Here is a 72089-nt window from a genome sequence, read left to right as displayed (position 1 = left end):
AGACCTTATCCATCAGGCTATCAATCACAAGAGAGGCATACTGTGTTGCTCTTTCATGAGCAGTTTAATTCCTTGTTTTTCAGCTGTAACACATCCAAGCAGTTTTTGATTGTCGCTTTGTGCACCACTATGCACTTTGTTTTTCTACCATGACTTTGGGGTCAGTTTCAGATGCTAATCCGACCTTAACTCGTTTCGATCCATTGGTTCTCACCCCAAGCTGAACATAACAAGGTGTAAACTGTGCTGCTTCCACAACACACAGGATTCTAGAAATAAAACACAGAGGTGATGTTTCTTATTGACAGAAATGTGGAAGACATGACAATGTATGGAAAGTGGAAGAGTACGTCTTGCTGTAGAATATGAACCGGACAGTGAACATCCGATCCAAACTACTGAAAGAGGTTATGGATGGTGTGACTCCGACTTAAATTTTTGTTGGGAAAAATTCGCAAAATCATTTTGGGCTTCCAAATGGCGCAAACAACATTTATCAAAGCTACTACGGTCGAAATTTTTGAATAGATATTCATAATTCAAGGCCAAGTTTACCATCAACTGTCTCTCTAATGGCAATGCATGATGCAAACCCGAAACTTCCTGAAATTTGCTTCATGGGCCATGAAGAAGAACGCTTGGACACAAGACACTATTGCAGTCACATAAAACACATCGAAGAAAGGGAAATACCGGCGTCATAGGAGACGTTTTTGAACAGTCACAGTCGGCTGGTTCAAACGTTTAAGCCGTTTACTCTGTGGCACTCACGCGTTCATCATCAAAGCCGACAACTCGAAAGCTGGAAATCACGCCGTCCGATTTATAGCTCCCACTGAGGGTGATACGATATGATATTGCAGTACCTGTGTTATTTCCAGTTACGACGCAATGTTCCTTCCGACATGCATGCTTGTCCGAAGGAAGAAGCACTGCAGCGACTGCAGCGGTTATGGAATACATGAAATGTATTCACAGCTGCGAATATGGACAACCATCAGTTTTATAATGTAACGACTTCTCGGTTATCGCGAGTAGTAGCCCTGCCATTTGGCTCTCACAGCATGACTCACAGCCAGACCCAAACTCCATATGTCGTCAACTATTTGTCTGCAGCCTGTACTCGTACATCCATTAAGTATTTTCTCGTACAGTGGATTCATTTTACCTTAAAGTCACTTTTCCGGTGGCGGAGGATAAATATCAATTACGAGGCAATATTCCTTCGAACATGCATTCATAAGCGGGAAATCCGGGTTAGAGTCCCGGTCTGGCACAGCTTTTCATTGTCTTGTATTATACAACTGATGACAGTACATACTCGTAACTGTTGATACGTCTAATGTACACTCTGAATGAAGTCGCTGCTGTTATATCTGGCGATCAATTTGAGCACAGAAACGCCAGAATCCACCGCAGAGACAATGCAATTCAGACGACAGCGGGCACACACAGTTCTTACGACGATTTACAATGTCCACTGCTATTCTGGGAAGGAGAAGATTTATATTGTATTAATATCAAACAGCAGAATCCATGGACAGGTAATAAATTGTTAAATGGAAAATGCATGTCTTTTACAATGTTCTTTGCTACATTTCTTCATTTATTCATACACTACTGGCCATTAAAATTGCTACACCAAGAAGAAATGCACATGATAAAAGGGTTTTCATTGGACAAATATATTATACTAGAACTGACGTGTGATTACGTTTTACGCAATTTGGGTGCACAGATGCTGAGAAATCAGTACCCAGAACAACCACCTCTGGCCGTAACAACGGCCTTGATACGCCTGGGCATTGTGTCAAACAGAACTTGGATGGCGTGTACAGGTACAGCTGCCCATCAAGCTTCAACACGATGCCACAGTTCATCAAGAGTAGTGACTGGCGTATTGTGACGAGCCAGTTGCTCCGCCACCATTGACCAGAAGTTTTCAATTGGTGAGAGATCTGTAGAATGTGCTGGCCAGAGCAGCAGTCGAACATTTCTCTATCCAGAAAGGCCTGTACGGGACCTGCAACATGCGGCCGTGCATTATCCTGCTGAAATGTAGGGTTTCGCAGGGATAGAATGAAGGGTAGAGCGACGGGTCGTAACACATCTGAAATGTAACGTCCACTGTTCAAAGTGACGTCAATGCGCACAAGACGTGACCGAGACGTGTAACCAATGGCACCCCGTAACATCACGCCGGGTGATACGCCAGTATGGCGATGACGAATACACGCTTCCAATGTGCGTTCACCACGATGACGCCAAACACGGATGCGACCATCATGATGCTGTAAACAGAACCTGGATTCATCCGAAAAAATGACGTTTTGCCGTTCGTGCACCCAGGTTCGTCGTTGAGCACACCATCGCATATGTCTGTGATGCTGCGTCAAGGGTAACCGCAGGCATGGTGTCCGAGCTGATAGTCCATGCTGCTGCAAACGTCGTGGGAACTTTTCGTGCAGTTGGTTGTTGTCTTGCAAAACGTCCCCATCTTTTGACTCATGGATCGAGACGTGGCTGCACGATCCGTTACAGCCATGCGGATAAGATGCCTGTCATCTCGACTGCTAGTGATACGAGGCCGTTGGGATCCAGCACGGCGTTCCGTATTACCCTCCTGAACCCACGGATTCCATATTCTGCTAACAGTCATTGGATCTCGACCAACGCGAGGAGCAATACGGTAAACCGCAATCGCGATAGGCCACAATCCGTCCTTCATCAAAGTCGGATAAGTGATGGTACGCATTTCTCCTCCTTACACGAGGCATCACAACAACGTTTCACCAGACAACGCCGGTCAACTGCTGTTTGTGTATGAGAAATCGGTTGGAAACTTTCCTCATGTCAGCACGTTGTAGGTGTCACCACCAGCGCCAACCTTGTGTGAATTCTCTGAAAAGCTAATCATTCGCAAATCACAGCATCTTCTTCCTGTCGGTTAAATTTCTGTAGCACGTCATCTTCGTGGTGTAGCAATTTTAATGGCCAGTAGTTTACTTTACAGGTGTCGAAACCAACCAGGCTGTCAGCGCAGTGAGCTGTTATTCGTACCGGATGATGATTCGGCACAATCAAGACAATCACATTTTCAAATGTTTGCACCTGTTTAACCAGTACATCGTGGACATATATGCGAAGATCGCGAGCGTGCGACTACGTTACATCCACTTTAATCTAGCGAAGCTGCAGCCGGAGGAGTATATTCATTTAAGAGATGCTGTTGTCGGCAAAGTAGACAGAAATTTAACTATCAATGAAATCGGAAACGCGTACATACTTCCATCTACATATATTGGCAGTCAAAGTCATGTGAAAGAATACATACAAGATGCTATGACTTTCGGGCTCGTTCGCCGATGACCAGATTTATTTAGAACGTTCACATGCAATCCGGAATAGGAAGGACTAAAAACTTTGTTATTGCCAGGACAATCGGCAATATATCACGACGACATGACTGCGCGTAAAAATTAAAAACATTGATGAATTTGATAACCAAATCGTGCGTTTTCGAACCATCACGTTGCATTCTATTGAGTGACAAAAACGAGGTTTGTCACATGTGCACATTTTTCTATAGTTATGCGACAAAATATGACCAGAAGAAAATTATAATATTATTTCAGCAGAAATTCCAGATAGGTCAACTGATGAAGTATTATTCCACATCATTACCACAAACATGATTCATGGTCCGTGCGTTAATCTGAACATGACAACGCCGTGTAAGGACAATGGAAAATTTACTTAATGTTTCCTACAGAAGTTTATTGATGCGTCCGGCCATCCTGGTTTAGGTTTTCCGTGATTTCCCTAAATCGCTCCAGTCAAATGCCGGGATAGTTCCATTGAAAGGGCACCGCCGATTTCTTCCCCCTTCCTTCCCTAATCCGATGAGACCGATGACCTCGCTGCCTGGTCTCCTCCCCCAAACAACCCAACCCTACCCAGCCCAACGATGCTATCACGATACATCGACAGTTATCCAATGTACCGTCGTAGGAACACAGACAATGGAGGTCATTCATTTACAATGCGAACGTCAAACAGCAACAGACTGAAATTGACAATCAGTGTGTAGTATTACATCCCCCTCTATTGTCAAAAACTTACAAAGTTAACATTAATGTGGAGTTTTGCCGGTCTGTTAAGTAATTTGTCAATACGTTCATAAGATCAGTAATATGACTGTATTTGGAGTTCTAAATGTAAATGACGAATTAACACGCTACCGGAGGAATAGATAGGCCTGCATCAGCAGCAACGAATCTGTTTGGAGTATTCTGAATTATTCTATACACGAATGAGGCCATCTGTCACGCATCTAGCCATGCATCTTGAAAACAGTCAATGTGAAACTTTCCGGCAGGTTAAAATTGTATGCCAGACCGAAACTCGAACTAGGGACCTTTGCCTAAGGTTTCGAGCTCGAGTCTCGGTCCTGCTGACAGTTTTAATCTGCCAGGCAATTTCATATCAGCGCACACTCCGCTGCGGAGTGAAAATATTATTCTGGGAAACAGTCAATGTGTTCCTTTCACAGAAGACAATGCTCTGCAATGAGCATTCATTCCTCTGAAAACTGAACTGTCTAAATTCTTCGAGTCATGCAAGCAAACAGTTATTTTCGATCAGTTCCCACGAGCTTAGTTTTATTCCGAGGAGCCATATTTCACACGGAATAACGTGTCAAGGAAATGGGAGCCGTGCAAGCGAGGTGATGCCGTTGCAGCATTACCTGGCATTTTTAAAACACTTACATTAGGCCGATTGCTGGGGAAACTCGGGCAAATTGGCGACATTAGGGTGCTCGTATTTTACGATTTTTCTGGCCTTTACTTTGAAGTCAAACAGTTTAGTTACGGAAAAAATATTACGTCATGTCTCCCCTTCATATGCAAGTCCTTAAACATTTCCTAAAACTAAAGATTTTTATACAGACCTATTTTTCTTAGTGATAGTACCATTCGTCAACTTACCCGACAGGGAGGGTAAGATCACAAGCGGTATGGCTAAGATGTCGGAGTGAACATTTTATTCAGAATAAAAGCACATTTTATTTATGATGATCTATTTATGACAACAATCACGTACATTACATTTATCCTCTGCTTCCCTGCAATTTAATCCCTTACACCCATTGTGTACCCGCTCTTGGCATGGAGAACATTTATACCATAAGCTACTATACACACTGAAATAATCGGAATCAGCGTCGGCGTACTCAGTTTCGATGGATGAGTTTGATGACGGGTCGCACCAGTCTATTCTAGAGTCCTTTCTTTGTTTCATTCCAAAACATCCGCTGGAAGCAAGTTTATGTTTAGGAACTTTGTTCAGCTTGCTACACTCGCATTCTCTTTTAATTTAGTATATCCCTTCATTTTTCTGTCTTGTTGCCTCTTCTCATTGTCCTCTTTTGTTTGTCTCTCATTTTCCAAAACCATTTTCACGGGTGTGCTGGTTATGTGTGGAGACAGCAACTTATTTCTTCGTTTTCTTGTGCCTCCTTTAGATGCAGGTTGAAGAAACGGAGGTAAGGCAGATGTATATGTGCAGTTAGAGACTGGCGAGAGCACCGATAATGCTCAAAGCTCTGCAACGGGTAATGGGGATAAAACTGAAGTAGGTGTAAGGTTAGGCGAAGGCCCTGACAGAGGTTCTGCTTCGCGTAACGAATGTAAAATAGTGGTTAGGTGAGCCCCCTGGTAGTAAATCAAATTCTGCAGCTGAGGTTCCTGACATCCCAAGCAGAGCATTTGTTTTGGACAGAATTTCATTGATATAATTGTCTCTTGTTAGTGACGGCGCGAAGACTTCATCAGTAAACAGTTGTGAATGTAGTGGCTCAGTTCTTGTGTCTGTAAATTATTTGAAGATGTGGCTTCGCTAAGGACCGCATTGAACGATCTTGCAATGATTTGTATTGTTATCAATTGGCCTGGATGATTGGCAAGATATTCAGTACAAGCTTTGCCATAGGCAGTCATCAGAGGTCCGCAAAATAACACATCCAATGGTTGCAATCTGTGGCGCGAGGTGGGAAACCTAAAAAAGTTATCGAATTATCTCTGCACAGAGTTACGGCTTCCCAAGAGCTCTGAGGTATGACTATGCATAAAACAAATAACTGGCTTTCTTTCTGGTGGACTTACTACTTTAATCGAATGCTGTAGCCATTAAGGTAATCAGCATTCATCCACACAGAATCATGGTCAACTCCAGCAGATCCAGTTCGTGCTTCATCAAGATTGTAACAGTGTCCCTCCTTTTAAGCTTCGTACGAACATCGAAATGGCAGATATTGAGATAACCGAGCGCAGAACTCAAAAGCAGCTACAATAGCTTAGTAGTGGAAAGGCGTCAGAACCAGATGAGATACTTATAAGATTCTATAAAGATGATGCGAAAGAACTTGCTCCCCTTCTAGCTGTAATTTATCGCATATCACTTGAGCAATGACAGGTACCTAACGACTGGAAAAAAGCGAAGGTCATTCGCGTTTTTAAGAATGGCCGTAAGACAGTTCCACACAATTTTAGAACTATAGCGTTGACGTCAATCTGTTGTAGAACTATGGAGCATGTTTCATGCTCAAGAATTACGACGTTTTTGGAAAATGAACATTTCCTCTATAAATGTCAACATGGATTAGGCAAATATATATCCTGCGATTCTCAGCTCGCTCTGTTCCTCCATGTGGTCCACAGCGCAGTGAACAACGACGCTCAGGTTGATACCGTGTTCTTTGATTTCAGTAAGGCGTTTGACACGTTCCGCATTGCCGTTTAATGAAAAAAAAATACGAGCGTACAAATTCGGACAGACTTGAGATTGGATTCAAGACTTTCTTGCAGATAGAACTCAGAACCTCGCTCTTAACGAAACTACATCGACAATTGTAAAGGTAATATCCGGAGTACCACAGGAAAGTGTGACAGTATCTAGTAGAAAGTGTCAGATGCTCTTGAAGGCTATTCGCAATTGATGCAGTTGTCTACACGGAAGTAGCAACGTCAGAAGGTAGTAAGACTTTCAAAACGACCTGCAGAGAATTGATGAATGGTGCAGGCTCTGGCAGTTAACCCTGAACGTAAATAAATGTAACATATTGCGCATATATATGAAAAGAAATCCACTGCTGTACAGCTACACTACTGATGTCAAACAGCTAGAGACAGCGTCTGACGTAAAATATCCAGGCTTAACTATCAAGAGCGACCTTAAGTGGAATGACCACATAAACAGGTAGTGGGAAAAGTAGACACCAGACACAGATTCATCGGAAGAATCTTAAGGGAATGTAACTCATCCACGAAAGAAGTGGCTTATAAGGTGCTTGTTCACCCGATTCTCGAGTATCGTTCATCTGTGTGGGACCCCTGCAAGGTAGAACTCATAGAGGAAATAAAGAAGATCCAACGAAGAGGGCGCGTTTCGTCACGGGATCGTTTAGTTGGTGAAAGAGCGTTACGGAGATGCTAAACAAATCCACCGGCAGACGTTACAAGAGAGGCGTTGCGCATCACGGAGAGATTTACTATCGAAATTTCGGGACAGAACTTTTCAGGAGGAGTCAGAAAACATATTACATCCCCATACATTAATCTCGCGTATTGATTACGACGAGAAAATTCGAGAATACAAAGGCTTACCGACAATCATTCTTACCACGCACTATTAGCGAATGGAACAGGTTTGGATGGATCTGATAAAGGTACCGAAAGTACCCTCCGCCAAACACCATTACGTGAGTTGCGGAGTATGATGTGGATGTAGATGCAGATGTAATGAGCGGTTGCTGACTGCCGTACAATGGATGGTGGAAGAACAGTAAATACAGCACTCAGACGCAATTGAACATTCATAATAACACCGAAAATGCGTTATGCAACATCAAAACCGATCCGGTACGGCTAATTCCTCAGGCATTAAATGGAACACGGGAAGATTTGAATGGCAATACCAGACATTTTGGTGGGGCCCTTTTGCCATTATCCGGCGACTTTCGGCAGACGTTACTTGTCATTCCACGTTCTACGTACGCGTATGAGACAAACGAATTTTTGAAATTATCCAGTTTGTGAGGGAATGTACAGACGAATGACTACAAATATGAGTGTAGAATATCAAAACGATGCATCAGCAGACACATTCTCCAAGCAATTGCTGGATAATGATGGAAAAATTCATTTGCATGAAGATACGCTATTAATTAAGTATATGAAACAGCGTTGCTTTTAAAAATGAAATACTAGCGAGTGTATTCCCTTATTTAATCGACCAGTACATCAACAACACATGGGTCAGTGATCGAGCGATTCTGGCACCTAGAAATTTCGATGTTGATCAAGTCAGTTTTCATCACGACAGATATTGTCCGGCGAATGCCATTCTAATCGGTCGGCACTGTGATTGATGTAAACTAAACTGTCAATTACCGCACTGCATTCTTACATTCACTCGATTTCTCTGGACCACTACATAATCCACTCTTGACAATTGCTTCACCAATCATTTTGCTTCGCAGTTTCAGTCCACCCAAATTGTGCAATGGGAGGCGAATCGTGATCAAACGAATTATGGGAAATCTGTTAGAAGTGATAATATTGAATGGAAAATTCAGAGGAGAGAATATGTTGCTGCTACGCACTCTAATGATACCTCCAGACGCGTAAATTCAATTCAAGCGCTTACAAATTCCTATTCGCTTGGCTAACTGCAAATGACCATAAATAAGTCGCAAGGTAAAACATTGGGCATATATGGACTGAAACTGGAAAATCCATGCTTCTCACGCGGAAAACTTAATGTTGCGTGTTCACGAGTAGGCAAATCGTCTTAACTGTACATTTACACACCACAAGAAGGAACAACGAAAAAGCATTGTACTCACAGTAGCATTAGTAGGATAAATTCATTTCAACATTTCTTAATACTTAGGTTAGATTTCATAGGTCAACAACATACATTATTAGATTTAAGAGGTCTAATTTCCTTAATTTTGTTCTATGTTGTATAATTACATTAATGCATTTGAGTTATTTCAGTTATATTGGTTGAAAGACTTAGGTCAAGACACATTTTTTGGTAGCAGGATTTGTGGCAGGAGAACGTCTGTTTACCGAATTCTCTAGTACAATTATAAACAGGAACTGGTACCTTCTGTGCCATTGCACAACGAAGCGCTTTTCGTCTGTTATGCAGGAATTTTTCAGATAAAGCCATTCAGTTGTTGCTGAGTTACTAAATCGCGAGAATTAATTAACTGCGACAGCTGTTGACGAAGCGTATTAATTTGAAGAGCTTTTGCAGTTGCGATAAATGGTTTTAAAGCTGCCGTTAGGACGGAAAAGCAATTAATGACCCGGAAATGATCGCAAAAGCACGACTCATTTACTACCATACGATGTCGATTTCAACTGCTGGCCGGTGAGCGGAAATGAAAGTGTCTCATTAAGTTGGCAAATGCGCAGTTTATTACTGCGGAGCTATAAAAGGATGACACACTACCGCTGTTAGCGGTAACTGCTTGCTGATCGCCTAACCGTCATTTGCTTTTCGTTATACTTCTCATTATGCAGTCAAGCATCACTGCACACCTATAGCCTTCTACCATACAGTAGGTTACTTCATTCATTGCTTCATCTTATTTGAGAAGTCCTGAACAAACTTAATTTGTCTTCCAGTTGTCCTCGTACTTAACTTCCTCACTACTCGTACAACTGTCAAGCTCGCTTACGAATCCTATAGGCTGCCTAACTTTGTCTGTCTGTTTTCATCGAGGCGATGCTAGAATTATGTTCGGGAGAGTTCTAAATATGATCGACATTACAAGATGCAATTTAAACAACGGAATTTGTGCATCAATTCCTTCATTTTCAAAACTTTTTTGGTCCTTCCCGACCTCTTTAACTGCTTCTTCTGCTTTTTAGTCTACTTATCAGTGATCAGTCAATAATTAAAGAGACAAATTGTTATAGAAATGAAACAGTTTGTAGGAGGAGTTTTGTACTTTCATGACTTTAGGGTGGCATCACTGGGATGAGCTGACAACAGCTGATGGATAAAAACTTTTTTTGCTTGCAACCTAAATATTGCATTTAACAATGGCGTATCCGCTTCAAGTTTCCGCATTAGCTGAACGACGATCAGCCATACGGTTGTTTTTTTTATGAAAGTGAAAAAACCAGCTGAAACTTTTTTTCGAATGATTTTACAGCATGGTGAAAGTTGTATGAACCACGCAAATTTTTACAAGTGGGTGGAACATTTCCAAAACAGTTGACTTCAGTTACTGACGAGCAACGTCCTCGCCAACCAATAGAAGTGTCATCTCCTTCGCTTCTTACCGACATTGACGTCATAATTCGTGAAGGCTGGCGTGTTATAGTTCAACGTTTCTACACTACTCATAAATCTATCAGTAACAAGATCATTTACAGCTAAACAATTGCAATGTGAGTCCCGAAAGAGTTAATGCATCAATACAAGTGAACAGGACTCACAGTGTACACAGGCTTCAAAGAAGGCTATGGTAGGGAAGGTGACCCTTTTCTAAACATGTCAAGACATTTCGGTGTACCATTTTGAACCAGACTCCAAAAGACAAAGCACTCAATGGAAACGCTCCAGTGCTTCTGTCCGACAAAAATGCAGACCGCAGTCCTTAGTGGGAGAAGTGAAGTTGACCGACTTTTGGGATTCCCAAGGTATCGTCTCTAGTGATTATTTGGAAGGAAGATCAGCGTACAATAAACAGCACGTCCTACTCAGACATGCTGATGAACGCCAAGAAAGTATTGGAAAAGATGGGTTATCCCGTTCGGAAGTGAAGTATAACACAGGTCACAGATGGAAAACTTTCCATGAAAGTAGCTTATTCATGTGAGATTTTCTATGGTAAACCCCTTTAATATTACATGATTAATATATACAAACATCCAGTTATCTTCTGCCAAGCAGGATCGTTGGGTACATAGCGATGCTCCATTATTTTATTGATGTGGTAATTCCAACAACGTTATGGTATCCAGCTTTTACGTCTGCTAGGTTGTTTCCATTTAATAATATTCTTAGCCCACCGAAGATTTGGCATTCTCAATAAATGCCAAAACCACTTTAATGATTTCCTTTCAGTTCTACCACTGTCTCATTTGTGCTCATTCTCGCACTCACTTCCTCATTAGTTTCTTTTTTCTCGATCCTTGAAACTCTGGCGCTCCTTCGTAAATAACCCATTTCCACAGCTGCCAATCTTTTTTTTTTTTTATTTTTTTGAAGTCGGCATTTAAAAACCATAGTTTCGATCAATAGCATAGTACAGATTATACTATCAGCCTACCCTCTCTGTTCTACGATACGAAACAAACATCAAGATCGCCCACAATTTTTACAAACGAAACGTTTCATTCTTAATAACATTAATGATTGAGCAATTTCAGCTTCACGCATTTAATTACTTTAGGTCATCGGTCTTCCGGCTGATTTGTTGTGACCCCCACAAATTCCTCTCCTGTGCGTGCCTCTGCACCTCACGTCATAAATTATTTGTTGAATGTAATCCTATCTTCCTCCAAAATTTTACGATCTATACCTCAGCTTCCTCAAGTACTGTGGAATTTATTTACTGATATCTTACCACTTGTTCTATCACCCCGACCATTTTTCCTTGGCAGTGTTCTCTACATGTTCCTTTACTCACCGATTCCTTATTCCATCAGTCCGCTTTATGTTCAACATCCCTGTAGAACACCATATCTCAAATGCTTCGATTCTCCTCATTTCTGGTTTCCTCACAATTCATGATTCACTTCCATGCTGTGCCCTACGATCTCAGAGATATCTTCCTCAAATTGGGCCGATGATTGAGACTGGAGGAATTCTTTAACCGTGGAATGTCCTCTTTGCCTGTGCTACTCTTCTTTTCATGTCCTCCTTGATTTGTCCGCAATTTGTTATTTTATTTCCAAGATAGCAGAATTTCTTCTCTTTGTGCACTTAGAAACCGCAAAACCGAAACTGGAATGCACGAAAAATCTAAGCATTTGTAGTTAGGTATTACAGACGAATGTTGAAAATTTGATGGACCGATAAGATAAGGAATGAGGAAGTTCTCCGCGGAATCGATAGCGAAAGGAAAACAGGGAGAAAATATTGACAACAAGACGGGATGTGATAGGACATGTTTTAAGACATCAGGGAATGGCATCTATGGTACTAGAGAGAGATGTAGAAGATAAAAACTGTAGAGAAGGACAGAGATTGGAATACATTCAGCAAATAATTGAGGATGTAGATTGCAAGCTTTACTGTGATACGAAAAGCTTGGCACGGCAGAGAAATTCGCAGCGGGCCCCATCAGACCACTCATGTGATCGATGGCTCAAAAAAATGTACTTCGAGGACATCACTTTTGATAAATTTATCACTAATCTCATATTTTGCTGCATTTCAGTACTTTAGTCTTCATTCAGTTTACCCTAAATCCATATTCTGCACTCATTAGACTGTTTATTCTATTCAACAGGCATTGTAAATCTTCTTCACTATCTCTGATAGGAGCAATGTCGTCATTGAATTTTATCATTTCACCTTGCATATTAATCCCACTCCACAAGGTATTTCCACTATTTTTTCTTCAATGTAGGCATTGAACATTATGGCCTAAAAAGCGCATTACTTTCTTTCGAGTGCTATTGCAGTTAGCAATGTCAAATAATAATGGAAAGGTCTTTTGTTCTTCATCTTTATATACAGTTGCTTGTTGGGTAACAACATTAACTCACTTTTGTACCTTTTAGTTCATTCGTTTTCTATCGTTCCTGCTCATGGTTGTAAAAACTTTCGTGATAGTTTTCATTACGTTTGTGGCGAGTTTGTAATCACTGATTGATCGCTGTGGAAATTGTTACAGGCCGGCTGCTACACTTCTGTCTAGCTGTTACGCCTCGTATTCTTTTGTTTCAATTCTTTGTGGGTCCATTGTGTAAGAATTAATGTTTACTATTTATAATTATTCCTGAAGCGCCAGAGACTCTGAAAAGCGAAGGCAAAGGAGGAGTTGTGACTTATACTTAGGAGGAATACAAATACAAGACCATTGAAACTCTTAGACTTAGTATTTTGAAGCTTGTGCTGTTGATATATAAAATCATAGAATATTAGCATAAGTGTAGATATACAAGTCTTTCAGTTTTACATGCAGCAACATGAAGCGTCATTAATTCTTAAACATCGAAACATCATGAGGTAACACCAAGTATCTAATTTAATCGAAAACCTTTTTGAAGGTATACTTACCTTATAGCTATACTTAAGTTCCTTGCAATTTTTTCCGTCGTGTATTTAGCATCAGGTTTATTGTGATTCTTTGGTTGTCACTGCAGTAATTCAAAACTTTACGTTTAATCATTTGCGAGGGTTGCCGAGAAAGTAAGTTCCGATTGGTCATCAAATGGAAACCACAGTGAAAACGAGAAACGTTTCATTTGCAACAGTTAGGTACATCTTCCACCTACTTCTCCATATAGTCGCCGCTACAACTTCGAGTTTTGTCGTAGTTTTGTATCAACTTTTCAATATCCTTGTTATAGGAAGGAGCCGCCTGTGCTTTCGACCAGTTATCTGCACTGGTCTGCCGCTCGTTGTCTGTGGAAAAATTTTGTCTTCATAGCCAGCGGTTCTTGTGAGCAGAGATGAGACTCAGGGGGAGCCAATTAGGAAACGCTGTAGGAGCTTCTTCATTGCCCCTTCTGCGTTCGGTCGTGAATTGGCATGAAGAAGGCGCTGCCCGACAGTTGTGTTATGTGGGCTGCATGACACAGGCGAAATCTCTAGCCAGGCCCTCATACTTGGTACAAGACGCTATTCCCTACGCATCTTTACGTGCTCACTGTTCACTCAGAAATGAAAAGAGCAACGTGGCACAATCAATGGGCATACTAGAGACACTGCCCAATACATCTGTGCAAAGCTTTACCGGATTTTCCCAGTGGCTCCATTTCGCGAGCGATCGGAACTTACTTTCTGGACAACCCTCGTATTATTTGCTATTAAACCGTTTTGCTTGATTGTTCTTGATCTTTATTTCTTTTTGACTGCAATTGCCTTTAGTTTCTTCTCTTTTCAACTTAAAAATTTTTCGTCTCATGTCATCAGATTATTGATGAGTTTTTCTTACTGTAAAGATTTTAATTATTTTCAATAAACTATTGTTAAAATATACTTCATTTGAGCTACCAGTACCTCTTCAATCCACAACTAGCTCCTTATCGCTTCAGTGCAGTATAGCGGTGTGACTATCTGTTATTGTCTGGGGGAGCGTAACAGTAGTGCCTTGAAACACATCCCCACATCCCCGGCGTGAGATACGGTCGCGTTACCTTGATAGCGACAATGACGGGGCGGGACCGATTACACGGCGTTGGGAGCCGTCCAGACACCGGTACGGCACCCGGGAGGCACGCGTTACGTCACTGATGGCGACATTAAGCTGCTCGGCTGCGGTATCAGCCCTTAACACGCGCGGCGCCAAATGAGGCACTTCGCCTTGCGAAACTGCGGCCTTATCTCACCTGACCCCAATTTTCGTTAATTACTCCACCATTACGGACAGTGCAGTCACCGCACGACTATGGTACCTATACTCGTTTCCCGCTTTCACGTAGAAATTTCACAGCTGCAATAAATACTGACAATCGTTAGATACGATGGCCCTATGATGGGTCATAACCAGCGCTGCTGCCGTTTTGCGTCCCTCTGCAGTCGAATAGTGAACATCTCGTGTCGCCTAAGAATAATATCCGTGTTGATTACGCTAATTTCCGGTTTGTGGCTGAAACAACTGGTTTTCGGTTATATCGTTTTTTCGACAGCAGTTGAGTCAGACTCTTAAAACCGCTCAGAATAACCGGTTTCTGAGATAACCGAATTTCGGTTTTTTATTGAAATGGTTCAAATGGCTCTGAGCACTATGCGACTTTACTTCTGAGGTCATCAGTCGCCTAGAACTTAGAACTAATTAAACCTAACTAACCTAAGGACATCACACACATCCATGCCCGAGGCAGGATTCGAACCTGCGACCGTAGCGGTCTCTAGGTTCCAGACTGTAGCGCCCAGAACCGCACGGCCACTCCGGCCGGGTTTTTTATTCCTATTATTTCTTGTGTTAAACGAAGAAATGGAACAAAGATTCAAAAATGTTGATTCCCTCAGTTTTAAGAGACATAGCATCAAAATATTAAGTTAAATAAGCAAATAAAATAAATGTAGTCCATCCTCCATTTCCTTCTTTTCTCGAAAAGGTGATAAACGGTTTACAGCTACAGAAAATCACGAGTATTCCTCTACAGGTTCTAATTTTTTGAAACTCTGCTCAAAAATTACATTACAATCAGGCATCAAACCGCTAACTGTACACTACGAATAGTCAGTGTTATCGAGTGAAAATGGAGGGCTACAAGCAGATAAAGGCATTGTACGTAGACACAGACAGCTGAGGACTGATGACCCTCTAGTTTGGTCCCTCCCTCTTGAAACCAACCAACCAACCAAAAGGGAGCTGATTAGATGCTTTCTATTTTTATTGAAATCTATGAACGAACTATTAAGTCCTTATGCCTAAAACTCGTCGTGGCTCCTCCAGTTTTTAATCATTTAAATCAAATGGAGCATTGCACTTGATTGATACCACACATTGTGAAAACTTCAGGGCTAGGAGGATTGCCATTCTGCAGTACAACCGATGCCCGACGACGACAGTGAGAAACTACTACACAGACCAGAGGGAGGTAAATAGTGCGCACTTAAGGGTACATTCGTACCGTCTAACAGGCCATACCGCATGCTGAAATGTGCGTATTTAAAATAGCAGTGACCGCTATAGATGTGACTAATTGATATACCATTGTTTTTAACCCGGTTGGCAATAAAGAAAAAAAGGACACTTATTTTAATCGAGAACACATAAGTACCGAGAAATAGCGGTTATTCAGAACTAAAATACAGGTATTTTATGTAACCGGTCGGTTTTTCACACCCGTACTGACTGCGCTTCGCTACGCCATTCCACTGCCGCCCAGAGAGGTCAGTCAGGCTTATAAGTAATCAGCGCGCTGTTTGTGAGCGATAGAAGTCGATACAATGACAAGAGAAAACTGCAAGAAACTGTTACTGATAGAAGGTTATTAGTTCTGTTTCCATAAGTGTGTCGTCGATGGCGCTGTTGGATACAAGTGTACGAAGAGAGCATATAAATGTTTTGTGACATTACTCGTAAATTATTGAAATTGTATTGTTGGTTATCATTTAGATCATAATCATGGAAATTATGACTCTGTTATATGAAACCGGCACAGAGACAGTAATGTTGCGGAGAGAAAGGCTGAAGAAAATTAATGTGAGCGTCCCTCCATACTTACACAGTACGAGTTAGCTTCTAGTGATACTGATCCTCTCACAAATCTAGATACGACTCTGAAAAGAACATTGTGGGTTTCTCTAGCCAAATAAATTTCAGTTTTCTGAAAGAGTCGAGAACTATATTTTACAACCGAACATGTGAGAGTTGCTCTGAGTTGTTCCACTAAATATTTATTATTCATAGAGTAAATAAAGGAAAAAAAACGTTTTTTTTCCCTCCCAAACTAAAAAAAGTTAAACATATATGGTATCTTTGTCCTTAATTTCAAATAACACCAGTCCAGATATTATATATGTTAACTCTGAGGCGGCAATTCATCAGGCCGTCGCTCGCCTTTAGACTCAAACATAATTTTGTTACTTATGCTTCACTATCGCAACTTCGCTTTTGCTGTGGTTAAATTATGAGAATATCAAAAAGGCAAACATTAACCAAATCTACATGTAGAAGTCTTAAGTTTGTTGAAAATGGGAAGCGAAATGTTAACTCACTGTTGATAGTTTACGGGAATTAACACGTACACTGTGGGAACGTAAGGTGGCAACTGAAGGGAATCAATACGTCCGCTGTCGGAGAAATACGGTAGCAGCTGATGGGAATCAAGACGTCCGCTATGGAATCAATTTAGATTGACCCACAATAATTTTCGTATTACTACTATTATTAGTGCTGGTTATATTTACATGTTTTGACGATGGGATTATGGTCTCATCACTTTAGGACATGGTGCAAAATAGACCTGAGGATGGTCATTACGGACTGAAACCGGTCGGCCGGCCTTGATGGCCGAGCGGTTCTAGGCGCTTCAGTCCGGACCCACGAGACTGCTATGGTCACAGGTTCGAATCCTGCCTCGGGCATGGATGTGTCTGATGTCCTTATGTTAGTTAGGTTTAACTAGTTCTACGTTCTAGGGGACTGATGACCTCAGACGTTAAGTCCCATAGTGCTCAGAGCCATTTGAACCATTTTGAAACCGGTCATTGTCTAAAGGATTGGTATTATGATCAAGGACTGGAATAAAACACATCTGACAGTATTGGATCACTGTTCATATGCGCGACTATGTCGCAGTTGGTAAAACTGTTATTATTATTACACGAATATGTCAATGCACCAACAGCACTTTCTTTGCGCAAATAAATACGGAAAAGTGTATACAACATTGTTGCTTAAATTATTTCTGAAGGAGATAAGCGACTCGATAGGTAATTGTTTGAATCATTTTATTTAAGGACAAAGTAGACTGTAATTGTACTAAAGCAACTAAATTTAGTATGCAGGAAAATATTCACAAGACGCTTTACAGTTTCTACATACCAATAAGGTAACTGATACGATCGTATCCATGGGTTTCAGTGTTACCCGGCGTCGGTGCTTTAACTTGGCCCTCCGTAGCAGGCCGCAAGAGGGCGCTGTAGTTGACGACTGTTGAGGAGACACCGTGAGATGAGCACGGAAAATAGGGAGAAGGGTTTGCAGTACCGAAGGACGAGTCTGCTAGCAGCCAGCAAAACGTGATGGTGCTACTGGACAGTGAAGAGTGTCGATTTTGGAAGGCAGCAGCTTTCCCTGTTTGGAGGGAGGTACGTGCTGGGTAGCCACGAGTAAAATCATCGCTTCTTCCAGCCATCTTCATTGCGTTTTATAACATTCCATGTTGTGTAGGCAGATTTATGTTCCGTCACGAATGTGCTTTACTGAGTCTACCTATTGCGAGATTGTGAGGCAATTATCAGCTTCATATAACTGAAGTTAGTGCTGAGCTCCTGTCTGCCGCATTAAACCTGATGGGTGTCGTGTATAATTTTGGTACCTGAATCGATTGTGAGCGAGCGGTGAGGTTACAAAGCTATAGGCCTATCGCAGAATTAAGGTTATTGTCTTCGGTGTGCGCGAAGGCGCATGGTTCAGATACTGTTAAGCTATGTTGGAGTCAGAAAGCAATCGTAATGTTATGTTTTAGATGTACAGTCTCAATTAAACAATGTGGTTAATGAACATGACTATATCAAGATTGTAACGGAAACTGATTTCTGAAGGAGGAAGGTTAATGGAACTAGGGGATACCAGAAGTGGAATGTCAGAGGTAGGTATTGTAATGATCTTACATTTTTTCACTATTGCTGCGCCATCGGACTAAACTGGTTATTGTTCTGAGAGTTGCTAGATTTGAAAGACAGGAAAGTGTATTATTTGGATATTAAGATGTTCATTACCACTTCTTCACGGCATACAAAAAAAACTTTGTATTGTCATTCATGCATATATTTCATTTTTTACCTACCATTCATTTCCAATTTTTAATTGAGAATGTTTTTTTAATGGAAAAGGAACCAGGGGTGTTAGGAAAATACTTCGATTTGCAACTAACAGAGAACTCATTGTACCTCTCGAGTGTCTCTGTGTAGATACAGTAATTTGCAGCCTCAGCATAGCCGCGCACAACACAGAGCAGTACTGCAACGCGTCATCCAGATTTGTGCAGAATAGAGGTAACGACCAAATATTTTGATTTTTTTATTGAATAAGAGCCAACTTATGTCGTTCAGAGATTATTGTAGGTTTTATGTCAAAGTTCATTATTCAGGCAGTTTATACTATTCAAAATTCTTGCAGTCACACTGATAACTTTTACAGTATGAAATACTTCCCTTGTCATTACGACAATTAATTATTATTACAATGCAGCTTTGTCTTCACATTATGAAAGTTCAATTTTCTATTACGATTCATTATGACTTCTACACAGCTCTTATTATTCAAAAGTGAATACGTTTATTTAAAGAGTACTTTCCCTAATATTTTTATTATTTAAAGATAACTTTCAGTTGGTGATATCCTTGTACAGTGCGGGCGACGTAGGAATATTTTGAGAAACAGAAATTGTATACTATCTGTCTTACTTTAATTATTATTCCAGCCGGCCAGTGTGGCCGAACCGTTCTAGTCGCTTCAGTCTGGAACCGCACGGCTGCTACGGTCTCAGGTTCGAATCCTGCCTCGGGCATGGGTGTGTGTGTGTGTGTGATGTCCTTAGATTAGATAGGTTTAAGTAGTTCTAAGTTCTAGGGGACTAATGACAGATGTTAAGTCCCATTGTGCACAGAGCCATTATTATTGTATTTTAGCGGAACGCATATTTTTTTGACACTGTGTTTTGCTTTTCAGGTTTGACATTAATGTTCTCTACATTGTCCTTTAGATCTGTGATTTGTTTTTCTATTTCTCTATTATCATGACACATAGTTTGTCAGCAAATCATGTACTACGATGAATACGCAAAAATTTGATTTGCAAAATGCAGCCGACAGCAACAATACCTTTGCTGATCATTCTGTTGCTGCTAATTCTAACAATGTTTCTGACCTAACAATGAAAGATGCTGTGTCTCTGCAACCGGATCGTCAGTGCAAGAACATTGTAGACATTCTTGATTCTGACATAGCTCAACACTTCGATAATATTATTTGTCGAAACAACGATCTTTTACTTTCTGAGAATAGAAGTAGCACGAACATGAATAAGGAAGATTCACTACCTTTTCCGAAATCCGACATCAAGTTTTTACGCAGTTTTTACGCAGTTTTTCCGACAGAACTGTTACGCAACAGCTTCATTTCACTACACACAATACGAATCTCTAGCAGCACACTCAGTTCGATCGTTTATTTCAGTTCTTAGATGAAATGCAAAAACAGAATAATGAACGTTTTGTGAAGAATCTACTCGTTGTGCTAATGAAATTAAAAACAGTACCGAGACCCTCACAAAACAATTTCAATAACTTAATGATAAATGTTTTAAAAATCATGACTCTCTTATAGAACGTTTTGATGCACAGGCTACTCATTTGAAAGAGATGAATCACAAATTTGAAAACCATAAAAATCCTTACATGCCCTTCGTGACAATCAGAAAGCTCTCTCTGACGAAGTTTTACAGATCGTATAAATAATGTTTCAACCGAGGTTACCAATGTCACATCTCTTTTTAAGCGAACGAACTACAGTTCAAGGCAATCTTAATCAACGTGTGTCAGACAGCAACGTAGCCGTTGGTGAACAACTTAATAGCATTTCTGAAACTGAGCGGCAAGACAAAGTCCTACTTCTTGCTAGAATTAGTGAAATTGTTGCTACTATGCAAAAGAAATCGCGCAGTAATGCTGAACAGTTATAGTAACTTAAAGATGATATTAACCAAAATTCAAACGCTCACCTGACAGAATCAGACAACTTCTAATACGACAATTAAAATTAAATCATGACAATCACTCTGAAGGTACACAACCGGCACGCTTCATTGACACAGAAGAATATCAATCACTTGAAAACTTTCGACAAGGATAAATGCAAATTAATCGCCGTATCCGACAGGAATTTAATAAAATTTACGTTCGCCTGTTCGACAATAAGAACAATATCATTTCTCAGGACCGCTCATATAGTTTTGCCACGCATTAAATCGATCAGAATATATAATATTCTCTGCAACCTCACCTTACTAAACCGGTCAGAGAAAGAGACCTGGATGATTTGCAAGCTATCCGTGACATCACCACACCCACTCCAAACACCAAGTCAGAAGTTTTCTCTGTTTGGTAAATTTATTCTATCGTTTTGCGCACTACAGGGCTCTCGATACCCCACCTTCGTGCCCAGTTGGAGGCAAATTGTTTTAAATTGACAAATTCTTGTAGAGCTTCGTCGTCCCAGAAACTGTTGGAGTTTCTGGGACGACGAAGCTCTACAAGAATTTGTCAATTTAAAACAAGTTTTATTGAACGCTCCTCTACGCTCTCAACCTGATCTTTCACATGACTTCTGTTTGGCCATTGACAGTTCTAAAACGGCCATTGGGGTCTATCTGTTTCAAGAGATCGAAGAAGACGGAATTGTTGTTAAGAAAAGAATTGGTTTCGTTAGCCGCGTTTCGTCTACAGCTGAACGTAACTATTCTCTAGCAGAACTTGAATGTTTAGCAGTCGTGTGGACCTTTTCCAAATTCCGCCACTTCTTATTTGGCAGACATACCAAGATTTATTCTACTCACAGAGCATTACAATTGCTTATGTCAACAAAACTTTCTCATGAGCGTTTACTTCATTGGGCTATGTATTTACAAGAATTTCGCTTTACGGTCATCTACATTCCCAGTGTTGCAAATATTGTCGGTGGTGCATCATCTCGCTCACTTGGTGGTACTCCGTCTGGCAGTTCAACAGAATTTTGTCACAACAATTTCAGTGTGTTATACATTCAACTGGTAGATTTCGAAAACTTTATCTCTTCGGCAATGACCGACATTTCTATAGAGCAAGACAAGGATCCGATCTGGCAATACATCAAACGGCAATGTCGCGACAAAACCAAACCTTCTATCAGACTTACTATCTCGTTCGGAATAATATCTTGTTTAAGCGGTTAACACCTGATAGTTCTACCTGGTTGGCCAGCACTCCCATGCACCTAGTTAACAAACTTACATTGTACATACATCTCAGCTACGCTCTTTATGCAGTCAGCAAATGCTTTTTCATTCTTCGTCAAATATTTTACTTCTTTTATACGGAGAAACACATTCGTCGTGTTCTTGTGAAGTGCAAATTATACCAGAAAGCCAAGACAACAACATTTTCCTTTTATCCTCAGTTGTATCCGAGCATTCCTTTGAAATTACGTCATCTAGCAGACGTTGACTTTTACGATCCTATTGTTACCAGCAGACAAGGCTTCTCTTACATTTTCATAGCTGTAGAGCACACACTCCGTACCTTGTACGGAAAAACAAACTGCTACCTGACAGAATCAGACAACCTGTGCCTATATCTAAGTTGCTTGCGATACCACCAAATTTTGGACGTGGCTTTACGAAACATCAAACGAGCTGCAGAAAAGAGGATTAAACGCCAGCAGCCTTCTGGAATCAAGCGAACATTTCAGGTAGGTCAAAAAGTACTCGTCAGATCACACAGACTGTCTCAAAAAGGAAAAACGCTTGTTCAGCAAATTCTTTCTTTGCTATGACGGACCATACAGAACTCGTCGTATTTGTCATCCGAATGCTTTGGAAGTCGAAAGTTTGAGAACCAGACTTACTATGGGTGTACACCATTTTACGAATGTCAAAGAGTTTCACCAATAGCATACACTCACACAGCTTTACAGACATCACACTTACACTGTGATCTGGATTACTACCAGACTGATATCACTACAGCCTATTTGTCCGTTCTTATCTTATAACGTTGGACTTGCACTTACATTTGGATTTACAGTGATGTTACTCAGGAGAATTTTTTTCCATTTATCGGATGCTATCTACAGCCTGTTGATTTCATAAAGTTTTGGTCTAGTGTCAGAAGGAAAATTTGCGCAGAGCTACAATTTCTTTTTCTCAGGATCTATTGTCATTGCAAGCGTTTTGTGTACAGTATTGGATGTTTTATACTTATGGCTATGAGGTGTTTTTCACGCGCGAGACAACTGATGTAGACAGAACAGGGAATTTTATTTTGGTGTATTTCAGATGAGTTGTATTATGAAGTTTATTGCATATTTGTGTATTTGATGAAGATGATTACTGATGATATTTAATGAGATATTTGATTATGGTTTACGTGGCTTTTGTACATAATGTGTTATGTGAAGTTACTCATGAGATTATGATAATGATGATAATGAATAATATTGAGGTAATGGTTAGGGTATAGAGACCCTGTTTTTGTAGAAGTCGATTTCTATTTCACGTGATGATATTTCTGGTGTATATGTATAAAAGATGAGTTTGGATCAGTCGTGGTAGGTTGGCAGTAGTAACTGTTCTACAGCTATTTGCTACTACACTGAAGTTTCTTTTGTATGATATGCAGTTGTCACTTTCTTGAGATTTTTATGCAACCCTTGATGTAATTGGTAAATGTTTTCATCTTTTCTCTATGAGAGTAACAGAACAGGCTACCGCCATGCTACATCTTACAGCAATGTACCGTTCTGGTCTAATTACTACTACATGCTATGACAATTTTTTCCTTGCCTAATGATAATCAACTGCTTTATCTTAACTATTTTTTCTTGTGGAAGATATGATTTTCCCATATGTACTATGAGAGTAACAGAACAGGCTACCGCCATGCTACATCTTACAGCAATGTACCGTTCTGGTCTAATTACTACTACATGCTATGACAATTTTTTCCTTGCCTAATGATAATCAACTGCTTTATCTTAACTATTTTTTCTTGTGGAAGATATGATTTTCCCATATGTACTGAATGAATTAGGAAACGCATGCACAGCTCGACACAAAACACACTCACACAACTCATACTACTACACCTAATTTGTTTCTTATCATTTTCCATACTCATGCTTGCTCATTTCAAGAATGTTGTATGATAGCCATACTACGTTTTACTTGTCTTATATTTTGGATAGATTGTAGAGTGCTTTGCATTTGGTTTATTACCTATAGGTAGTTACATTGCAGACTATGGCATATATTTCCTTTGAAGTTGGTGGTGAAATTTAGTCTTGCAACTTTTTTTTTCCACTAACACATTTTAATACTATGTACTTAAGTGTTAGAGACCCACCATGTTCTTGTAAATGTTTAATTTTTGCCACCGTCTTACCATAGTTTTGTTAAGGAGTGACAGATCTATACAGTTTGGCAGCGTAATACTGTCATCTTGGTGCATAAAGAAGTAAATGGTAGGCGTTGAAGTAATGGTCATGTGGCAGACAACCTGGCAAACGATGTATCATTATTTTGCACCTGATGAATTTTCAAAGTTTGTACTAATCCATTTTTAACGGTCTTGCCTTTCTTAACAAATGGTATGATGTTTATGATGTACTGTATTTATTTCTAGTATTATGATGATTCTTTATGGTGTATTTCTTTTGAAGACATTATGTTAAGGAGAGACTTTGTGTAGATGATGATTATATCTTCTTGGGGTTTCATGACAATATTTTTTTTCCTTGTATAGAAGGTGTGAAATTAGGGTTACTCTTAAGTGAATTGGTGCTTTGCTAGACTTGATTTCTTTTTCTCTATGGTGATTTGTGGTTTGATACCTAAATTCTTGTTGCCTGATTATCACTCTATTTCTGCTATGTGATGGTATTTATGTTCCCAAGTCTGACATTTATTCATTATTTTGGCCAAATTCTTCTTGTTGCTATGTTGTCTGATGCACGATGAATGACTTTAAATTATGTCTTTCCACAGGTACCATAGGCCGAGTGTACTTGCAAACTTCCCTTTTACACTTCATGTCACAGCCGGCCGCTGTGGCCTAGCAATTCTAGGCGCTTCTGTCCGGAACCGCTTGACAGCTACGGTCTCAGGTTAGAATCCTGCCTGGGGCATGGATGTGTGTGATGTCCTTAGGTTAGTTAGGTTTAAGTAGTTGTAAGTTCTAGGGGACTCATGGCCTCAGATGTTAAGTCCCACATTGCTCAGAGCCATTTGAACCATTTTCTTTTCCCTCATGTCCTATTTGTTCCCGTACATGGTGGTCCTCCTATTTTTCCATTGTATGTTTACTCTGCAGAGACAGTCAGCCTAGATATTAGTAGCAATATTTTTTTTAATGTAGATATGTTCTTTCAATCATATGGAAAGTATCTTGTCATGAAGCAACTAAGCCCGCACACTTCTCTGAATGATTACTGCAATTTTTTCATGGAACTGTATTACGTTACTGAATGTGCCACACATTGCTCTTGATAACTTTTTTTCATATGCTACCACTGTTAACTTTGTATACTACCATTCTGCTCACACTGCAACAAAGTTTTCACATTACACTGAATGAAATGGGTTGTTCCCATGCCATTTCTCTGTACCATGACACATTGGTGTTTATGTATACTCTTTTCTTGCTGATATTGCTACCATGAGTATTTGCTTGATTTTAAACCACTTCTTTAGTATTAAGACGCACTGCATTCTGGTATTTTTTGCTCTTTAAGGTAATATCTTTCTCATTTTGTTTCTCAGTGTAATATGTATGCTTCTTTCACCATTGTCTTCCATTGCCTGGATATACTCTGTTGTTTTGTATGAAGTGTTGTACTTTATTTGCACTCTGCATGGATATTGCAATATTTTTATTGGGAGCAACTTTTAGCTCTCACATTTTATTTGATCAGAGAGCGCATTATACCCTGCCTCGTGATTAGCCTGTACTGCACTAAAGGTGTGGATGTTCTCATGGAGACATGTTTGTAATGTGTGGTTATGTTCTTTCTGCAGTGTGTATGGACTATATTATAGCACTTTCTGAGCTTTCTACCTCCTCATTACCGCCAATATCAAATTTTTCTGATGTTGGTGCCAGTGGGACTGCAAGATTGTCTAGCGCTGGTCAGTCATGCGAAATATATATTATGTCAGTGCCACCGGGTCTGCGAGATTGGCTCACTGTGCTTCTCAAATTATATTTGTTCTGTCATTGTCTGTGGGAGTGAAAGATTTTCCCTCAGTGTGTCATATACTTTGACTACGCAATGATGGTTGACAGTTGATTACAGGTTTCACTACTCTGAGGATACTTTTTATGCCATTTAGTTCACGCGTGTGTTGCCACCTATGGTGGTGATAAATATTTTCTGTGTACTTAGGACACTACTATGTGCAGTGCATATATGTATTCTATAGGCTCTCTGTACTAACAGCCTATACATGTAATGCATTGTGCACTTCTGTGAGTGTACCCTAATATTTAGAAAATACTATAGTTGGAACAATATGTTTATGTCCAGCAATGATTTGTACTGATTTTCAGTTATGCAACTGATTATGTCCAGCAATAATTTGTACTTGTTTTTGACATGTATATTTTTATTATTACCTGTGTACTCGTATTGTATCTTTGAACTTGTGTACTCCCTTTTCTACATATTTCTATCAGAGTGTTGTTTTTGTGAAATAAAATTTTCCCGGCTCAGAAAAGTCACTGACATTTCCTTGCCTATTAAATTTTGGTCCGTTGGACCGCGAGGTAATGATAGGTTTCGTGTATAATGATAGCTAAGACGGAGCAGTCGAAATGTAAATAGTGATGTAAGCTGGTTCTCTTGTAACGAGCTTCCTAGAATCAAGAACATAAATTTGCTCCCTCTACTAGTACGTCATCCCTTAACTGCGAATAATTGAGATTATTTAATCTAAATCACAAGAAAAAATTGAGTGAATTTAGAAGGATAATGCTCAGACATTCCATGCAGTAAATCGATGGTTACTTAGTTTCCAAACGTATTCTACAATTTTGACAGTTCTCCATTGGGTTGGTGACAGGCATGAACCATTTGCTTAGATGACGTGTTCTTCAATACTTCGTCTGTCACCTTACGGGTCTGTTTAGTATTATCTGAGTACAAGTCTGCCTAATATTTGCGAAAAATAACTTTCTATTATGGTCTTGCTTCCACAGTGCTAGAGCGAAGTGAGAATTGTAAAAGTGAATATAAATCTGATTATCATCTTCAAAAAGTTATTAGTATCGTTTCTACCGTTTACGCGGCCAAACATAATTTATACTATTTAAATTCGTATCAGTAGTTCAGACCATAGCTGCTGTTCTTAACTCGGGTATGAAAAATTATAAAGAATGAGAAAAATCTGAAAAAATTCTTGATGCTCTGACAGACACCCATAAATGAAACAATTTTACAGAGTTTCGTGCTGTTACTGAAAAAGCCCAAAAACAGTATTTCAGTAAATCTGAATTAGTGCGTAATGTCGGCATACTGTCGTCCACCAGCGATCTCTGTTAACTGACGTCACTGCAGTTAAAAACGCAAGAAATGCTGAAATAATTGAGATCATGACAAAGAAGGATCAAGGTATCTATAAGTAACTGAATTAATATCTGATGCAAATATTAACCTTTAAGTATACAATGCCACATCTTATCTCACTTCGTCAGATACGGCGACTGCATTCGATAAGGAATGAAACGTGAGAGAGAGATGGCGACTTCTGATTTCGCTTCTTTACAGCAAGTAAGAAAAGAGATAATCTTTCATAATACCCTTACCATTACAATACTTCAGTTATAATGTTCAGTGCACAGATATTTTACTCGCATTTGACTGTTACTCGGTTTTGTATTCAGATTTCACTTTGCCATGAAATCATTCTCACAAGAAAAAAAATCATGAAAAATTGTAAACCAATTATCCCACCGGGATTCATAGTCACACGTCCTGTCCTTCCGCTTGGGAACCTTACATCGAGCTGTAGGAGACTACCCTTCGAAGGAGCACTGGTTGTCGATATACCTGGTAGTACGGTCAACTGAGCTATATTCGCGTTTCTGTAGCTATGATTTATGTCCAAAGCGTACTTATGGATAATATCCAGATACACCGACTGCAACATAACTAGCAAAAATAAAGAGCAGATAAAATTATATGGGCCGCTCTCCTCCTCAGTAAGTGTTTCTGATATTTTTGTTTTTCTGTCTTAAGAAAACTAATAAACTCATTCACCGTAAGCATTTCGCATTTTTAGCATCACCATACGCTATTTAACTTACGAGTAAATAAAATTCATTTAATATTATCCACTTGAACAGGTTTTCTTATGAGTGCTTGCATTGGTACCACCTGTAACTCATAACACAAATGTAAAGACAACATAACACTATTTATGGATATTTGTAATCTGCAGTAAAATTTCATCTGCTGTAAATTGTATGGTCTCAAGTAAAAGAGAAAATCGTGCAAGGAGATATATCGGAATGAAAGAGAAGCAAGATTCAATGGTTTCTAAGATAATTAAACAAAGGAATCATGAGAGTGCAAGTTCGATTCCAGCCTCTGGTTACATGAAAGGAGAAGCATTTGTGATGAGAAAGTGAAACAAGAAACAATAAATACCAACAATAGTATGTCAAATATGTCAATTTTGAGCAACACTGTCATTGATTCTATAAAACTGAAAGGGAGCAAAATATCGTTTACACCTAACGATTACAATATTAGTGCTGATGATGCTTTGTTAGTAACAGCAAAAGCGCCTGATGAATGAACTTCTAAATTTTCAGAAAGCTTACGACAAAGAGGTACAGAAGTAACAAGGAGAGGTTACCCTGGGTCTGCGTGGGACGGAATTTCTATGCTGTACCTTGTAGTTGGCACAATCTGCTCGTTGGGATCACATTTCTCTATCGTGTTACACCAATGATCCGTCTACGCTATCACAGTATTGGTATTAGCATTATGTAATTGCGAAAACTGACTGTTTTTTAAAGCCTTACGGCGCTTGTAGCTGGATATGACCCAGTGGACAATGCTAACTGTAATTTAATTTCATCTATAGAGAACTGGAAAAGCTTAATGAAACTTGCAAGATAGTCCTAGAGCACTTCGAAATGTAAATTGTTGAGGCTCACATAAGTACTCTAATGCCACAAGGCCAATTAGACATGGAGTCCAGACATCCTACGCTTTACACTACCGTAGAATAACTTGAAAAGTTTAAGCTTTGGTAAATCAACGGATTAAATATTTCGAGATTAAACCTCAGCCATTCCTTCCATAACTATTCCCGTTTTGAAACTGCACTTACACATCTGACAACGCCAAATATGTGTAACTGATGATGTCTTCGAGTCGTTTTATACACTTTGGTAACTCGAGGCCGCAGTAGGCAGTGCCCACCACCTGAGATTGCCAGATACTAACATCGTCCAAGTCCCGGTACGCTGTGATCCCAACAACCACCTTACAGTTTCATGGAAAGGCTCAGCAATGATACAGATTCAGGCAGAAAGTCAAAATGAGAGAATAAAAAAGTCCACAAGACACATGAAATGAAACGTCAGTCTCATCGGAATCAGATATAATCGTACTTTCTCAAGCCTAAAGTCATCATAGTACTCCTGAGTGATGCAGGACGTGGTGATTAATTTCGGTAGTACATTGGTTTCTCAATACAGACATTAGTTCCCGGTAGAGATTGGCCGAATAATGTTCGTCGCGTGGGATAACGGTCTGAGGCCCCTTGTCACGGTCCGAGCGGCTCCTAACGTCGGAGGTTCGAGTCATCCTTCGGGCATGGGTGTGTGTGTGTTGTCCTTAGCTTAAGTTAGAATAAGTAGTGCGTAAGCTTAGGGACCGATGGCCTCAGCCGTTTTATCCCATAAGACCTTACAACAAATTTCAAAATACTGTTTCTGGTGCGAAAATACTACAAGAACTCCATGTTACATGCACGGACATGGTCTTACGTCAGCAGTTTCCTGACACTACATCTTACAAAGAAGACACACTATAGGTCACCCTGTGACACAGTGGAGACTTCGCTTGATGAAAGCAGGGCAAAAATTAAGTGATAGTTATTCCGTCTTAGGTGGCTACACTCTGTAGTTACCGAGAATTTGACTGTCACTACTGAATTAGTTTTCACACGTTGTGTTCTATGAACAGAGTTGGTAGCTTAGAGGCTAAGAGCGCCGGTTCGAATTCCTGTTCTCCATGTTCAAATCCAATCTTACGGTTTTTTTTGTCACAGAGGTATGTGATATGGATAAGATCAGTATTTTTGTAAAATTGGAAAGTACTACGGAATTATTTACAAAAGAAATTAGCATTTCATGTATTATTAAAATTAAATTTTAGCAACAACTCTTATATATCCTTATGTAACTAACAATATTGAAAATGAAAAACCTTGAATTCCATTAATCATTTACAGTATATGTTCCTGAGACATACTGAATCGATGGTAGCGGTTGAAGCAAATTTTAATTGGTTGTTTCTGCCTGCTTCATTATCTTACACATATTCCAGTATAACTACTTTTGCTTTGCTTATTACCTTTACATTTCATAAGAACCAGTGTACTCCCCGTGGTGATATATAAATATAAAAATGGTGTATATACGTATAAATACCATATGGTATATATATATATATATATATATATATATATATATATATATATATTGAAACACGTATGTAACGCAGCAGCGATGGCGAGGCATTGCAGCGTCTCTGACCAGAGAGCCTGCGCTTGACCGCGCGAGTGTTTCGAGCTGTTCGCTAGTTGTAGTCGTGCAGTGCAGTAGTAGTCCTCATGTAGAGCAGTTCGCTAGTTGTCGCTTTGCAGAGCAGTACTCTGTCTGTAGTCGTGGCAGTCGGTAGCTCGATTTAGTTGCGAGCAGTTCGCTACTAGTCGTCATGTAGTGCAGTACGCCAGTAGTCGTCATGCAGAGCGGTCGGTCAGTGGTAGCAGCCCAGTGCGGTTGTGTGATGTAGGCGGTCGGCAACACTGGTCAAGATGCTGAATGAGGTATACTGTTAATTAATATAATCATTAGATAATGTAAAAATTTATTTATTGTAGTTAATCTCCAACAAATGCCCCAATAATAATTTTTATTTCAAAAGCATTTTTCAAAAAAAAATTTTACTTTTTATTGAACTAACGATTTCGTTGTACTTCCCATTTCATTCCACTTCTTTTAAGAAAAATTCCAGTAAAATCAAAAAAAAGGATATTATTATTTGCAATGCAGTTCCTCCAAGCCGTGCGCACGAAAAAGAGCAGAAATTTGACATCCAGTTATTCTGAGGTAAGACTTTAATTCTGATTGTTTTACACAGGGCCAAAGACCGATATTTCGGTTTAATTGAATTTTCTTATCACTGAATGGACTTTAATTTTTGTGAAGAATTTACATTTGAGTCAGATTGCGAATTTCATATTTTTGTTGCCATTGTCAGTACATTTCATTGTGGGCAGGTTACGCTTAGCGCAATGTCCATTAGGATTTCTAAATAATATTGTCATTTCTTTAAAATTATTGTGGGGAGGTTACACTCGGCTCCCATTTGTATTAAGTATTGTCTTTCATTTTCTTTTAAATTACGGTCTGGAGGTTACACTTGGCGACACCCAGTCCAGGATCGTATTTCGTTGAGAGTCTTTTGAAAAACAGTCAGATATCTGCTCTTATTTGCTTAAGTATAATTAGGATTTGGCGCTACGCTTTTATTAACTTGTGACTTTCTTTCCACAGATCAACGACAATTCGTTTGCTCTGTTGTATTTGTGTGTTGCTGTTGCATAGTGCTTATTTGTTTTGTGAATAATTGTGACTACTGTAAAAAATGCCGCGAAAGACTGTGAATAGTGTATCGCGAGGTATTGTGAACGAAATTGCCGACTTGAACAACGTGACTGATGGTAATTGTGGCGCGCAGTGTAGTGATGTCAATCCTGCGTTCACTAACAATCAGTGTATTCCAACCACTAATGATGACTTTTGTCTTAATGATGAACAAACGAACTCGATTGTGTCTTGTGTTGATTTGACGACAATTGATGACGCGGGACGCTCCATTGTAATGAGCGGTACCCAGCTTAACACAACCGGTTTGGAAAATATAAGTAACATACAAACAGATTTTTCGAATGAAAATGGTCAGTGTAGTGAAAGTACGACGGATTTATTTAATTCCGAAATAGGGTCTGACAGTGTATGTTTAACTGGCAAACCTTTTTGTAAATTACAGAATGACCAAATGGTCACGCAAAACGAGACAATTCCAGATCGACCATTGAATAGCACAGAGAATAGAAATGCTAATTTTGAATCGGATCCAATTATGGCATTTTTGCGGCAAAATTTCAAACAGTTTAATGAAAAATTTAATGAACAGAACAAAAAACTGGACAATAATGCCGAAGATCTCAAACAACTTAGGGAACAGAACAAACAGCTTAATGAAAAATTAGACGACAATTCCAGACAGCTTAGTGAACAAATTAGAGCCGTTGCCGCGCAGTGTCATGACACTAAGGAACAGTTGCGCACGGAAATTGAGGCTTGTTCACGAAAAAATAGCGAAGAAATTAAGTCTGTTGCGCAAGAATTAAGGGAAATGCAGACAGCCGCAACAGAAACACTCAGAGACGAAATTAGCGGAGTCGCTAAACAATGCTTTGAAAAAGCTACACAATTACGGGACGAGTTTAAAGCAATGACGATAGAACTTTCGCGCACAATGGACGCAAAGATAGACGCGAAATTCGAACAGCAGAACACTCAGATTAACGAGCGCTTTAATCAGCACATACAAAACAGTGATACGCGTTTCCGCAAATTTATTCAGGATCAAAATAAAGTCAAACGTCAAGTCATGGAAACAATCACAGCTCAGAGACAAGAAGACAAACGTAAAATGTTCGCGAAAGCGAAGACATACGTAGACAACAATATTGCCTCAGTGTCCGACGAAATTAATTCCATCAAACAGTCCAACACAGAATTATGTGACGAAATTTCCAGTCTTAAATCAAAAACAGATACACACACAGTAGATATTCAAACAGTGACAGACAGATTCGAGCAATTAGAACTAACACAGGATTGCGATGTCGTCAAAACTGACGTTAAAAAACTGAATGAAACTACGCGTAAATTGCAAAAACAGATTAATGCCACTGACACTAAAACCGATGATCAGGCAAAAATACTGACTGAAAAATATGATGAATTGGCCAGTCGTATTGATGCTATCGAAAGTGCTAATGACAATAAATCAGACGATACTGCACCGATTTCATTTAACCAAACACCTGAATTTCAAAATTTACAGCAGACAATTAATGAGATCGATTCATCTCATAACACGTTGCGTAGGAAGTTGTCGAGTTTACAACAAGAAGTAACAGAAATGAAAAGTATTTCGGTTAATAACTCAACACAGCAGACGCCACTTAGCGAACATTTGTCAGATTTACGCAGCGTGTATAATGTGAACAATTTACAGAGACTACGCGAATTAAAATCTGAAAAGCTACGCGACTTAAAATCTGAAAAGTTACGTAACTTGAAGTACGAAATGACACAAACAAACAGATTCACACACAAACCCGAACGTGTTTTTAAATTCAATGACGAGTACGTAGATTACGAGCAATTTCTATCTGTAAGAAAATGTAAAGAATTTAATAATGACAGAACACAGGAACACGCTTTGAGCTGTATACGACAATTTGTTTTTATTCTTTCACCGCTATTGCATGTAATGCAGAAGCTAGCTTTGAACCAGATGCGACAATTTAATTTTGTATTTACAACAGCATTGCATATAATGAAGAAACTAGAATTAGCAAGAATACAGCGATTTACTTTTGAATTTGTACCGCAATTGCCTGTAACGCAAAAACCAAAATTTATTTGCAGTGCGTAAATGACCTCAGGGGATTCATTACTCTTTAATGAATATGTGCCGTAGCGAGCATAGGGCCCCGAGCTGTAGTAGTGCTGTTTCATCTTTAGTTTTCTGCACTGCTGCCTTTTCTTCTACTATCCTTTATATCTATCAAAACTGCTCTTTAACTATTGCTCTTTGTAGAATTAAGAAACGTATGTAATGAAAACCGGATATGACAAATATTTTACCGAATGTGACAATTTTCAGTAGGCACTCCAGAACCAGCGTAATTTTAATAACGGATAAAATCGTAATCATCAGTATGTGTAAAATTAACAGCAAACGCATTTTTTGGTAACAATAGACCTTTTCACCACAACAGCATGAAAGTGAGCCGCTTAGCATACCTAACCAACAATGCAGTCTACAAGGTCAACCAAACTTTAATGTTTCGCCGCGTGCACGTATAGTCCCAGCTCCAACAAATAGTGACGCATGACAGCAAAGAAATAACTACGTACAGACAACACACCATTTCAATTCCTATCGCAATGCGCCGTATAGAAATTACTATCATGACAGACGTAAAAATAACGAGCACAATTTTCAGCTTACATTTAATAACAGTCGATCTTATGAGCAGCAACAACATCAGCAACAACACATTATGATGAATGAAACAGACAATAGGTGTCATCTATAGCGTAACACGTCAGCAAGAAATAACAGAACAGTTCATATAGTGGATATGCCACAATATTCTCCCGTAAATAACAGCACGTACGATAGAATGTAACCAGATACAGCACAGATTGCATATTACAGTAACGCAAACATTACTTTTGACACGCAGAATTTTGTTCACGAGAATGTTATTTGAAACATGCTTTGTTGAATGCTCCACTTTTATCGCACCCAGATCTTACTAGAAATTTTTCCATTGCCACTGACAGTTCCAATACCGCTTTAGGCGTACATATTTTCCAGGAAATTGAAGAAGATGGTTCAATAGTAATTAAAAACATCGCATTTGCAAGCCGCATTCTGTCACCTGCTGAACGAAATTACTCCGTTACAGAATTGGAAACATTATGTGTTGTATGAGCTTTTACGAGATTTAGGCACTTTCTTTATGGCAGACATACCACCGTCTACACAGACCACAGAGCGATACAATTTTTACTTTCGGCCAAATTCACTCACGATAGATTAAGTAGATGGAAACTGTATTTACAGGAATTTAATTTTACGATTGTTCACATTCCCGGTACACAAAATGTTATAGCAGACGCACTATCGCGTTCTCTCGGCAACAATCAGCAAGACGTAGCAACCAACTTCTGCAAAACAAATTTCAGTGTCATGTACATTCAGCAAGTTGCATTTGAAAATTTTATTTCATCGTCATTACAGGACATAGCACAAGAACAAAACAAAGACAATGTGTGGAAAGAAATTAAACACCTTTGGCAAGATAAGAATAATGTTACGATTAGAAACCATTACACTGTACGCAATGACATTCTGTTTCGCCGCTCTCATCCTGACAGCAACAATTGGTTATTATGCATTCCTGACGAACTGGTTAACAAATTAATTTGGTACACTCATTTAAGTTACGCACATTACGGAGCACGAAAATGTTTTCTTATACTGAGACAGAACTCTTATTTTGCCAACATGGAGAAACGTATACGACGAGTTTTAGCGTCTTGTAAAATTTGCCAGAAAGCTAAATCAGACACCACTTCACATATTCCTCCATTATATCCCATTATACCTGTTAAATTAAGACACATGGCCGCTGTAGACATTTTTGGTCCGATTCCGAGAACTAACAGAGGACTTTGCTACATCTTTGTCGCTGTTGAGCTCACTTCAAAATTTGTTACTTTCACTCCATTACGCAAAGCTACTGCTAAAACTGTTTCGAAAGCATTTGTAAAACATTTTCTATTTCATGTAGGGCATGTGATGAAAGTAATTTCTGACAATGGATCTCAATTTCGTAGTAGCGTATGGACACGCATGTTACGAGCCAGAAACATTTCTCCGATCTATATATCCAAGTACCATGCTTCTTCGAACCCCTGTGAAAGATTAATGAAAGAAATTGGTAAGCTGTGCCGAATATACTGCCACAAAAGACATATTGATTGGGATACACACATACTCTCATTCCAAGACGTAATTAATTCCATTCCAAATGAATCCACTATGCTATCTCCGTCTGTTATACTGAAAAACGTTGAACCACCAAACAAAATTAAAGAATTAGTAAAATTCCCCAAAAGTCGTCGCCTACGACACCACGAAATAATTGACATTGCGCTGAACAACATCAAACGTGCCGCAGAGCGCCGGAGAAGACAGCAAAAACAGGTTTGTACACGCCGCGACTTTCACGTTGGACAGAAGATATTAATACGTACACACTATTTATCCAGCAAATTAAAAGGTAAGTGCAGTAAATTTGAACTTCTATACGCAGGTCCATATCGGATTCGCAGCATCCCTCACCCCAATGTTGTACACGTCGAAACTTTGAGAACCAAAAAATCGAAAGGCAATCACCATATCTCAAACATTAAACCGTTTATTGAATTAAGACACTTCATGATTCAACACACTATGATGTCGTTTACTAATGCAATTATTTCACCTGACTAATTACTGATGATTATCGTATTTTTTCTTGGCAAGTGCCCGGCAAGGTAAGGTTAGCACGTCGCTCTTCTTGTCGTTACACATCAGACCGTGCATATTTTTTCAGACACACTTACGTATTTTATGACTAATTATGCAATGTTAGCTAATGACATGTTAATTTCATTACATTTTTTTTCATTAAAGTCTTTAATTCTCGCCACTATTAACTACACTATATACAAGCTGAACACAACGAACGTCACATTTGTCTTTTTTATGTACGATTGTATTCCAGTTTTGTTTATATGCACTGTGAAATAGTTAAGATATAACACACACCAGTTGACTTTGACATTTTTTGCCTTATGACATCTCAACATCGTGACTGTTTTACATTTTTGCTGCTGCATTGTATTATTCTGTGTACATTTTTTGCATCTGAACACTGTCAACGTCTTCAACATATTACGTTTTCTGTCATGTTATGCTGTATGCTTAATTGTGTCACCATAAACCAATCATTATTTAGTGGGTATATGATTTAAATGCAAGACATTAATCTTTGTTCATCAATTTCAGAAAGAAATGATGATTGTAAGAAATAAATTCAACAGAAATGGGAATTTCACCTACGGAATAAACGAAAGAAGATGCAATAACTTTATGAGGAAGAGTAAATGGATCAGGATTAACAAGCATTAACAAGAATATACTATACTCATCGTAGAATAGCAGTCTTAACAAATTTTTTCTTTCAGAATACAAGGTGATTGATGCAGGCTGTCAGACTGAACTACACATCTTAGTTTTAGTGATGAAATATGCTAGAGATAAGGAATAGTTGTATAATGAGTAATGAAGTGATTTTTTGCAGATGATAGTGAATGCTGATGAATAATGATGAAGGATATGGTATTATGTATAATGAAGTTTTTCTTTACAGGTGATGATAATAGTGAAGTTACGATGATATGGATAATGAAGTTTTTTTCTTTACAGATGAGGATAGTGTTGAAGTTATGTATTTATGCTACGTAGTTATTTAAGTATTTGTTGCAGTTTGCTTTGACAGCGGGTGTTACATTGCATAGTAGGATGACGGAAATTTTTGGAAAGGACAGCTATGGAACACATTTTATACACATTTCACTACCTGTTAATTCGAAGTTCACTACTTTTCAGCATAGTGTGCGTTTCTTCTTTCAGGTCAATAATCCATTTTGTATATTTTTCCAGGAGAAGCTTTTCATGATACTTACTAAACCTGTTACTTATTATACCTGTTCTAATACTTGCATTTTATTTTTTTACCCATTTGTGTTTATCATTTATAAATGTGATCACATATACTGCCTTATTACGTAACCTTGCTACAGCTGATTCATGACGAATGACGTTACCTATCCTCATTTGCAGCAATAGGTCAAAAGCAAATAGTGTTATGTCTCAGCAATTAATTATCGATCCCAACGCAATGTATTGCTAACAAAAAAAAAAATGTATTACCAGTCCCAAGTAGTGATACCAGTTTGAGAAAATTCTGAATAATACTGATTAGCTCTGACCAGTATGTCGCTTGAGTAATAACTTCTTAATGAGACAAAAAAAAAGTATATATTTAAAATAATGCTTTGTCACTATCTAATAACTGCCACTTTATTGTCATGAGACTACTTATAATACGCATGATTATTAATGCTATGACTGTAATTAACTGATTTTTAATAATGACTTCGTAATGATCTGAATAATACTGAATGATGAACTATGTTTTATTCTATTCAATACTTGCTGGCCACTGAGTGCCAATAATTAATGTCAATCAACGAATTGTATTATTAATTATGCCATTAATTAGCTCTTGTTTTCAATGTTCATACTTTGTTATTGGAAATGAATGTGACTGTTTAATAATGCTTTGTAATTAGAAGAAGGCTAATGATTCTTACTAGATTGGAATGACAAATGATTAATTAACTGTAATTAGGAAAAGCTATTGATTATTACTATTGAAATGACAAATGATTAATTAACTGGCACATAATTAATTAACTATGCTATACTTTGTAACTGGAAAAGAATATGACTCTTACTATATTGAAATGACAAATGATGCTATGCTTTGTAATTAGAAGGCTAATGAATCTTAATTACTGTTTAATAATGCTTTGTAATTAGGAGAAAGCTAATGATTCTTACTATATTGGAATGACAAATGATTAACTGTAATTAGGAGAAGGTTAATGATTCTTAATTATACTTTGTAATTGGAAAGGAATGTGACTATTTAATAATGCTTTGTAATTAGGAAAAGGCTAATGATTCTTACTATATAGGAATGACAAATGATTAATTAACTGTAATTAGGAGAAGGTTAATGATTCTTAATTATACTCTGTAACTGGAAAAGAATGTGATTGTTTCATAATGCTTTGTAATTAGGAAACGGCTAATGATTATTATTGGAATGAAAAATGATTAATTAACTGACAGATGATTAATTAATTATGCTATATTTTGTAACTGGAAAAGAATGCGATTATTTCATAATGCTTTGTAACTAGGAAAAGAAGGCTACTGATTCTATGTAAAACAATTAATGAACATTTTTCTGTAATACTACATACTTGGTACAGAAATGTTCAATAACTGGGCTATGAATGCCACAAACTGCTAATTAAGTCTGTAATTGTCAATGTTATGTGACTTGATGTCCTTCACCTCATAAGCTGACTACCCTGAATTACTGCAATGTCCATTTGTCCTGTTTATCCTAGTGATCATGGAGCACTATCTTTGGTTTTGCACTAATTCTACGTTGGTGTGCCTTGTAAGAGCGTGGTGTTGACACGACGTGCTGTCCACCACCGTGAGCGATGAAGACATTATTATGGTCCCACTGTTTGGTGTACCTAATGTACTGCCGAAATGAAAACATGGAACATTACTACGACAGTTCAGTGTCTTGGCTACACTGATAAATTCTGATGGGAAAAGAACTTCAAGTTGTGTCACTTGGTGTTGTACTTCTGTGGAAAGATATGGACTTTCAGAACAGCTGTGTGCAATCTAAAGTGCTACAACCATGATGCAATCCTTCCCTTTCCTATCCTAATTCTTGTCACATAATGAAAATCATTTTTTGGTAACATCATTTCTGTTCGTGGGTTATACATTTTTTCGATTCGCTGAACTCCAGTGCGAGTACACTTATGTCACTGGTCGACATGATGTTTTGCCATTATGTTTATTTGTTGTGAAAATGCTAAAGACATTTCTTCAGTGCATGTGCACTTTGGACATGATTTTTTTTGCCATTATGTTTATTTATTGCGAAAATGCTAAAGACATTTTTTTCGATTTGTTCTGAAGTACAGTATATGTACACTCTTGTCTTTTATATTGTATATACATTTTTTTATTTTAATAATATGTTCTGAATTACAGTGCATGTGCACTTATGAAAGGTGTTAATATGTTTTCTACTGAACTTCAGTGCATGTGCACTTTTCTCATTTTTCAATATGATTTGTACTATTCTGTATATTCAATACTTCAATGCATATGCACTTATGTCATTTGTTACTCATTGTATATACGTTTCATCATTTACTGATATGTTCTCAACTGCAGTGCATCTGCACTCATGTCACTTGTCAACATAATATTTTTTGCCAGTCTGTTTATTTGTTCTGAATATGCCAAAGAATTTTTTCAGTGCCTGTGCACTTTGTTTTCTGTCAAATAATTTGTATATATATTTTCTGATTTGATAGTATGTTTTGTACTCATATCTTGTCTTTGTCTTATATATTTTGTACTTAGTGCGTGTGCACAACATTTAATTTATGTACTACATCTAAATATTCTGTAAATTGTAGAAGTTTATTAATTAGAAAAAAATTTTGCCGCGATTGGCAAGTCCAAATGACTCACCATCGCTGCCAAATTTTTGCCCCCCCCCAGTGGAGGGTTATGAAACACGTATGTAACGCAGCAGCGATGGCGAGGCATTGCAGCGTCTCTGACCAGAGAGCCTGCGCTTGACCGCGCGAGTGTTGCGAGCTGTTCGCTAGTTGTAATCGTGCAGTGCAGTAGTAGTCGTCATGTAGAGCAGTTCGCTAGTTGTCGCTTTGCAGAGCAGTACTCTGTCTGTAGTCGTGGCAGTCGGTAGCTCGATTTAGTTGCGAGCAGTTCGCTACTAGTCGTCATGTAGTGCAGTACGCCAGTAGTCGTCATGCAGAGCGGTCGGTCAGTGGTAGCAGCCCAGTGCGGTTGTGTGATGTAGGCGGTCGGCAACATTGGTCAAGATGCTGAATGAGGTATACTGTTAATTAATATAATTATTAGATAATGTAAAAATTTATTTATTGTAGTTAATCTCCAACAAATGCCCCAATAATAATTTTTATTTCAAAAGCATTTTTCAAAAAAAATTTTACTTTTTATAGAACTAACGATTTCGTTGTACTTCCCATTTCATTCCACTTCTTTTAAGAAAAATTCCAGTAAAATAAAAAAAAAAAAGGATATTATTATTTGCAATGCAGTTCCTCCAAGCCGTGCGCACGAAAAAGAGCGGAAATTTGACATCCAGTTATTCTGAGGTAAGACTTTAATTCTGATTGTTTTACACAGGGCCAAAGACCGATATTTCGGTTTAATTGAATTTTCTTATCACTGAATGGACTTTAATTTTTGTGAAGAATTTACATTTGAGTCAGATTGCGAATTTCATATTTTTGTTGCCATTGTCAGTACATTTCATTGTGGGCAGGTTACGCTTAGCGCAATGTCCATTAGGATTTCTAAATAATATTGTCATTTCTTTAAAATTATTGTGGGGAGGTTACACTCGGCTCCCATTTGTATTAAGTTTTGTCATTACTTTAAAATTTCGGTGGGGAGGTTACAATATATATATATATATATATATATATATATATATATATATATATATATATATATATATACCATTAAAAACGTTCAAAGCATAAAATACGGACGCACCACCAGCAACTTGTGAAGACACATATGCCACAGTCACATTTTTTAATGCAGGACCGGCCTCGGGGTGCCAATCTTCATGCGTGCAGCGTTTGCGGGCCAGTGCCCACACTGTCACTCGACTTTACTCGATCCTTCTCGGAAGTATAGCTATTTTTAATTTCACAAGCTGCGAGATTTAATTTAACATTGCGGTGCAGCATTTCGCGGTCGGAACAACTCTCTCAGTTTGTCAGAATTGTGGTGTTATCGCTGTTTACCCTTCTCTATTTGTTCGTGGCTGTTTGCACAAAAAGACGCAGACTAAGGACCTATCGTCACAGTCCCTTGAAATGAATGGGAATGACAGAACAGAGGAATGAGAATTCTCAATTCGCATAAGCGACAGTTACTGCTGATTTGCTACGAAACGGCATTACAGTACGATGTAAAAAGAATTTAAACATTTATATCAGAGTGAAAAAGCAAAAAATTATAACGATCTACAGTTTCACTGTTCTGTACATCAAGGAGCACTTTGTGCTAAATTTGCAGGGATGGAATACTTGAAATTGGTAGAACGAATTTCTGAAGTCGCACCCATTATTCCATTTTCAGTAGCAACTGTTTTCATTGAAATTGAACTTAGAGTATGGAGACTTCATATATCACTGCAAAGTGTGTAGGTTAAGTCAAGGGTCTTGACTGGTTAAGTGCCCCGTTAAGGAATGGTGCACGCACAAAGGAAGACAAATCCCGAGTAGGGCTGAACTACGGAATTTATTCTGTAAGGAAGCAACAAGAAAAATGTAAATCAGATCCTGAATCTCTACAAATGAACACAAGAGATCTTCCTGATCTGATAAAAACAACCGTCAATCTGTGAATACAGTTCTACAAAGGTGCAAGCGAAATCACAACACTCTGCCACCAACGATTACACTCCAAGGTCGAAATCAACGGTAGTCACTATCGGCGGTCTCTGGCTTTGTCTTTGCCAGGTAGTGCTGTATCGGTGATTCGTTGTTTTACTAGGCGGTAGAGTCGGCGGCACACACTGCTGGAGAGCTGGCAGGCAGAGGCCCTATATAGACCGCGCGGTGCAGGGATGCCAGGAAATAGCTGGTGTCACGTGGTTTCGCGAATGCGAAATAGTGCCGGCTGTGTCCAGTGAGCGTGGCGATCTCCATACTGCAGGCAATGGCACAGTGACATCTGGGATAACGGCAACCCGCAGGGCACTACTGTGTGGCGGGTGTGCCGAAACATCAGGCGCTAGAGGTACACTGCAAGCTATCTCGAGGCGGCCGTAGTGAAGGCGACAGCCAAGTACAAAGCACCTGGAACGATTTTTCGATTTAAATATTGCTATTGTTGAATTTTAGAAGGGAAAAGAAGCGAAGGAACGAAAATTAGAACATACAGAATGTATTGCAGAGTTGGCATTTTAAGTGCACTTAACTACCCACAGTAAGACATCAGAAGGTAACTTCTTTCTGAATTTACGGGGATGCATTTAAAAAAGGGACACATTTCGACAAAGACAGTCCACTTCCCTAAGCTCACTGCCGTTAAACAAAGCGTCAGCTCGGAAGAACTCATCGTGGTCTTGCAAGAATTACAACGACAGTTTGTAAAGTTTTTGAGGACACTGTCAATTTGGAGATGCTTTCGAGAGCGTTTACCGTTTCAGTTTAAAGCGCCCCTACGCACGTGCAGATGTAACCGTGTGACATACAAGGTAATTACAGCTTTAATTACAAAACTGTTTACATTAAAACAGTCCAGGACGTCTGCATTGCTTTTCTCAGGTATATATTTCAAGTTCCCAAAATGCGGTCACAAGAGTGCTACAATGTTTCGATCGTCATATTTGTGTTAAAGATATTTTTCTATTACGAAAATAAATTGGTCACGATTACGTGGCTACTTGAGCGCGAAACTTTGTGAGATTGTCTGCGTCTGTCCGCATACTGACAGTTTATACCAGATGAAAATTATGTCTTCAGCATTGTTGAGAAATGTGAAGTATAAAACGAAACCATATGCAGTACGGCTGTACTGTAATTTAAATACAGCGCGTTCGCTGTGTTACCACCCTCTTCCCCTTCCCCTCCTCGCGCTCAGACAGTGCAACGAGGCGGAGCGGTAAATCTGAAGAGAGGTTGAGCACTCTGGCACTCGGACCCACGCATAGACCGGGAGCCGAAATCTTGATCATCCCTGCTTTAAAGTGAATATAATTTAAATAAACAACCTCGTTAAAGTTGCTAAATACGTCAAGATCTGGAGACAATTCCGTGGCAAACAAAGAGTGTCGAAGCATTTTCTGAACAGCTAGACCCTGCAACTGCTTATGAATCAGGCGTGTATTTTATTAATTGTGTCGGGAGATGAGTTGAAGTGCGTAGGGACTATATTTCTAACTGTCTCCAAGATGGAATGAAATAACAGTTAGTGTGGTCCTCTGCGATTCGGACCCAAGTGCCGTCATATTTAAAATAGCAGTCTGTATTAACAATGACATCTCGATAATTCTCATAGTTTTGTTTTAGTACTGAGGTGTCGTTAGTGTGAAACTACTGGGAAATAAATTACGAGAAAAATACGCCAATTATGAGATACTGCGTAGAAATTCGATCAACGCTCACCTAGGATCATCTCTCTAGTTACATGATTCCTCTCTGTCTTACGTTGTCCCTATTTGAAAAGCTTAGTCTTCAGGTGCTTTTTCTCTTTTACTGGCAAAGCACTGCCAGCAGTTATATTGTAATCGTTACGAGCAGACGATACTTTTCGACGCTTTGGTTTTTATAGCACAAATGTCATTTTTGCTTTATATCGACGTATTTGACACATTACTGTCGGTAATTTTTTTTTCTTTTTTGTTCCTTGATTCCCTATCTCATCATAACTGTTTCTCTTTTCATGTTATCAATGAATGTATTCACCTTAAACTGCAATGATTCACTTGTGTACTTATCTTTGAAGCAGTTCAGTCCTATTTTGCAATCATTCCAATACATATTACTTGGACATTATGTTTTTGTCATTTGAAACTATATGATATTCACAGTTTTTCAAATTTAATTACTAAATGGGAACATTCACTAGTAGTGTTACGATGTCTTGTCATTAGTGTTATTATGTACTAGAGGCAGTGTCGGTGGAATAATTAGTAAATAAAACTCTTTTCCAATACAAAATATTGAAGTAAATGCTATTTACTTATATTGGTAATAGCCTCTTGATAAGCTAAATAAGTCAATCGGTTCTAGTGAATGAGTTTCTTACTTTGCAGTTCCCTTAAGGCAGAAAAACAAAAGTCCGTGACATCTACTGAATAGGAAGCACACTTCACACAATACTTTTTCCTGCTCTTTTTATGATTTTCAAGTTGCAGTCGGCGGATCTGGATTTTATGAATAACTTCGCTTTAGAAACAAAGCACAGCCATAAAAAAATTGTTCAAATGGCTCTGAGCACTATGGGACTTAACATCTGGGGTCATCAGTCCCCTAGAACTTAGAACTACTTAAACCTAACCAACCTAAGGACATTACACACATACATGCCCGAGGCAGAATTGGAACCTGCGACCGTAGCGGTCTCGCGGTTCCAAACTGCAGCGCCTAGAACCGCTCGGCCACACCGGCCAGCATAGCTACCAAAATGTGAAAAAAGAAATTCTGTTGTCAATATTATCTTTTTCTGTTTCCAGTCAGTGCAGCAGTAGCGTCTTCGAAAAGCAAGCTTAGCCGATGGCAGCCAGCTGAAGAAGCACTTCATGTGAACAAACGTAATTTACCTCCCGCGAGTCTAACGGTGAGTTGGCAGACTTAATTGTGGCACTGAATGCTTTGATAGCTGGGCTTTATTATGCATCCAACGCTACTGCTACATTTGCGTACTTTCGTGGTAGCCCTGTAACATTATTTCTGTATGACCGTTGACTGAACGTAGACAGACCGTTTCGGTGACGAAATGACGTATTATGTTGCTAATCCGAGACAATTTGGGATACTTTGATTAAAAAAGACATTCCTTGTAACATCATCTTGACAAGGTCTAATTCATTTGTATTAATATAAAACCTATTTAACAGCTTTTTTTCGTTAGTTTGTTGAAGACGGTGTATAAACATAACAGATTAATTAATTAGCAGCAATATAGTGTGCCACATTATCTAAAACAGTCTGCGACTGGGCAGGGTTCCTTTCTCCACGTAATGTTATCACATTCACAGTTCAAGCCACCTACCTGGATAGGATCTTGTCTGCACGTTGTCCCTCCCTTCACTCTATCGTATCAGGTGCTATCTAGGTGATGAAAAGCAGGTTAAAGAAATCATAATCTAATATCTACCATATAATGGCCGCAAAACTAGTTAATAATCAGTACCTATCAGTTCAGATAAATATCTTTAAAGTTTTGTTATTTATAGCCACTGAGATTCATCAGAAGGCTATTAAGTAGGTCTTTACGTCTGAACTAATATTATCTCTACAGGTTTACAGTTACTAAGATGTGCTACACAAGATCGCACAAATTTTGCAAGTTCGATCCGAACATTATTCATGATCTAGACAATCACTGACTAAAAGGTTTACATGAGTTAAGCATTCGGTGGATTCAGTAGGCTTCCTTTACAGAAGTGCTCGCCATACTATTCCGTCACGAACGCGAAACATGCCACACGGATTTTCAAAGCTCCACCAGAATGTTCCACACGCGGTTACCTTTCACAAGGAAGCACATGAAGTTACCAACCATTCAGTAAATTGCTTCTCCTTCAAGTGGCTTTCTGTTAGCGGTTACCGCACTAAATTTACACCTCTAGTTCTTCATTTTAGATAGCATTTAGGAACAGCGATCTAACACGATGTGTTCAGTACAGTGGTTCCAAAGCGACTCCCGTAAGTGGTGCCTTGGTATAGACAGCACACTTCTCTCCGCACGGGAAGCTCTCAGTTCTTATAGGCTGTTAATCTGAATGACCAATCAGATTATATTTGTTAGATAATTCTCGGGGAAAAATCCTCTCTTATCCAGTAAAAGTTTAGAAAGTAATTTTACGTAAGCAAAACTTCAGTTTAATGCGTTAGATTTCATTGCAGACCAAATTAGGAATGAAATAATTTCAAAATTAAATACCAAACTTATTCCCTTCCTAACTGCTTTCTGACTGCATTTTACAAAAGCAAGCTCACTCAGACATGTGTCATATAACTCCAGGAATTTTTCCACGGTTTGGATTTCACATGGATCTTCACAAAATAAAACAATTTAAATTTTCGTATGTCACTCATTCATGCTCTGAATCACTTCCACACACACACATAACAAAAATAACTGAATTTTAATTTGAAGACGGTCCACTACTGCGTCAAATTAGAATAACAAATGGTGTAAAATGGAATATTTGAGCTAATAAATTTTTGGAAGCTGACCTTTTCATAATAGCTCCCTATGATATTGACAGCTCACCTATTGCCGTTACTACATACGTTTTAAAATGGCAAAATGTTTGTGACTTTTAGATAACATTTTCTATCTTCGAAACTATGATAGATTACGAAATGAAATTTGGACAGTATCAATGTAGTAATAACAAAAATCAATGTGTAACGTCTGAACAAAGTCGGTGATTAACTAATGTAGTTTATTTAGATTCATAGGGAATAGCGTTTTACTGGCAGGCTGAGTCACTGTCACAGGCAGTATCTGACGTAAGTGCGTCAGCAGCGTTCCAAAATAAAAAAAAAGTAGTAAAGAAAGAGAATCTCCTACAGCTACTGGACCGGAGTCACTCGCTGCTCCATGCTTTACTGCACCTGTGATAATCCGAAATAACTTGCTGTGTTAGAAGTCTGACAAAATTCTAATAGTTTGTCGGCTTCACGCCTGTACAAAATACGTCAGCAACACTACGTCTGCTTGCATGATGCCGTGTTAGCAGAAAGTGAAACTATACAGCACAGTATAAACACGAGGCGAGGCATCCCGCAAATTTTGTCACCGATTATACTTGAAGTGTAGGTTCTTGTCAACAAGTTGTTGTTTATCAGGTACCTGAACAACGGTATTCAGTCTACAAACCAGAGTCAGAGTTCCGTACCGACAGCGGTCGAGGAGATGATCAGTGCTACGCAACGACCCACCTGAATGCTGCATGGGTGTTTGCAGTGTAAAGCGAAATACAGATGCAACAGAAATTTTCTCTTAATTAACAGATTTTTGTGTGGATGATTATTGCGCATGTATCAAAGCAAACATCGTTTAAGTTCCAAACTTAAAAAACAGTAGTTTTGCATATCTACCTGCGTAAGGAGATGCTGCTGAGAATTATTGTTTGCGTAACGGCAACAACACAGACGTATCTGTCATACATTTTAGTGACCTCAGAAACAGGAAACACGGATATCTAGTGAAAATTACCTTGGAAATAAATCTTTTCATTTGATTTGAGCTTTCGTACTGGCTTCGTTGATTGTAGCCTTACTGTTGTCTAGCTTTGGGTAGAGTCGTGCATTACATTTCCAACTGCGAGAGAAACCAAATACTACATCTGCCTGCGAGAATACTACATGAAATTGGCCCCGTTTTATAATCTTTCTAAAAACAATGTGCATATTGATTAAAACCTGAACTTCATTATTAATCTGTTTGATTAAATAAAGTGCTCCCTGTGCTTAACGATCTGCCTAATAACGTTATTCATGATATGGTAATTGTGCGTTTATAATTTCTGTAGCAAACTGATCCTAAAATGAAAGAGAGTGGGAGAGGGGAAGAGGGAGGGGGTGAGGTGGAAGAGAGAGTCAGGTGGAGAGAGGAGGGAAGAGAGAGAGGGGGAGTGAGAGGGGGGAGTGAGAGGGGGGAAGAGAGAGGGGGGAGTGAGAGGGGGGAGTGAGAAGGGGAGGGGGGAGATAGGGAGGAAAGAGGGGGGAGAGAGGGGAAAAGAGGGGGATAGGGGGGAGAGAGGGTGGTGAGAGAGGGGAGAGAGGGGGGAGAGGGGGAGAGGGGGTGAAAGGGGGAGAGAGGGGGAGAGGGGGGATAGAGGGGGTGAGAGGGGGAGAGGGGGAGAGTGGGCGAGAGAGTGGACAGAGGGGGGAGAGAGAGGGGAGAGAGAGGGGGAGAGAGGGGGGAGACAGAGGGGAGAGAGGGGCGAGATAGGGGGGGAGAGAGAAAGAGAGGTGGGGGAGATAGAGAGAGAGAGAGGTGGGGGAGAGAGGGAGAGAGAGAGAGAGAGAGAGAGAGAGAGAGAGAGAGAGAGAGAGAGAGAGGTGGGAGAGAGAGAGAGAGAGGTGGGGGAGAGAGGGAGAGACAGAGAGAGGTGGGGAGAGAGAGAGGGGGGTGGAGAGAGAGAGGAGTTGGAGGGAGAGAGAGCAGGACGGGGAGAGAGAGGTGGGAAAGGGGGAGAGAGATAAAGAACATTTGTGAGCTGCATCCTGCGTTCTCTTAACCAGTATCTCAAAACAGCCCAAGAAATACAGTGATAGTCGTAAACGCACGCACTTGAGAGTAGAGAAATCTCATCTGGTACTTAAATTCCTGCTACAGCTGTTATTCTCCAATAAAAAATTGAATGATACCACTAGAAACTGCAGATAACTGGACTGTCACAGAGGTACACATACCTTATAGATGGAGACAAGAAGGAGGGAAGTGTGCTACACGTAGTCAATGGGTCGCACAGTAAAAATGTTGATGCAAAAATCTTACTCGATCAGTATTGCCAAACGTCTTAAACTACGTGAACAGTACTATTGTTGTTGTTGTGGTCTTCAGTCCTGAGACTGGTTTGATGCAGCTCTCCATGCTACTCTATCCTGTGCAAGCTTCTTCATCTCCCAGTACCTACCGCAACCTACATCCATCTGAATCTGCTTAGTGTGTTCATCTCTTGGTCTCCCTCTACGATTTTTACCCTCCACGCTGCCCTCCAATACTAAATTGGTGATCCCTTGATGCCTCAGAAAATGTGCTACCAACCGATCCCTTCTTCTGGTCAAGTTGTGCCACAAACTTCTCCCCAATCCTATTCAATACTTACTCATTAGTTATGTGATCTACCCATCTAATCTCCAGCATTCTTCTGTAGCACCACATTTCGAAAGTTTGTATTCTCTTCTTGTTCCAAACTATTTATCGTCCATGTTTCACTTCCATACATGGCTACACTCCATACAAATAGTTTCAGAAATGACTTCCTGACACTTAGATCTATACTCGACGTTAACAAATTTCTCTTCTTCAGAAACGTTTCTCCTTGCCGTTGCCAGTCTACATTTTATATCCTCTGTACTTCGACCATCATCAGTTATTTTGCTCCCCAAATAGCAAAACTCCTTTACTACTTTAAGTGTCTCATTTCCTAATCTAATTCCCTCAGCGTCACCCGACTTAATTCGACTACATTCAATTATCCTCGTTTTGCTTTTGTTGATGTTCATCTTATATCCTCTTTTCAAGACACTGTCCACTCCATTCAACTGCTGTTCCAAGTCCTTTGCTGTCTCTGACAGAATTACAATGTCATCGGCGAACCTCGAAGTTTTTATTTCTTCGCCATGGATTTTAATACCTACTCCGAATTTTTCTTTTGTTTCCTTTACTGCTTGCTCAATATACAGACTGAACAACATCGGGGAGAGGCTACAACCCTATCATACTCCCTTCCCAACCACTGCTTCCTTTTGATGTCCCTCGACTCTTATAACTGCCATCTGGTTTCTGTACAAATTGTAAATAGCCTTTCACTCCCTGTATTTTACCCCTGCCACCTTTAGAATTTGAAAGAGAGTATTCCAGTCAACATTGTCAAAAGTTTTCTCTAAGTCTACAAATGCTAGAAACGTAGGTATGCCTTTCCTTAATCTTCCTTCTAAGATAAGTTGTAAAGTCAGTATTGTCTCACGTGTTCCAGTGTTTTTACGGAATCCAAACTGATCTTCCCCGAGGCTGGCATCTACTAGTTTTTCCATTCGTCTGTAAAGAATACGTGTTAGTACTTTGCAGCTGTGACTTATTAAATTGATAGTTCGGTGATATTCACGTCTGTCAATCCCTGATTTCTGTGGGACTGGGATTATTATATTCTTCTTGAAGTCTGAGGGTATTTCGCCTGTGTCATACATCTTGCTCACCAGTTGGCAGAGTTTTGTCAGGACTGGCTCTCCCAGGGCCGCCAGTAGTTCCAATGGAATGTTGTCTACTCCGGGGCCTTGTTTCGACTCAGGTCTTTCAGTGCTCTGTCAAACTTTTCACGCAGTATCGTATCTCCCATTTCATCTTCATCTACATCCTCTTCCATTTCCATAATATTGTCCTCAAGTACATCGCCCTTGTATAGACCCTCTATATACTCCTTCCACCTTTCTGCTTTCCCTTCTTTGCTTAGAACTGGGTTTCCATCTGAGCTCTTGATATTCATACAAGTGGTTCTCTTATCTCCAAAGGTCTCTTTAATTTTCCTGTAGGCAGTATCTATCTTACCCCTAGTGAGATAAGCCTCTACGTCCTTACATTTGTCCTCTAGCCATGCCTGCTTAGCCATTTTGCACTTCCTGTCGATCTCATTTTTGAGACGTTTCTATTCATTTTTGTCTGCTTCATTTACTGCATTTTTATATTTTCTCCTTTCATAAATTAAATTCAATATTTCTTCTGTTACCCAAGGATTTCTACTAGCCCTCGTCTTTTTACCTACTTGATCCTCTGCTGCCTTCACTACTTCATCCCTCAAAGCTACCCATTCTTCTTCTACTGTATTTCTTTCCCCCATTCCTGTCAATTGTTCCCTTATGCTCTCCCTGAAACTCTTTACAACCTCTGGTTCTTTCAGTTTATCCAGGTCCCATCTCCATAAATTCCCACCTTTTTGCAGTTTCTTCAGTTTTATTCTACAGGTCATAACCAATAGATTGTGGTCAGAGTCCAAATCTGCCCCTGGAAATGTCTTACAATTTAAAACCTGGTTCCTAAATCTCTGTCTTACCATTAGGAGTATAATCTATCTGATACCTTTTAGTATCTCCAGGGTTCTTCCAAGTATACAACCTTCTTTCATGATTCTTAAACCAAGTGTTAGCTATGATTATGTTGTGCTCTGTGCAAAATTCTACCAGGCGGCTTCCTCTTTCATTTCTAAGCCTCAATCCATATTCACCTACTACGTTTCCTTCTCTCCCTTTTCCTACACTCGAATTCCAATCACCCATGACTATTAAATTTTCGTCTCCCTTCACTATCTGAATAATTTCTTTTATTTCATCATACATTTCTTCAATTTCTTCGTCATCTGCAGAGCTAGTTGGCATATAAACTTGTACCACTGTAGTAGGAGTGGGCTTGGTATCTATCTTGGCCACAATAATGCGTTTACTATGCTGTTTATAGTAGCTTACCCGCATACCTATTTTCCTATTCATTACTAAACCTCCTCCTGCTTTACCCCTATTTGATTTTGTGTTTATAACCCTGTAGTCACCTGACCAGAAGTCTTGTTCCTCCTGCCACCGAACTTCACTAATTCCCACTATATCTAACTTTAACCTATCCATTTCCCTTTTTAAATTTTCTAACCTACCTGCCCGATTAAGGGATCTGACATTCCACGCTCAGATCCGTAGAACGCCAGTTTTCTTTCTCCTGATAACGACATCCTCTTGAGTAGTCCCCGCCCGGAGATCCGAATGGGGGACTATTTTACCTCCGGAATATTTTACCCAAGAGGACGCCATCATCATTTAATCATACAGTAAAGCTGCATGCCCTCGGGAAAAATCACGGCTATAGTTTCCCCTTGCTTTCAGCCGTTCGCAGTACCAGCACAGCAAGGCCGTTTTGGTTATTGTTACAAGGCCAGATCAGTCAATCATCCAGACTGTTGCCCTTGCAACTACTGAAAAGCCTGCTACCACTCTTCAGGAACCACACGTTTGTCTGGCCTCTCAACAGATACTCTCTGTTGTGGTTGCACCTACGGTATGGCTATCTGTATCGCTGAGGCACGCAAGCCTCCGCACCAACGGCGAGGTCCATGGTTCATGGGGGGGATGAACAGTACTACGAAGGGAAAAACCGTGTCAAAATCTTAGTAGAAAAAAATCAGTGTTGCTCAGATTATTGGCCATACTCATCACTACGAGTGCTTGTTTGGTACCTCTTCATGACATAGATAATATTAACCTACCCCATTTCTGAGAGCAGTGTTTCATGATGAAAAACAGATTGCAATATATAAATAAGGGATTCTGGTAAGAATTTGAATTCAGCACTACTCGACGTTACTATCATATTGTCCACGACCAAAATAATATTACATACACACATCAAAGAAAGTTTGGCATCACCTCCGTTCCAAGATTTCCGTAGCCTGTACAGAAAATTGGAATAGAGATCAACATGAACATCATTTTCGCCCATTTTATTGCTCATGAAAACCACACATTGCATGTTGTACCACCATACAGCGAGACGTTCAGCGGTGGTGGTCCAGACTGCTGTACAAACCGGTACCTCCAATACTGAGTAGCACGTCCTCTTGCATTGATGCATACCAGTATTCATCGTGGCATACTGTCCACAAGTTCATCAGGCACTTTTAGTCCAGATCGTCCCACTCCTCAAAAGCGATTCGGTGTAGCTCCTTCGTATTGACTGGTGGGTCACGTCTACCATAAACAGAGCTTTTCAAACTATGCCAGTCATTTTCGATAGGGTTCATGTCTGGAGAACATGCTGGCCACACTAGTCGAGCAATGTTGTGATCTGGAAACGTTTAGTGACTAAAACGTCCGTGGTTCTCTTTGGCAAGTTATGAAGAAACTTACATTCTTGGTAGAACTGAGTGAAGTGTGAGAGATATAAATTTAGTTACATTTAATGCTCTGAGATTTCTAGTGATAAAATATGGTGTTTAAGAGTAGTATAAAAAAGACAATATTTACCCTGTAAATCTCGAGATGAAATAGATTCAGTAGCGATATGTAGGTGGGAACTTGCAGAAGAAGTGGAGCAATAATAACCACTCAAACATTCCGTCAAAACGGAAAACGAGAAGATTTTTAAGTATCCAAGAAATAGATGCCCACTTATTACTGAACAACACAAATTTATTTCTATCAGAAATTAGTAAGAAAACATCAACAACCGAATACTGATTCTCTATGAAAGAACACAAGAGATTGTCCTAATCTGATGAAATAATTGTGACCTGCTGAGTACAGTTTGACAAACATGGGAGAGAGAGAGAGAGAGAGAGAGAGAGAGCACACAGGCTGTCACCGTAGGTTACTCTGCACGGTTAGGATCTCTCGCGGTCTCAGTCGACAGGGTATTGGGGTCGTCGTGGCCCGATAGCGGTGCGCACTGTACTCGTAGGTTGCTTCTAATCGCGTTTGACATCAGGTTCTGCGTGAGACTGGCGGAAAACTGGATGCGACGGTGGTATAAAGGCCCCTCGACGTATGGATTCCAGAAAGTGACCGCTGCCTCGTGGCTTCGCGGATGCAAAATAGTGCCGGCCGTGTCCGGTGATCGTGGAGCCCCCCTTACGGCAGTGGATGGAGCATTGAAATCGGGCAGCTTCAGCTGCAGGCGTGTGACTTGACGGCAACCCACAGGGCACTGGTGTTTGACGGGTGTGCCGTCTCATTAGGCACCAGGCATACACGGTATTTCTCTTCCTTTCGGAGGGAGATGGGGAAGCCATCTCGGTGCACGTGGCGGAGGCGACAACAAGGATCCTAATTTAATCTTTTAAGCGAATGGACTTTGATGCCGACCTTAATGTCCGTAGGCGAAGCTGATGCGAAGCGGCTTCATTAACAACAGAAAAAGATACTTATTTCAGACAGGATCTAGCTGGAGCCTCAGCATGTATCTGCGTTCTCTTGGAGCTCTTCAGTGCTGTTGGGCCATAAGTAGAAATTCATGGCTAGTTTAAATTTACCCGCTATTATCGTTAATTTCGAGTATGAGTTACAGTAGCGTTTAGTGCGGCAGTTATTGGCTACAAACCAGTGGAGAAAGTAATCCTAATAAATATTAATAAGATTCGTCTAATGTATGAATTTAGAGTTATTTATGATAGAATATTAGGGCACCTACTTGGAATAAGTTTTGAAGAAAAAGAGATCCATGTAGACAAACTGTCCTCCTTCACTGCGCCACACTCTTATTAGGCCACTTTTTCTAGACCCCGTAATTGTCTCTCATCGCAACGCAAATTTTTGAAATTTGGCTCAAAGGTGTCTAAAACCTTCATCTGTAGGGGTGTAAAAGCATGAAGTCCTCTAATGTCACTCTCGGATTCGGCATCGTTTCAAAGAGCAAAATGTTCACACATACGTAAAAAAGGCGAGAGCTCAGAAGTTGTATAATGTGAGTTACTGCCTTCTAATGGCACCGATATCCTCCACAATTGTATTCAATGATACTGTGGACATGTCACAAAGTGGGAAAGTCGCCGCACCCCCTCTTACCCACATGTCACCCCTGCTTTTGGCGACGCTGCGACGAAGGTCAGAACAATGACGTCATTTAAAACGACAGTTCGTTGTGCGATGAGGAACAAGACGACGTTATAGACTGCTTTCGACACTGCTAACACATCCCGAACGATTCAGACCTTCTGTAGAGACATCGTTGGGCTGAAACCCCTTTGAACATTATCTGACCAATTTCCAGTACAGTGCGACAACTATGTTTGCTATAATGTATAGGGTGGAACCAATACAGACTATTGCAAAGCATTCGACAAAACCTGATCGTGACCTCAAGCAGCAAAGATTGTTTGTATTTTTTCAGCTCCCATGTTTCACGCCCTTTTGTGGCATGATAATGGGGAGCTGCAACATGACAGGCTCGTGAATGAAACGACAGCACTCTTGGCACTGCCCGTACATCTATGTTGAGCACTTTAAAAAAGTACCTTTACAGAAACTTCGAGACCCAACCACCCGGAAAGCGTTCCGCAACTGTTCTAGAATCTGCTTGTAGAGCTACTCTAAATGGTATCGAAGAGATTGCCTATCCTCGGGCACTGGAGCATCCGTGGAGTGCCATTCAGCTCAGTGGGTGTCAAAGTCTCCGTACAGATACATTATTAAAGTGCTAAATAAAGATGTGTGTGTGTGTGTATGTGTGTGTGTGTGTGTGTGTGTGTGTGTGTGTGTGTGTGTGTGTGTGTGGCATCGAGATCGTTGCAGAAATGTGGGGTCTTAGGACCATGTGCCAGTTTATTCATGTTTGTGTCGACGTTGCACCCCGTTGCTGCCAGTCACTGTTACTACCCCATAGGAGGGCATGAAATTGGAGGGCTGAAAAAGGATAAATATCTTTTACTACTTCGGATCACGATCAAAATTCGTCAGCTGGTTTTGAACGATCCCTAGTGGTTCCACCATGTATACCAGAGCAAAACTAGCGGTCGCATTACACTCTAAAGAGGTCGCCTCACTTTCGATGAGCCTGCAGCCAGACGATGTCCTTAGAGAGGATTGAATCGTCTGTGCAGAGTGAGAGGGGGGGGGGGGGGGGGGTTCATAAGTATAGAACGTTGTTAAGAATATCATCAGACTGGTCATCGCACATTGAACTGTCATTTTCTAAAGTGTGGGAATCAACACACCAAGGGAAGGAGTGGTATCACTGAAGTGCTTTATGCCGGTTTCTGAGGCATAATCTTGCCAGTTTTCTGCAATGGTGTGTCTGAAATGTTTTTCGAGGCCACTCACAGGAAAACCAAGTGATTTCATCGCTGGGCGTCGCTAGTCTGACCTCTATCCTCGAAGCCATCTAAAGCAGGGAGAAATGTGGGTAAGAGGCAGTACGATGACTTTCTGATCGCGTGACATGTCCACGATGCAATTTGAGTAGAATTATGGTAAAATTTATTGCGTATGTGACATCATTAACCAATCTAGCATCTCACATGAATCTGAGAACTCTGAGCTTTTTTCTCGCACAAGTTGACATCTTGCAGTTTAAAGCTTCGCCGAGCCCGAGGGTGACGTCATGGGACACCACGCTTTTGCATCATGACAAAGTAAGGTCGTAGACACTTTGAGGCAAATTTAAAACTTATGCGTGGCAATGCGAGACAATTATGAGGTTTCAAAAAAGTGACTCCGTAAATGTGTTGCACCGTGATATTTTCCGCAAGAGCGTTAAAAATGTAACAGGACGTAGAGAAAGCTCCACTGCACAATTTGAGGTAAGGAACCTGGGATTGGAGAAGCCAGCTTAAGGAGATATGGAAATAAACTTGCCTGCCTCTTTGTCTGGCATTACTGATTTTCAGCTTATTTACAACTACGACCCGTAAAAATTTACACGTACTCTGCTATTTATTTACATGTACATTCCTTATTTCCTGTCAGGAAACAAGGAGGATGATGATGCAGGCTTTCTTTACATTACTTGTCCATAAGGTGGCTCTATTGCATCGTATTTGCATTGTCGCATGACAGAATGTGCTATGAATCAACGACAAACTCATTCATTACACAGTGCTATTCAGAGACGTACAGTAACATACCACAGAACTCACGGGCATGCACCTTGTATATGGGGAAGTACGTGTCAATGCTCTGGCCGCTGAAAGGCTGTATTTGGAGCGATTTCTTAACAGTCATCATTCATCATGACGAGTGTTTATTTCTCTCGATCGACGAATGCAGGAGATTGGTTTATTGGAGAAACGAAACGAGGGAGCTGGTAGCAACATGAGGACCAGTCGCACATCCGATTTTGGTAGTTCGCTGATGTCATGCTTGCATTGAAGTTGACGGCGGTCAGTTTCAGCACGTTTTGTAAGATAAAGTCAAATGGTATGTTCATTGTGTCAGTCATGGTATTTACAGTTAACTGTAACTAATGTAAATAAAAAAAACTATTCAGTAATGTGATTTTATTCCTATTATGTCCTTAAGCTGGATTCTCTGACCCCGGGTTCCCTACCTCAAATTGTTCAGTAGAGCATCCTCTATGCCCTATTGAATTTTTGCACGTTCGTATGGAAACACCTGGTAATGCAACCGATCGCTTTATAAGTGTAATGAAAGGTACACACAAAGCGCCAGCGCTCTACATTGTACACTTTTCTTGATCTACCACAATGTGTTTCTCAGGAGGTGTAAAATCCGTACCTGTCATATTTCAAAGATCATCTTTTCCTATAAGCTCTTCGTTTCTATTGATATGAATAACACAGTGAAATAATATTGTTGTTGATTTCAGAAAATTAAAAATTCCTCTCAGCAGTTATTACACGTATCTCCTCGTTTGATAGGAAGTGCTAGAGACTCGGATATGTTACGTTAGACGTGCGCGAAAACACGTGTCGCCGGCACAGGAACGCAGTCATTCATGGTTAACCCCATCTCGTAATTCCAAAGAGGCAACCACATCAGTTGACTGTCACTTATTAATCTGCAAACTTCGAGCAATCTCGATTTTTATCTCTTCACTACATAGCACGGCACGCCAGCTTTCGTCCACCATAGAGGCAGGAAACATTCTTCATAATCAGGTTCGCGTGACTGTATGCAGTACGACTAAATTATTGTCGAAAGAGGCAAACGAAAAAACAAAAGTCTCGTGAAAGACTGTGCTGGCGAGGACTGCAGTGTCCACAAGCTATTCGAGTTGCTCACAAATGAAAATTAAGAAGGAATGGTAACACATAACTACAAGTTGAAAGTATTAAATTCCACTTTCAATTTGTCATAATTACCATGTGAACATCTTGCTCTTTGAAACGATGCCGAACCCGAGCGTGTCATCGGATAGCGTCATGCTTTTACACCCTCACAGACGACGAAGGTTTAAGACACCTTTGAGCCAAATTTCAAACATTTGCGTTGCCATGAGAGACAATTACGGGGTCTAGAAAAAGTGACCTAATAAGTGTGTTGAACAGTGTAGGAGGACAGTTTGTCTCCATGGACCTCTTTTACTTCAAAACTTATTCCAAATAAGTGTCCTAAATTCTGTCATCAATAACACTACATTCATACATAAGACGAATTTTATTAATATATGTTAGGTTTACTTTATCTGCTGGTTTGTACCCAATAACGGCCGAACTAAACCCTACTGAAAATCATACTCGAAATTAACGATAACAGTGCGGAAATTTTAACTAGCCATGAATTACTACTTATTGCCCAACTGCACTGAAGGGCTCAAAGAGACTACAGATACATGCTGAGGTTCCAGCTAGATCCTGTCCGAAATAAGTAAATTTTTCTGTTGTTAATAAAGCCGCTTATCATCTTCTACAGCGGACATTGAGGTCTGCATCTAAATTCGATTTGCTTAACAGATTAAATTAGGATCCTTGCTGTCGCCTCCACCACGGTCACCGAGATGGCTCTGAGCACTATGGGACTTGACGTCGGAGGTCATCAGTCCCCTGGACTTACAACTACTTAAATCTAACTAACCTAACGACATCACACACATCCATGCCCGAAGCAGGATTCGAACCTGCAACCGTAGCAGTAGCGCGGTTCCAGACTGAAGTGCCTAGAACCGCTCGGCCACAGAGGCCGGCTCCCTCCGAAGGGAAGAGGAATACCGCGTATAGCTGGTGCCTAATGAGACGGCACACCCGTCAAACGCCAGTGTCCAGTGTGTTGCCGTCTAGCCAGACGCCTGCAGCGGAAGCTGCCCGATTTCATTGCGCCATCCACTGTGGTAAGGTGGACCCCACGATCACCGGACACGGCCGGCACTACTTAGCATCCGTGCAGCCACCTCACGCCGGTCACTTCCTAGGATCCATAAGTCGAGAGGCCTTTATACCACCATCGCATCCAGTTTTCCGCCAGTCTCACGCATAACCTGATGTAGAGCCCGATTACAACAAACCTACGGGTACAGTACACACCGCTATCGGACCACGACGACACCAATTCACTGTCGACTAGTGAATTTGTCTGATGCATTGCAAAGATGTCTCTGTAGCCGGTATTGATATAATTATGCAGCAGAGGTTCTTTGAGTTTGTCTCCCTGAGATGTTGTAGGCGGACCATAGTCACTTCTGACGTCTTTCTGACGGTTCGAGTCAATCAGCGAACCGGATGTTAATGGAACATGCTAGCGGTAAGCTTTGAAACAGTTTTTCGTTGCCCGAGGAGCCTGTAATGGGTGGGATGTGGATGCGGGGCTGCGTGATTGCAGTTACTGATGATCACATTTGATGATCTACCAGTTATCGCGCCAACGACATATAGTAAGTGCCCATCCGTGTTTATTGATATTATGTAACAAGCGCAATGTTTGTATATATGGTGTCAATTATTTAGTGAACTATCAAACTGTGTATCTGTTGACTTTTTACATTCCATGAGGGGTATAGCAGCTAAGCAGAAGGAATTGTCAACTTTGTACGATATGTTGACGTAGCTAGACGAAGATTTCAACGAGCCGACAGCTAGCGCCATAAGAGGATTCCGGTGGATTTCCTTAGATGTTATTGCCTGTGATAATACAGTGGTGTTGTCCAAACGAAAAATGAAATTACGTATGTTCAATTCTGAGGCAGCCACGCTTGCAGATACATGTATGTTAACTTACTTACGTGACAGTTTCCGGAACACAAGTTAACAGTGTTTATAAGATTAATTATTTTATATGACACGAATCCATTTCATTTTCCGAGAGATTTGTTTTAAGATTGAGAAAAGGAGTGATTTTTCTCAACGAAAATTTAACATCCATTACGTAGCTAGAGAAAAAACTAGTTTCTTTCTGACTTGGCGGTATTACGAAACATTGATGTAAATTGTGAATAGAGATTTTTTTCGAAGTCTAGCGACCTGATATAGTACATTAATCAGAGGGATCAGTTTCCTTATTTTGGAAATGTCTAATGTGGTCTAGAGTTTCACAAAGTAATTTAATATACTTGTGAATCATTAATACACCATCCAGAGATAACTGCACCCGCTAATCGTGGTCTTAAAAGTAATGCTTGGTCGTCATATTAAACTAAATCAACTGATTGATGTAATCTGGCCGGCCGAAGTGGCCGTGCGGTTAAAGGCGCTGCAGTCTGGAACCACAAGACCGCTACGGTCGCAGGTTCGAATCCTGCCTCGGGCATGGTAGTTTGTGATGTCCTTAGGTTAGTTAGGTTTAACTAGTTCTAAGTTCTAGGGGACTAATGACCTCAGCAGTTGAGTCCCATAGTGCTCAGAGCCATTTGAACCATTTGATGTAATCTTTGATTCACCTCACGTAAATATATTTTGAATATAATTTTTTGGGGCACGGTTACTAGTCAATGTCCACAATTCGACTGCTGGAGCAGAAAAGAACCTGTCTAAAAAATAGTATTAGCAATATTCGAGTATGCAGGTGTATGTGTTGTTTTGAAGAAATCCCTGGAAAGAAAGTAGCGAACGTTAGTTTTGCAACCGAACTAGGTAAAACACTCTTGGCCCGAAGATCATAGAAACTACCGTTCCACAGTGTTCCTACATAGAGATTACGAAGTAACTACTCTGAGAATTTCGCAGTGTGGTTCCCAATGAAGCAGAACATTGTGAATGTGGCCGTGTGACTTCTTCTGAGCGTTAAACAGCGACTATTATCTCAGTTCAGTGGCGTCCAAAGTATCAGGGCGTCGCTATGACCAGCTCGGTGTTATTACTTTGTGGTTACTCTAAGTGGTTCCTAGTTCACAAGATTTTGCTGTCAATTAAGTCTTCTGGAGTTAGGGTCCAGCACTTAATTTTTACGAATCGCTTATGATAAACTCGGTATGAATATTGAATGCATGTACCTGTACGCCCAGTGTGAGAAAATTTCCGTGTCTCTGTGAATTCGTTGTGCTTGAAGTTGCTTACAGGATAGCGTTCCTATGATTCAGTCCGTAACGTTATGCAGTCACCTCATTCACTCTGCCCATCTGTTCAGCTCATTTTATGCATTTCATAGAGTCGTTAACACTTCTCTGAGTCTTTGTGGTCTGTTTGTACTCATTGGTTATAATTAATGTGTAGATAATCACAGAGGTCCATTGCCACCTTAAATTATTGCATAGTAGTGAAACTTTGTAGATATTCTAAAGTGTTAATGTGGAACCGATTTACTCTGAAAAGAATTAAGTCCAATTTGGCCCACTAGGTGCAAAGTTGAACTTTCAATGCAAGAAAGACGTACCGAAATGTTTCCATTGCAATCGGCTAGGAACAGGAGGGGTCAGGAAAGACCTAACAAGCGAGAAAGGCCTAGCGTTGATGTTATTAATTACCGCTGCTTACACAATTTCTTTAACATGAGCGCCGGAGACGTCCACATGTACCGCACAGCACCAGATTTGCACCAGGTGACCAAAGTTTGAACTATTGTTTTTCCAGCGTTAAGTCGGTTCTTCATTAACGCACTGGAATATCTACTACACTTATCTGCTACATGATAATTACAGCTCTGTGAATAGCTGCATATTAATTGTACCTACCTGGTAATTTCATCTCATGAGCAAGGTCCGCCCCCGGTAGCTGAGTGGTCAGCGCGACAGACTGTCAATCCTGAGGGCCCGGGTTCGATTCCCGGCTGGGTCGGAGATTTTCTCCGCTCAGGGACTGGGTGTTGTGTTGTCGTAATCATCATCATTTCATCCCCATCGACGCGCAAGTCGCCGAAGTGGCGTCAAAGCGAAAGACTTGCACCAGGCGAGCGGTCTATCCGACGGGAGGCCCTCGTCACACGCCATTTCATTTTCATGAGCAAGTGTTTTTACAAACTTGAATGTAGAAACAATTATACGAACTTATTGTATATTCCGTTTCTCATTTGGAATTTTCTAAGTCTTCTGTTAAACATTTACGTCCATTTGGAAACGTGCATTATCAGCAACCATTTCGTGTTCACGTATGGAAAATTGCCACCTTTGTCTAACTTTGATGAAGCATTTCATTTCTCATATGGTTTTCCCCTATTTATAGTAATAAATACCATGTTCTTTTAATGTAAGTTGAGTCGTGAATCTGGTCGTAACTACAATCACTGAATGAAGAAAAGTAGTGGCTGATACTATAAAATCTGTATGTTCATGTTCCACGAACTACATTACAGAGTGCAGCGTCAATGTGTCCAGTGTTACTAAATAGGTCACGAAATTTGAAAACTTTCTAACTGCACATTATTCAAATGACTTTGAGACTGTTTCCACAGTAGTTCGCTTTTCATTTTTGATTACCGCAACAGTGAAGGGGCTCGATCCCCATTGCGCAGTGATCAACTATGAGTTGGTCATTAGTACACTTCGTCATTTTGATAGGATGTTATGAGCGTTGTTAAAATTTACTGATGTTCAATAGTTCATACTACGCCTATAATTCATTAAGCCGCTCAATTTACACAACCGTGAACTACACTTTCAATTTCCTTCTTCATTGTCGACGTCAGATGGTGATACAAAATTGATTAGGTGAATCATAAAATTAATTACATCAAAGCATATTCAGTAAATCAAGGCTCAGTAATTCTGTTTATAGAATTAGCTCAATTGCTATATACAGTATCAGACTTGGAAATTAATTCACAAAGCGTCATTACTTCAGACACAGAAGGAAGAAGTAGGAGAAAGATCTAAGTACTTGTAATATTGTCAAACTCTTGTCAGGATACCAACATATTTTTTCCACGTGACACGTGTATTTGATTTTACGTTGTCAGTATCGTAGCAAGCGCTGTGTCCGCTGCTATATTTTACCCCTTTTATGTTTTATGAAATTTCCTTGTGCCAGTTGTGAAGAAACCGGTTCTAAGAGATATATGCTTTACAAATTTTTGACCGTGAATTTATCTGAACTTGGAAATGTAATGAAACAAATTTTGATTATTTTTTAATTGAGCAGAATACATTTCGCTATCAAAGCTGCTAACATAAATCGTATCAGAATTTCTTTTGAAAACCGGAACAACAGCAAAAAAGACAGTAATGTCGCTCAGTTGCATCTATGAGAACAAAATAAACTCACTCTGGGTCAGGAGATGTCTGTAATATGACGATGTACGAAGCGTAAACATAGTCGTAGATAAGCAGCTGTGAAACCTAGAGTTGCCACCGGTGTTGTACCTTGCACCAATGGGAAGCGAGTATGGTAGTCTTGTTTCTATTGGTCAGCGCTCGGAAACTAATGGCAGACATCACAGATAACGCAACCTACTGCATACAACAGAAAAACACGTAAATTTACCTAATGGAAATAGGTCACACATATAAAAGCGCACCCCTCGAAAAGATACGTAAAAACAAATGCAATAGCAACTACAATAAAATAAAAGAGATAGACGGATGTGGTAAACCGTAATGACTACTGTTGAGAGTGGGATCAACAATGTCAACACTGACTGCAAACCCATTTTACTGAAATCGCGTTTATTATTAGAAAGAATAATGGTGGTCACAAGTTCAGTATAAAGAAAAGAAAGCTACGACTGAAACTGTGAAACTAGATTCAGTGTATTTATAGAGCGATTGAGCGCTTTACGGCTTCTCTCTCTCTCTCTCTCTCTCTCTCTCTCTCTCTCTCTCTCTCTCTCTCTCTCTCTCTGTGTGTGTGTGTGTGTGTGTGTGTGTGTGTGTGTGTGTGTGTGTGTGTGTGTGTGTGTGACGTCGATGACGGCTAGTTGGTGGTGGCAGCGTATCTAAAGGATCCCCATCAGTACGGATTTTGCAACGGATACATTCTCTTGCTTGGTGTATTATTCTCCAGGTGGCTATATTATCCTCCGTCGTATTCCCTTCGATCACCGGCTGATCGGAAGTAATTGTCGCTGTATAGATTCAAGGTCGTATATGTAAGATCATACTGTTCCTTTCACACGCGATTCAGTTATTAACGTGCAATGCACAGTCTTAAAACTCTGTAAAGTTCCCTTTAACTTGCCATTCATCTGCTTTACCATGTGGTTCACCTTCAGGAAACAACAATTTTAAACAGCTAGTTCCACGTGTAGGAACTGTAAACTGTTTGAATGTTTCCATAGTGACGGATACTGTATTAATGCATGCGGCAGTTCATCAAGTTAAAAATAAAACAAGAGTCTTAAAGTGCATTATTTTGTGAAGTTCGTATACTGACAGACAGTTCGGTTCTAATAACGACAATCGCTGACCACTAGTGTGTGCATTGTCATTACTGTTTATAACACTTCCCAAAATTCGCAGCAGTCAATCAGTGTACCACTTCCTTTCAAAACTTCCGTGTTAACATTTAGTCCAAACCACTAGCAAAACATAAGATCTCGTTGCATGCACTTCATACCGTTGTACCACATACAGCGACGCAACAAGAATACCAACACAGAAATTTCAACACCAAAAAATAATAAACTTAGAGTAATGAAATTTCGGAATACATTTGTCTAGGTAACGTATGGAAGACGTTAATATCGCTAGATCACAGATTAATGTGAAATGCGCCGGCCGCGGTGGTCTAGCGGTTCTAGGCGCGCAGTCCGGAACCGCGCGACTGCTACGGTCGCAGGTTCGAATCCTGCCTCGGGCATGGATGTGTGTGATGTTCTTAGCTTAGTTAGGTTTAAGTAGTTCTAAGTTCTAGGGGACTGATGACCACAGATGTTAAGTCCCATAGTTCTCAGAGCCATTTGAACCATTTTTTTGTGAAATGCAGGTACAATAATAACCGGTGTAACCGCCGAAATAATTAACGCAAGCATGCAAACGTCTATGCATTGTATTGTACACCTGCCAGATGTCAGTTTATGGGTTGGAATTCGATGCCCGTTGCACTTGTTCGATCAGTAAAAGGACGGTTAACGGTGTTTGTGGATAACACAGACGTTGTCGTACGATGATGTCCCATGTGTGCTCAATTATAGAGAAATGTGGTGATCTATCAGGTGAAGGCGACATATCGGCAGTCTATAAAGCATGTTGAGTTATAACAGCGGTATGTGGGCGAGCTTTATCCATTTCTAATACATCCGCCAGAATGCTGTTCGTGAATGGCAGCACAGCAGGACGAATAATCAGACTGACGAATAGATTTTCAGTCAGGGTGCGTGGGATAGTTACAAGAGTGCACCTACTGCCATACGAAATCGCATCCCCACCATAAATCGAGGTGTAGATGCAGTGTTTCTAGCACATCAGACAGGTTGGTTGAATCCCTCGACTGCTCTCCGTCTAAGGAACACAGGGCCAACACTTTCACCGAGGCTGGACCAGCTATCGTCACAAAACACAACAGATCTCCACTCTGACGTCCAACGAGCTCTCACTTGACACCAGTGAAGTCTCAAATGGCTGTGATTTGGAGACAGTTGTACGTATGCCACACGGCAACTGGCTCGGCGCTGTCGTTGAAGTTACTGATTTTTAATACTGCGTTGTGTTACTACAGTGGCAACAGCTGCTCAGATTGTTGATATGGATGCTGTATAATACGCTAGAGCCAAAGGCCTAACACTATGGTCGTCCCTCTCGGTAGTGCCATGCGGACGTCCAGAGCCCGGTTTCCTTGCTATGGCACATTCTCGTACATTCCCGCCAAGACTTTCCGCAGTATCGCAGAAGGAACATCAAAATTCTCGTAGTCCTATTACATTACCTCGTTCAAACTCAGTGAGGTGTTGATAATGGCGCCTTTGTCACCTTAAAGGCATTCTTGACTAACGTCAAATGACAACGTAGTCTCAAATGTAACTAACGCGTACGAACGGTACACATATTTTTACAGCAAATCTGATTTGCATCCTCATAGTGGCGCTACTAGCACCACTTTTATCCTACTGCCGCGAAATTTTAGCAGACGTAATCTTTCAGATGTAGAAGCATGCCTACTAACTTCCGTTTATATTGCACAGATACTTCTTGTTGTTGTGATTTTTTCCCATCGTTGTACTTACACAAGCTTAAACACACTATGGTGCATTCGCACTAACACTCTCCTTTCGACTGCAGCTAGAGATATCTTTCTCGCATCACAGGTGGTGTAACAGTTCTGAATATATGTTTAGTTTTGTAAGATGCGTTTAACAAAATCATTACAAACAAGATCAAAAGAAAGTTGACCTTTTTGCATACTCAAAAATAAGAATAAAGGCAGTAATAGGAAATTCATGTTTTAAGATAGATAAAGGAAAACATAGTTACATTCCATAGGATAGCACAAAAACGTTTTCTAGATCATCAAAGCTACAGGATGACTCAGCTGCTCCTACCATCGACTTTTTTGCGACCCAAAACGCCCAAAACGCCTTCAAACGCCATGCACAAGTTTTTCATATTCTCCCACTCACTACACACTAACTGTTCCTCCTACAAAGAAAAAGGACTCGAGCTTTTTAAGGGCAAGTCAATGTACTTAATTTTCTACTGGAATGTGTTTTCACTAGAGGCTGTAGTATCCGAATTATTCTTGAAAAACGTACAGAAGTGACCTACAAACGCGTTTTTCATGGATAGTTCGAAAACCGAGGCATCCAGTGAAAACATGATCCATTGCAATATTTAACAACATTAAAATTCTTACAAAAAGTTCCTGTTCTTTTTTTCTGCAGGGCTAACAATTTGCACAGAGCGAACTAGCGAATATGAAAATTTTCCACCTGGTATTTGAAGCCAATGTATGTAACATATAAAATGTAGTGTCGATAGCTGGACCGACACCGTGAAGTGGAGGGCTGAAAAAGAAAGCTAGACTAACGCTGTAGCCGATAGTGCACGCAAGGCAATACAGCAGACGGGCGTGAAGTCTGGAACATGAGAACCTATGAATGAATAAGAAGAAAAGTATGTAGATGCTTTTTACTTATCTTTTATTTCTCTTGAATACTCGTAAGCTATAGGCACTGATACAAGTGGCTCCTTGCTAGTTCGTAGCCATTAACTTCTGATGGCTATTCTGTCTCTCGGCTAATGAGAGAGAAAGGCTTCATACAACTGGGCGATAGCTAGGTTCGCGTACAACTGGCCGGTAGCTTGGTTCTCGTACAACTAGGGTCGAGTCCACTCTCGTATCACGAGACCTGCCTAGGTGGTGGCGCTAGGTCTGCGATCACAGTGGCGACACGCGGGTCCGACATGTACTACATGGACCGCGGCCGATTTAAGTTACCACCTAACAAGTGTGGTGTCTGGCGGTGACACCACATTCCTCCCCCGCAAATCGGCGAACGGTCGTGAGATAAGGCTTCCGCCCGCCGTGGGGAGGACCACATGTTGACGTATGCGATGAGGTGGGGAGCCTAACAACAGGCGAGGCTGTGCCACCCGCACCCGGCCATCCGGTCCGAGGGGAGCTAGGAAACGCCTGCAAAACTAGTCCAGGGTGCACGTCAACATGCGGTGTATGCGCCCGTGAGAAGACATTAGGGACCGAAGGGTCTATGTCCATGGCGTCGGGGTAGCCGACGCGCGATGACGTCATGTGGTCCGGAGCGGGCTGGAGTTCCATGGCGGAGGACAGCTGGTCACGGGAAGCGATCGGCGGCGCGTGACCCTGTGAGGCGCCTGGCGGCTGCAACGAAGCGTCGAATGCGGTCGGCGGCGGCGGCGGCTGCTGCTGCTGCTGCTGCTGCGGCGGCGGCGGCGCGTCGCCATGGGGCAAAACGGAAGGCATCGTCGGTAACACCTGGGGATGAGGCGAGCCAGTAGATGGGTCCCCAGGGCGCTGACCGGACGGCACCGTCGCTGAAAGCAGACGGGGAGCGGCAGAACCCGAGCGACGACAGAGGCGCAGCTGATTGAGATGCCGACGCACCTCACCAGAGGCCCCCAAAACCAAATACATCGCGCGGCCGAGGCAGCGAAGAATGCGCCCTGCGAGCCAACGCCGTGAACCTCGATAGTTGCGATAAAATACAACGTCGCCTGGAGCAAAAGCAGGAGTCTGCCGCTGCACAGGAACCTGATGCGGCGGATGCAGCAAAGACATCAAGGTGCGATGAGGACGACCGTGGAGCAACTCAGCCGGCGAGCGACCATCTCGGGGCTGAGAGCGATACGAAGACAAAAAGAGCAACAATGCGTCCTCCCGAGAATGCGACTCTTTCAATTTCAACATCTGTGACTTGAAAGTCCGGACCAATCGTTCAGCGGCACCGTTGGACTGAGGCGAAAACGGCGCGGATGTCAGATGTTGAATACCATTGGCCTGGCAGAAAGACTGGAATTCTGCGGACATGAATTGTGGGCCATTGTCGGAAACAATAGTCTGCGGAAGACCTTCAATGCAAAAGATAGCAGACAACGCTTGGATGGTGGCGGAGGACGTCGTGGAAGACATCCGGACAACAAAAGGAAAATTACTGAAGGCGTCGACCAGAACCAACCATCGAGCATTCCAGAATGGACCAGCAAAATCAATGTGCAAGCGTTGCCAAGGGGAAGTGGCTTTTGGCCACGCAAAGACTTTCCGCGGCGGTGCGGACTGTTGTTCGGCACACGCCGGGCATGAAGAACACATATTCGTAATCGCAGCATCGATTCCGAACCAAGTACAGTGCTGACGAGCAAGTTGTTTCGTTCGCACTATACCCCAATGTCCTTGATGAAGAAGCCGTAAAACAGAGGACTGTAACGAACGTGGGACCACGACTCTGGACTGATCATTATCAGAACGCAACAACAAAACACCACGTCGAACAAAAAGTCTCTCCTTGTGAGCAAAAAATCGGCGAACCAACGGATCCTCGATCCGAGACTTTGACAAAGGCCATTGCGTAGCAACAAAACGTAAAACAGTAGCAAGGACAGGGTCAGCAGCTGTGGCTGTAGCGACACGACGAAAATCAATCGGAAACGATTCGACCACTTCATCGGTTTCCGAATCAATGAACATGCAAGCAAGTTCGGAAGAATCGAATGCTTTATCCTCAGCAACAGGCAAAAGGGACAACGCATCGGCGTTTCCGTGCTTAGCAGTGGACCGATACAAGATATCGTAGCGGTACTGCGAGAGGAAAATAGACCAGCGAATGAATTTCTGCGCTGTACGTGGAGGTACAGGCTTGTTCGGATGAAAAAGCGATGTCAAAGGTTTGTGGTCTGTGATGATGGTAAAGTGACGACCATACAAGAAATCATGGAACTTAGTAACACCAAACACGAGAGCCAAAGCTTCTTTCTCTATCTGTGAATAATTTCTTTGCGCAGACGAGAGCAATTTGGACGCAAAGGCAATAGGGCGATCATGTGAGCCAACTTTGTGCGCAAGCACAGCACCGATCCCGAAATCCGATGCATCTACCATCAACAAAAGGGGTTTCTGGGGATCGAATGGCGTAAGGCAAGTATTAGAAAGCAACGCCGATGTCAACTGGCGAAAGGCGCGTTCACATTCCGTCGTCCAGACGAACGGAACACCTTTACGGCGTAAGCGATGAAGCGGAGCTGAAATGGAAGAGGCATTGCGCACATATTTATGATAATAATTAATTTTACCCAACACACTCTGTAGCTGTTTCAGATTTTGAGGGGACGGCAAGTCTTGTATGGCACGGAGGTGCTCTGGACTCGGATGTATGCCTTGGGCATTAATGACATGTCCCAGGTATGGTAAGTCACGAGCAAAAAACACACATTTGTCCTTCCTCAAGCGAAGACCATTTTGCCGCAAGACCTGAAATAATGTTCGTAAATTCGCAAGATGTTCTTCTTCTGTCTGTCCGGAGATCACTATATCGTCCAGATAGTTTGCTGCAGTAGGGACCGACGCACAAATAGTTTGTAAATATTGCTGAAACAAGGCAGGGGCGGATGCACACCCGAAAGGCAGTCTTTTGAAGCGGTACAATCCAAGATGCGTGTTAACCACCAATACGCGCTGGGATTCGTCGTCCACCGGTATTTGCAAGTACGCATCGGCTAGGTCCAACTTTGAAAAATATTTTCCCGGGCACAGTTTAGCAAAAAGATCTTCCGGGCGGGGCAAAGGAAAAGTAGCAGTCACTAGCTGTGGATTCACTGTGGCCTTGAAGTCCACGCAAAGTCTCAATTTTCCGGAAGGTTTTGGCAAAATTACTAAGGGTGAGGCCCAGAGAGAAGCTTGCACACGTTCAATGACACCCTGTGATTCGAGATCGTGTAACGTTCTTGCGACCTCATCACGCAATGCGTGGGGAACATTGCGCGCCCTGAAAAATTTCGGTTGCGCGTTTACCTTCAGTTCTAAATGTGCTTCATAGTTTTTAGCGCAACCTAAGCCCGGTGCAAAAATGTCTGCAAATTCGTCACAGAGCCGAGAAACACTGTCTGTAGGCACAGTCTGATTCACTGAGAGGACCTGATTTACAATAGACATGTTAAACAACTTAAATAAATCTAGACCAAACAAGTTCACTGGCGTAGAAGAACGAAGAACGTAAAATGACACAAGTTTTGTTTGTCCCTTGTATGTCGCAAGAAGGCTGCACTGTCCTAACACAGGAATTGTCTGTCCGGAATATGTGGTTAGCTTAACATTTGCGGCACGCAACGGAGGTTTGCCCAGTTGTTTGTACGTGTCGTGATTGAGCAATGAAACTGCAGCTCCGGTATCGAGCTGGAATGGTATCACTTGGCCTTCAAAGTCTAAGTCCACAAAAAGTTTATTGTCCTGCTGACGACAAGAGCGACTGTTTTGTGCAATGGGAACAGACACTGGTACAGAATCACTTGCTAATTGACGTGATTTCCGGCGACGTCGACGCACAGTTTTTGTGGGACGATCACAGTTACTGTCAGAGAAAGTGTCACTGGACGAAGTGGAATTAACGACATGAATGTCCATAGGCGAAGGTCCACGAGCCTGAGTGTCCTTGGTTCGATTCCGGCGCGAAGCAAAGGGCCTGGAATGATTGTGATTGTCTGATCTGAGCTTTTTCTGGCAAACACTTTGAACATGTCCTTTCTTATTGCAGAAAAAGCAAATAGCTTGGCGTGACGGGCAATGTGCACGCGAATGTCTAGTAGCACACCTCGGGCATGATTTCACTGTATTTGTGTGCTGGCGCGGCACACCTTGCTTAGCACGCGGCGGTCGCTGTCTCGCCGTGCGCGAGGCCCGGTTACCGGGCCGCGCTGCGCGTCCAGCGGGCCGGTTAATGTTACACACGGCTGGCGAAGTTTCAAAAGATTCCTGAGCACAGTCCAGTGTGTCCTGTCTATCCAATATGTCCATCACTTGTTGAAGGGAGGGATTAACTAGTTTCAAAATTTGCTCCCGTATGCGAACATCAGAAACGTTCTGTGCAATTGCATCACGCACCATTGTATCTGAATAAGAAAGACCACAGTCACATTCAAAGGCACAGTCCCTAGTAAGTCCTTGCAATGTTGCTACCCACTCCCTATTAGTTTGACCGGCCGTACGTTTTGTACGAAAAAACGTATACCGTTTTGCAACCACATTAACTGTTTCTTTGAAATAGGCATCTAATGCAGACAAAATTTCCTCGTATGACAAAGTTGCTACGTCGCGTCGGGGAAACAATTTCACTATCACACGGTATGTGGACACACCGACACAAGAAAGCAAAAACGGCTGCCGCTCATTACCTTGAATTCTGTAGGCAGCCAGGTGAAATGCAAACTGACGAGACCACTCTTGCCAGGTCTCATCGGCTGCCACGTATGGTCGAAAGGGAGGTGCAACAGCGTTCAGTGGCAGCGGTAGCGAAGAAGCGGCGGCGGCCGCATCGGTTTGAATGGTACGTTGACCCTGGACGAGCTGTCCAAGGGCATCCAGTAACGCCTGCGTCTGCTGAGTCTGCAAGCGATAAAATTCGGACAGTACATCTGGAGAATGTGGCGAAGCCATGACACAAATAAATGTAAGCAATCAGAAATACATATAA

This window comes from Schistocerca piceifrons, chromosome 7 (assembly GCF_021461385.2).
Source record: "Schistocerca piceifrons isolate TAMUIC-IGC-003096 chromosome 7, iqSchPice1.1, whole genome shotgun sequence".
Classification (NCBI taxonomy): Eukaryota; Metazoa; Arthropoda; class Insecta; order Orthoptera; family Acrididae; genus Schistocerca; species Schistocerca piceifrons.
The sequence above is the reverse complement of the archived record's forward strand: the minus strand, read 5'-3'. Positions refer to the sequence as shown.